The sequence below is a fragment of the Panthera onca genome, chromosome X, assembly GCF_046562875.1.
Source record: "Panthera onca isolate mPanOnc1 chromosome X, mPanOnc1 haplotype 2, whole genome shotgun sequence".
Taxonomy (NCBI): Eukaryota; Metazoa; Chordata; class Mammalia; order Carnivora; family Felidae; genus Panthera; species Panthera onca.
This window is the reverse complement of record NC_138357.1, coordinates 87,079,434-87,148,091: the sequence shown is the minus strand read 5'-3', so window position 1 is coordinate 87,148,091 and position 68,658 is coordinate 87,079,434. Positions and strand designations below refer to the sequence as shown.

The 68,658-nt window shown below is 48.6% G+C and overlaps 4 protein-coding genes across 16 annotated transcripts; 1 reads left to right on the top strand and 3 right to left on the bottom strand.

Annotated features, from left to right (window-relative positions):
- Positions 1-2,295: 2,295 nt before the first annotated feature.
- Positions 2,296-13,686, bottom strand: TFE3 (transcription factor binding to IGHM enhancer 3). Of its 2 annotated transcripts, XM_081793734.1 has the most exons (10): positions 13,353-13,686; positions 10,973-11,086; positions 9,598-9,892; positions 8,712-8,957; positions 8,525-8,629; positions 6,934-7,051; positions 6,520-6,576; positions 6,271-6,346; positions 4,604-4,751; positions 2,296-4,131 (listed from the first exon to the last, which is right to left on the bottom strand). In XM_081793734.1, exons 1-10 carry the CDS (start codon positions 13,466-13,468, stop codon positions 3,691-3,693), a joined length of 1,716 nt encoding a protein of 571 aa, XP_081649860.1. In that variant the 5' UTR covers positions 13,469-13,686; the 3' UTR covers positions 2,296-3,690. The 2 variants fall into 2 exon arrangements, with proteins under 2 accessions (XP_081649860.1, XP_081649861.1); XM_081793735.1 differs by lacking the exon at positions 13,353-13,686 and having other exon boundaries at positions 9,598-9,836; positions 10,973-11,085.
- Positions 13,687-22,763: 9,077 nt separating this feature from the next.
- CCDC120 (coiled-coil domain containing 120) lies at positions 22,764-37,584 on the top strand. 8 transcript variants are annotated; one of them, XM_081793339.1, is made up of 13 exons: positions 22,764-23,123; positions 26,998-27,080; positions 27,215-27,355; positions 30,610-30,709; positions 30,886-30,976; positions 31,122-31,255; positions 31,925-32,065; positions 32,450-32,744; positions 33,102-33,164; positions 33,445-33,619; positions 33,750-33,848; positions 35,033-35,947; positions 36,445-37,584. In XM_081793339.1, exons 5-13 carry the CDS (start codon positions 30,928-30,930, stop codon positions 36,557-36,559), a joined length of 1,986 nt encoding a protein of 661 aa, XP_081649465.1. In that variant the 5' UTR covers positions 22,764-23,123; positions 26,998-27,080; positions 27,215-27,355; positions 30,610-30,709; positions 30,886-30,927; the 3' UTR covers positions 36,560-37,584. The 8 variants fall into 8 exon arrangements, with proteins under 8 accessions (XP_081649465.1, XP_081649468.1, XP_081649467.1 ...); XM_081793342.1 differs by having other exon boundaries at positions 27,215-27,378; XM_081793341.1 differs by lacking the exon at positions 26,998-27,080.
- Positions 37,585-38,016: 432 nt separating this feature from the next.
- On the bottom strand, positions 38,017-40,889 carry PRAF2 (PRA1 domain family member 2). The gene is made up of 3 exons (XM_081793352.1): positions 40,606-40,889; positions 39,240-39,457; positions 38,017-38,816 (listed from the first exon to the last, which is right to left on the bottom strand). Exons 1-3 carry the CDS (start codon positions 40,782-40,784, stop codon positions 38,677-38,679), a joined length of 537 nt encoding a protein of 178 aa, XP_081649478.1. The 5' UTR covers positions 40,785-40,889; the 3' UTR covers positions 38,017-38,676.
- A 430-nt stretch (positions 40,890-41,319) lies between these two features.
- WDR45 (WD repeat domain 45) lies at positions 41,320-46,548 on the bottom strand. 5 transcript variants are annotated; one of them, XM_081793346.1, is made up of 11 exons: positions 46,421-46,547; positions 44,897-45,095; positions 44,699-44,773; positions 44,505-44,609; positions 43,502-43,610; positions 43,285-43,379; positions 42,692-42,771; positions 42,369-42,577; positions 42,188-42,289; positions 41,958-42,103; positions 41,320-41,730 (listed from the first exon to the last, which is right to left on the bottom strand). In XM_081793346.1, exons 2-11 carry the CDS (start codon positions 44,949-44,951, stop codon positions 41,621-41,623), a joined length of 1,086 nt encoding a protein of 361 aa, XP_081649472.1. In that variant the 5' UTR covers positions 44,952-45,095; positions 46,421-46,547; the 3' UTR covers positions 41,320-41,620. The 5 variants fall into 5 exon arrangements, with proteins under 5 accessions (XP_081649472.1, XP_081649473.1, XP_081649477.1 ...); XM_081793347.1 differs by having other exon boundaries at positions 43,502-43,607; positions 46,421-46,546; XM_081793351.1 differs by lacking the exon at positions 41,958-42,103 and having other exon boundaries at positions 46,421-46,548.
- Between the last annotated feature and the right edge of the window lie 22,110 nt (positions 46,549-68,658).

Genomic DNA, 68,658 nt, shown 5'->3' with positions numbered 1-68,658 from the left:
AATTTCATATTTTGAAAAAAAAAAAAGAGTTGGTTGGCTTAACCGATTGTGCCACCTGGGCACCCCTGTTATTCAGAATTCTTATGCATGGAAGAGTTGTCCAGTCTCCAGCATTTATTTACTTATTCAGTAATACCACTTATTTATATAACTACAGAATCATTGATATTTAATTTGGGAGCATTATAAACTAACACTATCATTATTTTTTTGTTGCTCAAGTTGTTCCAGATTTGGCCATTGTGAGCTTTCAGGTTGGCTCTTATATCCTTAAGACATGCTCCCATTTTTGGGAGGGGGGGGTACTTCCTTACTTTCTGGGACTATATGATGCTCCAGAATCATCTTTTATTTTCCCCATTCTGGCCTTTAATACCAGCCATTTCTCCAATGATCCTGGTTCCTTTTACTAGAGAATGGCATTTAGAAACCAAGATCTGGGTGCTAGAGATGCTCATTAGTGGTGTCTAGGCCTTCTCAGTGGACAGACTGAGAAACTGTCAGAGGAAACCAAGACATGATGGCTAAAGGCAACATGGTATCTGTGACAAGGAGCTGGGGAGATGGCTCCTCAGGGGTCCCTGCCTATGGATATTCCTGGTCTTTTGTACTCCCCTCCCCTTGAGCAACTTGATCCTAACCAACAAAATGCCTCACCTTTGAGATGTCACTTCCCGTGATTAAATGACAAGACACAGTAACTTCCATTTTGCTAGTTGGCTCTCTACTATGTTGTGAGCTGCCTCATGGAAGGAAAGGAACACAAGGCATGCTGACCGCCAGCAAGGAACTGAGGTCCTCAGTTCGACAGGCTACACAGAGAACCTGATCCTGCCCAACACCCTCCTCGCTTGTATCCTTGCGGGAGCCACTGGAGTAGAGGACCCAGCTAACAACCTGGATTCATGACCAGTAAAAACTAGGAGAAAAAGAATGTGTATTGTTTTTAAGCCATCGAGATCATGGTAACTGGCTACACAGGAAGAGATAACAAATGGAGTTTCCTTACTTGGATCCTAGAACAGAAAAAAAAAAAATCATGGTAAAAAGTCAAATCCAAATAAAGTCTGTGGAGTTCCCGGTACTGTGCCGTTATTTTCTTAAAATTGATAAACATGCCATGGTTATGTAAGATATTTACATTAGGGAGAGCTGGGTGATGGGTATGGGAACATTAATGTCTGCAACTCTTCTGTAAATCTGAAATATCAGAACACAAACTTTGAAAAAAAAACACATCTGGGTGTTACAGGTCATGTTTACAAAATTCAAAAGAGAACATGGTAGATTCAAGGAGAAAAAAGTAAAGAAAAGGTATCTGAGAGCCACCAGTCTGGAGGAAGAGACTCAGCAACCAGGCCTTAAGGGTCAGTGTGATAGGCTATAAAAGGAGTAGCCAGTGCGGTGGTTATAATCTGCTAGGGGAGACGCAGGGCAGGCCTGATGCCTGCACTGGGAAATCAGAGTTTGGTGGCAGAATGCCAAAACTAATATTTTCCTCAGCCTTCAAGAAGATACTTGTGTTTGTTTACCTCCATTTAAATCCTCCCCCCCCCCCCAACAAATGTCAACATTTGTTCCAAAATTGAATTGCTTGCCTGTTCCCCTACCTTCATGGTTTTTGTTTTTTGCCCTTTCAACCATCTGGCATACCTCTACTGTCTGCCAGGAGATAGCCTCCTACACTTCCTTGTTGGTTTCAAAAGTGAACGTGCAAGAAAATCTTTGCCTTCTCTGCCCTCACCGAAATTCTTCAAGCCAGATCTCTCTAACTTTACCATTTAGCTCTTCATCCATTTACAGGTATATCTTCAGATAAATTCTGGCCCTCAGTTTCTTCGAACGTGAAATGGGAATAAGAATCAGCACTGTCTTGATAAATATTCCTCAGATTAAAAAATTAGGCGGGGGCGCCTGGGTGGCTCAGTCGGTTAAGCCTCTGACTTTGGCTCAGGTCATGATCTCACAGTTCGTGATTTCAAGCCATGCATCGGGCTCTGCTGTCAGCACAGAGCCCACTTCAGTTCTTCTCTCTCTGCCCCTCCTCCAATTGCGTTCTGTCTCTGTCTCTCAAATATAAACGTTTATAAAAAAAATTAGGTGTAACACTTGTAATAGGAGGGTACCTGGCAGATAGTTAAGGACTGACTGCTTTTTCTTACAGGGTTTTCCACAAGCCCCTCTATCTAAATTCTTGTGCCCATCTCACTTAAATTGTTTTTTTTCTAAGAACCCTTCTTCCTGGCCAACATGGACCATGCTCACTGTATAGTCAAAAGCAAGGACAGGAGACACTTTGCCAAAGTTAAAAGCGCATCAAACACGCCTAGCATTTATTATTTTAATCACAAACCTACAGACCCCTTAGTATACCCTCCTTGGGGCTCGACCCCAAGGATCCAAAGCTGACAACCTTGGGTGTATGTGGTAGGAAGGATGGGGATGGGCAGGGAGTGTCTCTTAATAACTCTGAAATGGGGAGGACTCCTCCAAATGGAGAACTGAGTGGAGGCTGGAGGTTGTAGGTGGCCTAGCTTCTGAGTGGAGGGTCAATAAAAAAATCAGATAAACAAAAGAGGGGTACATATGCTTTTGCAATCCTCCCTCCAAGCCTCTGCTTTGTTAGGGCAGGCTTCCATTTTTTCCTGGGCTCAAGAACTCCCCACAAAGGCCCCTTCCTTCCTCCTGTTCCTATACAAAATGTCAGAATGCTGGGGTGCTGGTTCTGGGAACCTGTACTTGGTACCCCCTAATCCCTATCACGTCCCCAAACTGCCCTTCAAGGAAGGAGGCAGGACTCTGTTGAGGGTCTAATTCTCACTCCTGACCTAGGTCTGGAATGTTGGCCCACAAGATTTGAAGATTTTCCCCCTTCTCCAAGGGCAAGATCGGCTCAGAGCCCTCCTAGGTTAGGTCCCCTTGGTCCCAGGTTAAGGCTGGGGAGCTTAAGTGCCACTCCCCCCTGCATCGTGGAATGCTTGGATGGGATGTTGCTAAGGGACAAGGTCTGTGAACTTCACATGGTGGCCTGATCTTATGGCCTCCTCCATGCCTGAAATACCTGCGCTGGGCTGATCCTATAGGGAAGGGAAGGGGCCTGGCTCCTACATTGCTAGAAGGCCAGGACTGAGCTCCCAGGTGAAGGGGCTCTCATTCTCACTTCTGTTCCTTGGCTGGACAGGGTAGGGAGAATGGGAAAGAGGCAGGGCTTAAACCCCCTGGGTGGGACCTCTATTATTTTGACCCCTCTTCCTTGCCATGGTGGACTAGACTAGTGGTTCCAAGAGAGGGGATAGACCAGTATCTTGATACCTCCTTATCCCTGGAGACCTGGCTAGGAAAGTCCCCAAGTCTCAGGGGCCCAGTTCATCCTGTCTCCTTCTCTCACCTGGGCAAGGGTGGGTCCCATGGGGTGCAGGTGAGGTTGTGACATCCAGGTGACAGGCCCTGATGTTACCACCTTCTCCATGGATTAAATACCTTACCAGCTGGTATTGTGGGGAGGGGGCGGGGCCTCATCTGACTCCTCCTCCTTGCCTGGTTACAGGGGTGGGGCCTCATCTCTTCTCTTCCCCCAGAACACCTGGGCAGGGCAGTCTCTTGGGAGGGTGGGGGGAAAGGTGGGGCCTCATCCTGACGCATGTCCTCCTTTCCTGGGTGGGGAAGTCCCAGGGGAGGGGTGAGGCCTGATCAGGACTCCTCCTCCATGCTGAAGCTGCTGCGGCGACTGCTGGCCTTGGAGACAGCGGGGGATACCGATGAGAGCAGGGGGTCGGAGGCAGCCCGCAGAGGGGACAGGGCACCAGACAGTCCTCCCACCACCCCCTCCTCCTCCTCCATCAGAATGTCCTCCAGCCCTAGGTGGAAGGGGTCCCCCAGATCCCCCAGGTGGTCACTGGGAAAATGCAGGTCCAGAAGGGCATCCGAGGGTGGCGCTGGGGGCTGCTGATGGGGAGCACTCTGGGCAGAGCCCCCAGCTGCATGAAATGTTGCTGTGCCTGGCCTGCCCTCCTCCTCAACGTCCAGCTGCTCTGGCTTGAGGCTGTCAGAGGCAGAAGTTGTGGCCAGGGAGAGCAGCCCTGGGGTGGGAGGTACTGGCAGACCATGGATCTGTGCCTGCAATTCTAGCTCCTGCAAAAAGTAGGGGATGGGGGTGGGGTAAGATGGGGTTCACAGTTCCTCAGAGGCAGAGGAGTTTAATGGTGAAAAGGGCAGGCTGTCTGCGTTCGAAATCAGCCTCTGCTACTCACTAGCTGTGTAACTTTAGGCATGTTGCTTAACCTCTCTGAGCCTCAGAGTCCCAATCTGTAAAATGAGTACAACAATGGTCCCTGCTTCATAGGACTGTCGGGAGGACTAACTTAGTAAGTAGAGATAAGGCTCTCCTCACAGTGCATGGCTAAAGATAAACACTATAGACATTAGCCAATGTTCATCACTGTTCTTGTTAATGTTATGATTCCTATTTATCATCACCATCATGTGAATTGGGAAGCCCGGGGATCCCCCAAACATGCCAGGAAAATCCTGGCCGGCTCTTCCTCTGCCTCTGCCTGCAGGAAGCACCCGCCCCAATCTCTGCCACTGCCTTGTCCTCCCAAACCTGAATTCGGAGCTGCAGGCTGCGGTTGGTTTGCTCCAGGGATCGCTGCCGGCTCTCCAGGTCTTTAGAGCGTTGCTGTTCCTTCTGCAACTTGCGGATATAATCCACAGAGGCTTTCAGGATGGTGCCCTTGTTCCAGCGCATCTCCCTGTAGGGCCCAAGGGGGAAGAAAGAAAGGGGGGGTTGCAGATGGGGTCTCGGGAGCCGAGGGGGAATTGCACTAGGCAGAGCACCCCGCTGTAGGCCTAGATCTGAAAGGGGGGGTATACATCAAGGGTATACAATGTTCAGATGGAAACTCCCTGCCTGGAACATTCCAATGGTGCCCCATCACACCATGAACCCAGGAGGCCCTCTCTGACCTGATCCCTCACTGCTTCTTGCCTACATCCCTTGGATTCCTGTCACTACAGCTACACAGGCTTCTTAATGCTCCTAGAACTCAGAAAACCACTCCCACCTCAGGGGCTCCAGCCCACCTCTGCCCTCTGCCTCAAACACTCTTTCCAAGACACCCAGATGGCTCCTGCCTTACCTCCTTAGGATCTTTATTCAAATGTTTCCTTGTCAGTCAAGGCCTGCCCTGTGCCCACCCTCCTCACCCCAAGTTGTAACCCTTGCCAACATTCCCCCATGTTCTTTTTTTTTAGTTTATTTATTTTGAGAGAGAGAGAAAAACCATGAGTTGGGGAGGGTCAGAGAGATAGAGCAAGAATCCCAAGCAGGCTCCGAACTGTCAGCATGGAGTCCAATGCGGGGCTCGAACCCACAAACGGTGAGATCATGACCTGAGCCAAAGTCAGACGCTTAAGCAACTGAGCCACTGAGGTGCCCCTATTCTTTTTTTTTTTTTTTAAAGTAAGGTCTGTCCCCAATGTAGGGCTTGAACTCATGACCCTGAGATCAAGAGTTGCATGCTCTACTGACTGAGCCAGCCAGGTGCCCTCCCTCCATCTTCTATTCTTTAATTTTCTCCACAACACTCATCATAATCACTCAGACTTTAGTTATTTATCTTGTTTGTGGTCTGTCTGCCTCCACTAAAATATCAGTTCCATATCAGGGATTTTCGTCTGTTTTGTGCCTCTGGTACCCTCACGGCCTAGCATGGTCTCTGATACAAAGAAGCTCAATACATTTCTTGAATGAATATAGGAAGCACTAAGTGAACAAGAAACTAAGTGCCTAGGGGTACCTGGGTGGCTCAGTCGGTTAAGCACTAGACTTTGGCTCAGGTCATGATCTCACTGGTTTGTGAATTTGAGCCCTGCATGGGGTGAGTTCGAGCCCTGCTTTGGGTGAGCTCTGCTTCTCTCTCTGCCCTTTGTGGGATTCTCTCTCTCCCACTCTCTCTGCCACTTGCTCACTTGTGCCCTCTCTCTCTCAAAAAATAATAATAATAAAATTAAAAATTAAAAAAAAAGAAGGAACTAAGTGCCTATGTCCTACGGGGACCAGAGGAGGCACACAGACTACAATGTCATGCATCTAAAATTTTAGGTTGATGACAATGAGGAGTATCAATCCTGTTCAGGGTGATGAAGGCTAGGTGGGAGACAGCCAGGAGCAGAAATGCTGGAAGGTTACGCCCCAGGAAGAACTTTAGGGGAATGGGGCCCTTGTCCCACTTCCCGCCAGCCTCCAGCTCCCCTAAGGCCCAGACTCACGGGTCACTGGACTTGGGGATAAGGGTGCCCAGCTCCTTGATCCTGTCGTTAATGTTGAATCGACGGCGACGCTCAACTTTGGGGGTGGGGGGAGAAGAGTAGGAAAGTTGTCAATGGGCTGAAGAGGGAAGAGGAGGATTTGGGGGGTTGGGAGAGGCTGTTGCAGGGAGAGGTCCCCCAAGGAAGGCCAGGGTGTGGATTAAGGCAGGGTGGCACAGCACGCTGGCAGGGGCATATACATGCACTCACTTAGGTTGTGATTGTCTTTTTTCTGTCGTTCCTTCAAAAGGGCCTTGGCCTCTGTCTCTGGAAGAGAGTGAGAGTAGTCAGGGCCTCTGCACACAGGAGAGAAAGAGGGCAGCAAGTACAGCTGCCGGGGTGGGGGCGGGTAGGATTTGGTGGGCGCAGGCAGGGAAATGACTTTTTTAAAAAGTGCCACTTTTATGATTTTTTTTAAGAAGCCCGGGTGGTCGGTCATTTGTTAAAACCCAAGACAAGAGGAAATGGGGTAAAAGCAAGTCCAGGGGCCACGTGGAAAAAGAGGGCAAACAGCCCGTTTCTGTCTGCTTAGAGCCCTTCCCCCAGCATCAGGCCCACCTGGTTGATATGGGGCTCACCCCGGGGTATGGCATGGGCGCAAAGGGCCAAGACCCTGGCCCTTACCAGAGATCTCCCGTTTGATGTTGGGCAGCTCAGCAGGGCAGGAGTTGCTGACGGTGATGGCAGGCGTGGCCACGCCCTGACTGCTGTACACATCAAGCAGATTCCCTGACACAGGCAGCTGGGGGCAGGGAGGGCAGAGAAATGACGGTTGGGACCAGCCCCCAGGCTTGGCCCCTTCTCAGAACCAGGCTCCCAACCCTCCGCATACTCCAGAGACAATCTAATGCAAGGGCTGACTGATTCAGCACGGGGCACCTTTCCTTCTCCTTCAAGGGAATTTCACAGAGCAACTCAATAGGAAAGACAGGATCTAGGGTACCTACCCTGCTTTGCCAGGGGACCTGAGCCTGCTGGGCCTGTTCATCATGCCCTGCAGGTCCTCAAATACCTCAGATCATCTTCTGAAGCCCCTCTCCCAAACTCTGGGATTGGCTCTGAGAAGAAATGCTGGAAAACCACCCTTCTCAGGTCTTTGATGGCTCCAAGGCAACATTCCAATCTGCTAGCCCCTCCTAGCAGAACATTCCAACTCAGCATTCTTGGAACACTCCAACCCAATCTCCTCAGACCTTGGGAAATTGTCATGGTAATGTTCCATCCAAAATCAAGCCTTCTGGAGAGTTCTAGCCCTATCTCTAGTCTTTTGCCATGATTACGTCGCACCACCTTATGTACAATGTCAAGCACCAAGCTCCTGACTCTAGTATCTTCCTACACGTTCTGATCTCTCAGGAGTTCTCATCCAACTACTCCACGAGCACTCATTGCTTTTATCCCAGCCTCAGTGTTTTCTCTCTCCTTTGCACTCTCCTGGATATACTCTAGGGCAACACACTAATCCCTAAGTAATTAATCCCACCTCTTGATGAATTAGTCCCATCTCTTGAAACCCCTGCTGGTCTGCTGGACCCATGTAATATAAGGTCCCATTCTTTAGCTGTCCCAAATCAATAAAAAATTCTGAGAAGCTGATGCCATTTTTATACATGTTTCTGTCCTTCAAGTAAGTTAGAACAAAGTTACAGCCACTTGGTATGTCCCAAAGCAAGTTATGGGACTTCTGGAATGTTCCAGAACCAGAATGTTACAATTTATTGGTACATCCTTTGCTCTAGAGAGTTTTATCCCCTCTCTAAAAATGACCCAGCCTCTTGGCATGGTTCACTGAAAGAGATGTTGTACATTCCAATCACAAGGTTCAGCCACCCTATGTTTTATGACTTTTGATGTGTTCCAATCACTACATGGCCTGGGTATGTCCCAATGACCTGAATCTTTTGGTACATTCAAATTGCTACAAGAGTTCCACTTCTTGGCCCCTCCCACACTGAAGCTTGAGTGCTTGGGTATGCACTGATATTTACATGAAGTCTCCACCCTGCATATATCAAAATCTACAAGGTCTACCTCTCCATGCAGTCCAACACAAGGTACCAGGGCATTGGTATGCTCTATCTTCATCATACGGCCTCCTTCTCGATCTTAGTACAATCCAAAGCGAGGGTCTTATGTACACAGCCAGCATGGGTGTAGTCTCAGCGATAGAGGGATGCACTGATGTTCAGACCAGCCTCCCATCCCTGGGCCTCACCGTGCTGGGGAGCTGCAGCCCTGCAGTGCCTCCAGGCAGATAGCTGAGCATCTCATCGTTGTAACTGGATTCTAAGCTGATGATCTCATCAATGACATCATCAATCTAGGGGAATAAGTAAATATGGAAGAGTGTTAGAAGAAGCTGGAGGAAGGGAAGCATAGGAAGGTCGTCTACAGCCACTTACCTCCTTCTCTGAGCTGGACCCGATGGTGAGTAGAGCCATGGGGCTGTTGGGAGCACTGCCGGTGGGGCCAGTAGCATGGGCAGCCTCAGGGGCAGGGAGTGGCTGGGCACTAGCAGCCCCCGGTGGTGGGGTGAGGGCCTGGGAAGCCAGCTTGGGGCCAAGTGTGGTGGACAGGTACTGTTTCACCTGCTGCCGGCGTGCCTGCTGCAGGTGGTAACGCGTCGGGTTCTCTAGATGGGTCTGCACCTGTGGGATAAGGGTGAGGAGGGAGGGGGGGAGGCAAGGTAGGACAGGGGTGACCCTCAGCCCCAGCCTGACCCTCAGAGGTCATCTGTTTCTAGGCTCAGACCAGCAAACCAGGCCCAGAATCTGAGACCCCCTCCCCAAATACTGGTTAAGTCTCCTCCAGGACCCAAACTCTTTTTTTTAGAAATCCCTCTGAGCCCCCAAGATCCACCCATGGTGGACAGAATCCCTCAGTTTCTGGAGCACCGTGTCACAGTCCCCAAGACCATCCCCCCTAGTCTCTAACACCACCTAAGACACCTGAGAACCATACATGGCTTCCCAAGACACCCCAATAGCAAAACTTCTAATGCATTACACATACATGAAGCCCTTCCTACAAAGTTCTTTCTGGAGTTACTTCATAGTCCCCAGGGCCCACTTGAGGCACTCACAACCTTCCATGGTCCCCAAGACATCCTGTGGCTCCCAAGGACCCCTCACAACTCCACAACACATCCCTAAACACAATGGGATGCTAACAGCCTATTTTAACAGTAACTGGGACCTTCCTCTGAGCACCTAGGACTTTGCTCAAGAGCTACTATGACCATTCCTGTCACTAAGAGACCCCTCCCAGGCCCTCTGTATGTCACCTTACCTTGAGCACCTCCCTGGGCACCTGAGCAGGGGGAGGACGGCCCAATGTGTGGCCCCCAGTGGAGACACCGACCACAGAGATGGCAGGAGAGGCAGGTGCAGGACTGGGGAAGGAAGAGGCTGCAGCCTGTTCCCGACGCTCACGCCTCTCCTGCTCCTGGGCCTGGGCCCGCATTAGCTGCTGCCGCAGCAAGACCCGCGATGAAGAAGATGACGACATGGCAGGGGTCCTGGAGCCCCCTGCAGAAGATGATGCAGAGAGTGTAGCTGGGGTGGCTTGCAGTGATATTGGGATGCTGTGGAATGGGAAATATGGGGCCACAGGTAAGCTAAAAGTCTCGTCCCAAGTCTAAGGAGTCATAATGGGATGGAGTAGACACTGGAATTAGGCCTGTTTTCTGCCTTTGGAGGCCAAGGTGTGGAGGGGGAGACATAGGAACCAAGCCTGGTCACAGCTTTCAGGGATCACAGTCTGATAGGGTAAGAGATAGGAGAACTCAGCCCAGTCCCAGCCCTCAGGGGTCACTGTCTGATGGGGGAGACACTGGAACTAAGCCCAGTCCCAGCCTTCAGGGATTAGTCTGGTGGGGGAATTTTAGCCCTTAGTCCTTATAGTGAAGGCTGGATTTGGGCCTTTTCAAACACTGAGCAAAGAAGCCATTGCTAGGCTCCAGGAGCAGGGTTCAATCTATTTAAAGGACAGCAGGATGCCAAATTGAGGCTGTGGCAGTACATTTGGATACAGAGGGCTCTTAAGCTCAACTTGGGGCTAAGATGCTCCCTGAGCTCCTGGTGATGGGCATCTGGCTACAAGGGCAACTGCAGGCCTGTTGTCTTCCCCTGCCTAGGCCTCTAGTCTCAGGAGCTAGTCGGTCTTGAAAATCTTGAAGATTTCACAATCCTCTCTTCCTGCCCCTCTTCCAGGTCCCCTCCCCTCTCTTAGAGCCCAGGCCGATGACTCAGCACATTTAGACGTCCAAGCTTGGAGAAAGAAGAGACCAGCAGGGGTTCCTCAAGGGCTGGGGTGGGTGCGTTTGTCGAAAGGAGGAAGGGGTGAGCAGGGGTTGTGGGTCTGGCTCCGCCCACCTGGGGGCTGCTGGAATGCTGGCCAGCCCAGGACTCTGAGCCTCCTAGGTTGGCTGCAATATTTGTGTATCAATGGGTATGCAAATGGGGTGGAGGGGAGGCAGGCGAGGTCTTGCTGGAATCCTAGCTTGGCCACCTGCTTTCCTGTGTGACACACTGTTTCTTGCCCCCAATTTTACTGTCTGGAAAATACAGGCTGGTGAAAGGCTTGGGCTGGCACTGAGGGCCTCTGCATATCAAGAGGGGATGGTGGGGCAGAGGAATTGGGAGGGGAGTCAACGGAGACATACCTTGAGCGTGGTGGTAGGGGTTGGCTTTTGAGCTCGTAGAAGCTGTCAGGATCGAGGACGCTTTCTAACTCGATGTCAGCAACAATCCCAGATTCCGGAAGCAAAGAGTTGAGGCTGAGGGTGGAAAGGAAGTAAGGGTGATGGTCAGTGGTTGTATAGAGACCTCACTCCCCTCTGAGAGAGAAAGAGTGGGGAGTGGGAGGAGAGTGTCACATGCCAGGGAGAGGGGAACAGAGTGTCCCTTTCACAGGAGGCCACTCTGCTGGGTACCACCACCAGGAACTCTGAGGTCTTCCTCCCTCTCCACTCCCCACTCTCTTTTGCTCTGTTACCCATAGTCCCTTAGGATTCAAAATAGTAAGAGTGCCAGGATCCCAACTCCTCACTCTAACACAATCATGTGTAACAACCTGGGTTTGAGGAAAATAGAAATGGAGAATTTAGGAATGACAATTCACTTTGCAGGAGTCCTGACTTTGCATTCACAGCTCTTCCAGCCCCCAAACCCCCTACTGTTGTCCTGACAGCTGAATGTGAGCCCACGTTTGTCTACACGCTTACAGCACGGTAGGGGCATCCTTCGGCATAACAGTCCATTGTAACACAAACTGAATGCATCACAAAGAACTGGGGTTGATGATTCACTTGACGGAAGGATCTGAGACTTTGCAAATGAGTGCCCCCCCTCCTCAGCCGGAGTTCAGGGGATGCCAATGCACACCCAAATACAAAATGGAAATATCAAAGGCTCCCCTCATACCAGCAATTTGGATTTAAAAGAGGAGGAATTTGGGTGGATGATCCGCTTATACAAGCATTCTTTTCTTGGCTTGTCCAGCGCTCTCCTGTTTTTTTGGATAGAACAAAACACACACACACCTCTAATACCAACACCCACTTGACACAAAATAAGAAGCCACGTACACCCCTCCTTTTCAACTATTTCCACTAATGTGAAGATCCAGATTGTTATGAAGGCATCAGAAGACAGGGAAGCCTATCAGATGCAAAGGCTCCTGCTCAGCCCTGCATGCTGGGTGCAAGACCCTAGTGTGTAGAGGGCATTGACATGCACGTGGATGGATATGCATCCTGAATTGAGTCAAAGATTTAAAATTCTGAGATTGTGGGTGACTTCACTTGACAAGAATTCTCTCCCCTCCCCAAGGATCTGTCTTCCTTCCTTTCCTCACCCTCAGATGGGGACCCAAAACCACCCAGGAAGTCGGGAAGAGGAAGCTCGGGGAGCCGCTGAGCTCAGCACAATCCTAGGAAGAAAGCAGGCAAAGCCCTATCTCATACTCACACACCCATTGCACAGAAGTTGGAAGAGATGGGACACTGGGGTGGGCAGGGTGTGGACAGAGAGGGCTGGGGATGGAGGTGAGGATGGGAAGAGGCCACAGAGGACCCACCCAGGCAGGGATGGTGCAATTGGTGCTCATTCCAGCTCTAGGGACAGATTCGAGACTGTTTCCAGGGTCTGAGAGACAGACTGGGAGAGGAAGAGAAAAAGAATGTACGTGTGAGCACAGAAGCCCAGGCGCGCACACACACGTGTGTGCGCAGGGGGTGATCAAGGCTGGCTGAGAGGCTAGGGTGGGTGGCAGCAGGAACGAGACCCTCCTCTGGGTTCCCAAATAAGGTCTGAGGCCTTCTTCTCTGAGCTAAGAGGTAGCCTCTGTAAGCCTCACTATCCCCCGTTCAAGCCCCTATGGGGGTGTGGGAAGAGGACTTTTCCACTATCCCTGGGATCTGACCCAGCTGGGTGGGTGGGCAGGGGTGAAGTGATTATTCCGGTCAAGTCTTGATGAATGTTCCTTCTCTTGCTCACTCACATACACTCATGAAGCCGGTCCCATGTAGCATATCTGAGATACCCCCAAATCCCTCCAGATTCATGTTACCCCTAAACATAGCTTCCAGCAACCAGCCACTGGGAATCATCCAGCAACCAGCGACCAAGAAAGCACTTCTGTCTCCCAGGACCCCTTCTCTGCCACTGAGGGGGAAAGTCCCTTAAAATCAGTGCCTCACCTAGAGTACCCCCTTAAATCCATGCCTGACTGAAGGACCCCAAATTCAGCCTCAGTCCCCCAAGTTCAGTTACCCTAGACCAGGCTGTGGACACAACACAACCTTCCTCTCTAAACCCCCAAATCAGAAACAGGCCTCCCTTCATGCACTTCCATGACTTCTTTAAGCCTCAGTCCAAGCAGGCCACCGACGGATTCCTTAGGTGCCCCGCCAAGACCGGCGCCCCGACGTCCTCCAAACCCAGGCCGAGGGCCTCCAATCCCAGTCTTGGGCTCCCGCTGTCCCCCCAGATAAGGCCCCCAGGAACCCCAGTAGGCACTACCGGCCCCAGGCGGCCCCGCACCTGAGCAGCTGGGCCGAGTCGGCTGGCCTGCGCTCCTCCAACAGCACGAACACGGCTCGAGGGCCTTCCGCGCTGGCCTCTACGCCGTCCCGAGCTGGCTCGGCCGCATGAGACATGACGCCCGGCCCCGGGCGAGCCCTGCCAGGCCGGTCGGGCTTCGGCCCGGTCCCCCTAACAAAATAAGAGTCCCCCTCCCCCCGCTCGCCACCGCCTCCTCCGCTAAGCCATGGAGCCAGCTCTGCGCGGGCGGGCGGCGTCGGGGCGATGGGATGGGCAGTGAGTCATCCCCCGCCCTGAACGGACCAACACCCCCCCCTCAACCTAACCCGGGACGACCGCCCTCCTCCCCCTCGTCCTCTTCCCCCTCCTCTTAGGGCTGGGGAAACTCCACAGGAAATGACCACACGGAGGATGGACAGCTCACCGGGCCACCCCCTCTGAGCAAGGCGGCCAATCATAGAGGGGTGGCTCTAGGGCCCGCCCTAAGCTACGCCTCCGACGCCGAGGGAAAACTAGATTCGGCCAGCCCTCATTCGGAGAAGGACGCATTTAGGCCACGCCCTCAGAGACAGAGGCAAATCAGCAAGAGGGAATTTTATTAAGCCACGCCCCTCCTCTCAAACGATTTCCCCCCCCCCGCAAGATTTTTTTTTTTTTAAGCCGCTCCTTGAGTCCTCTGCGCCTGCGCATCGATGGCCTGTAGGCGTGCAGAGGGTCTCCAGGCCACGCTTCTAGCGGCAGAACTGCGCCCCCTCTTGGTCACTATTCGTAATACCTGCTCCCTAGACCGCGCTGCAACCTCCATCTGGCCGTGGCCTCCTCAGCCAAACCCAAAACTATGAGGCCTTGGCAGCTACATTCCCTGGACCAGAACCCCCCCGCCCTTTCAGTACCCACTAACTAGCCGCCCAGCTGGTCCTCCCGGGAGCGCTGCGCCTGCTCTATGTCACCTAGAGCGGTTGTTGTACTAGGACGTTATGCTACACAGTAAGTCTTTAATAAATCTTTGACAGGTAGATGGAAGAGTAGAAAGATGCAAATTAGACCTGGTATCTTCGGTGAATGACTTCTAGAATCATAAAGACCCGGGTTTGGATTTGGGCAAGGGGTTGCCCCTCGCCAAGCCTCAGCTTTCCCGGCCTGTCAATTGGGGTTCATAATACCTATATGGCAGGGTTGTTATGAGGTTTAGAGATAATTTATGAAAAGTGCTAGCAGTTGTTTGGCAGACAATAAGCTCTCCAAAACTTAATTGATTCACTCATTTGTGCACTAATTCACCAAATCTTGATTGAGCTCTTCTGTGTTCCAGATACATGCAAATTGGTGTGCACACAGCGGAGGGTCCCCTGCCCATACCTTCAGGTGCACAGTCAGCTCACAAAACACCTGGACCTACAACCTTCCCTTCCTCCTTCCCAACGTCCCAAGACCTTACACAACCGTTGTACCTCAGAGAACTTCACTGAGCTTTGCGCATTCCTGTGTTTGGCACCCTTATTTCCACACAACCCCATTATCCACATAATAAAGATGACACTTCTTCCCCAAATGAATCTTTTTAAAAATATTTTATTTTTAGGGGCACCTGGGTGGCTGAGTTGGTTAAGCGTCCGACTTCAGCTTGGATCATGATCTCGTAGTTCATGAGTTTGAGCCCCGCTTCAGGCTCTGTGCTGACAGCTCAGAGCCTGGAGCCTGCTTCAGCTTCTGTGTCTCCCTCGCTCTCTGCCCCTCCCCCCCCTCTCAAAAATAAACATTAAAGAAATTTACAAAAGGACATTTTATTTTTAAGTAATCTCTACACCCAACCTGGGTCTTGAACTTAAAACTCTGAAATCAAGAGTTGCATGCTCTACCGACTGAGCCAGCCAAGTAACCCCCGAATAACTTTTTTTTTAAATCAATACATTACCAATAACATTTCCAAAATGGAATTTGTAAACCTGATGTTAAAATTCCTGTGGTGCCTTGAATATGTAAGAATATGTAATCTTACAAAAGAGGAAGAAAGGATGGAGCATTGTCTTACCAGATTCAAAATATACCATAGATCATTAGTAAGTAAAACATTGTGATATGGGAATAGGAATAGCAAATGAGATCTATGGTACAGGAGAAGTCCAAAAATCGACCTAGATACTTGTGAGAATTAGTAAATGATGTTTCAAAAATGATATTTCAAGTAACTGGGAGGAAGATGGACTAATTTACGAAAATGGTTTGAGGAGAAATGCCTGTCTTTTGGGGGGAGGGATTAGACTCCTAATTTACACAATTCAGAAAAAATAATTCCATGGAGCGCCAGGCTGGCTCAGTCCATGGAGCGTGTCCATGAAGTGAACTCTTGATCTCAAGGTCATGAGTTCGAGCCCCACATTGGGTGTAGAGATTACTTAAAACTAAAATCTTTTTTAAAAATTCCAGATTAAGGACCTAAACATCAAAAAAAAAAAAAAACTTTAAAAACATCAGAACAAAATACTTTTGGGGAATACGTTTAAAAATTTGACGAAAGGAGCCCTCTTTGTATCCTCCCTGCTGCTCTCTCTCTGCCCCTCCACCACTGACATTCACACACACTCTCTCTCTTTCTCTCTCAAAAATAAATAAACATTCAGAAAAATATTAAAAACTTGGCTCGTGAGTTTGGGCCCCATATCAGGCTCACTGCTGTCAGCACAGAGTCCACTTTGTATCCTCTTGTCTCCCTCTTTCTCTGCTCCTCCCCTACTAGTTCTCTCTCTCTCTCTCTCTCTCTCTCTCTCTCTCCCTCCCTCCAAAATAAATAAACATTAAAAAAATGTTAAAGGGGCACCTGGGTGGCTCAGTCAGTTAAGCATCTGACTCTTGATTTCAGCTCAGGTCATGATCTCATAGTTTGTGGGATTGAGCCCCACGTCAGGCTCTGCACTGACAGCCTGGACCCTGCTTGGGATTCTCTCTCTCTCCCTCTCTCTCTGCCCCTCCCCCACTCTCAAAATCAGTAAATAAACTTTTAAAAAGTAACAATAAGCAACACTGATTGGTCATTCTTGGTACTTTATCTGCATTAATTCATTTTAATTCTCACAACAGACCTCTGAGTAGGGTTCCATTTATTATCCTAAATTCTAGGTCAGGAAACCGGGGTACAGCTAGGTTAAGTCACTTGCTCTAGGTAACCTCAGTTTATAAAACCTGGAATTGGAACCCAAGCATTCCTTACCACCCTGCTGCACTATGTCTCCGGTTTGATGACATCAAAATATAGAACTCTAGGGGGGCCTGGGTGGCTCAATCAGTTAAGCATTTGACTCTTGATTTTGGCTCAGGTCATGGTCCCTTGAGCCCCAAGTAGGGTGCTGCACTGACAGCATGGAGCCTGCTTGGGATTCTCTCTCTCCCCCCTTCTCTCTGCCCCTCCCCTGATGGCACTCTCTCTCCCTCTTGAAATAAACATTTAAAAAATATATAAAACTGTAATCTGTTGCAAGATGCTACAAATTTAAAAGACTTGTAGCAGATCGGGAGAAAAAATTCTGCAGCGTTAGACTCACAGGCTAATCATCCTGTCACACATCCCAGTTCTACAAACAGGAGCTTCATACGCACATCTCAAATATCTCCATGACAAGTGCTGCCCATCACACACTCTCCACAATAAGCTCGTCCTCCCTCTCAGTCTCTCTCTTAATCTCTTGCTCACAACTTCACAATTTTTCAACCCTGCTCCCTATCATTCTCTCTCTCTCTCTCTCTCTCTCTCTCTCTCGCATGTGGGGTCTCATTATAAGGCAACTGTGGGGTGGGAAAAAAACAGGAGATATGGAAGAGGGCGCCTGGGTGGCTCAGTTGGTTAAGTGTCTGACTTCTGCTCAGTTCATGATCTCATGGTTCATGAGTTCCAGCCCCACATTGGGCTCACTGCTGTCAGCGCAGATCTTGCTTTGGAACCTGTTACCCCCACCTCTCTCTGCCCCTCCCCTGCTCACGCATGTGCCTGAGCACTCTCCCTCTCTCTCAAAAATAAATTAACATTTAAGATTTTTTTTTTTGAGTAACAAAACCCAGGAGATACGGAGGGAGAAGAGAGGGCACTCGGATGGTGAAGTTGGGCATGTTTAGGGCTAGATGTGAGTGGTGATCAAGGGTGGCTTGGGGCAAGGTTAGGATCTATTACAGAACAGTTTGCATGCAACTCAAGGATCATGTGAAGGTCTTCAGGAGGAATGGGACTGCCAGAAACAGTTTAAGAGTGCAAGTGGGAGCTATTGGAGGGTAAATTGGGAATACCATTAGGGAGTTGGAAGATGGTTTGGGGTGCAGTTGGAGAGACTATGGGAAGATAGTGAGTGATTAGAGAGAGAGTTTGGTCTTCTGTAAGGTTGTAAAGTAGTAGAGCTGTTAACTGTCATAGGATGGTGTGGTCAGCTAATGATCCCCCCCCAAAAAATGTCCGTGTCCTAATCCCCAGAACCTGTGAGTGTTACCTTATATGGCAAAATATGGTTTGCAGATGTGGTTTAATTAATGATGATTTTGAGACAGGGAGGGGTGCCTGGGTGGCTCAGTCGGTTGAGTGGTTGAGTGTCAGACTTCGGTTCGGGTCATGATCTTGCAGTTCACGAGTTTGGGCCCCACATTGGGCTCTGTGTGACAGCTCAGAGTCTGAAGCCTGCTTCGGATTCTGTGTCTCTCTCTGGAACTACCCTCCACCCTGCTTGGACTCTGTCTCTCTCTCTGTCAAAAAGAAATAAACATTTTTTTAAAAAAAAAAGATTTTGAGATGGGGAGATTATCCTGGATTATCTGAATGGAACCTGATTGTAATCACAAGTGTCCTTATAAGAGGAAGGCAGAGGAAGATTTGACAGAAAAAGAGAAGGCGATGCAACGTGATGTAGCCACAAGCAAAGGAATGCAAGAAACCACCAGAAGCTGGAAGAGGTAACAAAAAGATTCTCCTCTAGAGTCTGCAGAGAGAGTCCAGCTCTTCAGACTCTTTGATTTTGGCTTTGTGAAATTTATTTTCTGTGTGAAATTTTGGCCCCCAGAACTGTGAAATAATAGATTTCTTATATATTTTTTTTAATTTTTTTTAATATTTATTTTTGAGAGAGGGACAGACAAACAGACAAAGTGTGAGCAGGGGAGGAACAGAGAGAGAGGGAGACACAGAATCCGAAGCAGGCTCCAGGCTCCGAGCTGTCAGCACAGAGCCTGACGCAGGGCTTGAACCCACGAACCGTGAGATCATGACCTGAGCCAAAGTCGGATGCCTAAGCGACTGAGCCACCCAGGTGCCCCTAGATCTCTTATATTTTAAGCCATGGGATTTGTTGTAATTAGTTAAAGCGGCCACAGGAAACTAACACAGATTTTGGTACTTGGATGTTGTCTTAGTCTCCTTGAGCCACCATAACAGAATACCACAGACTGGTTGCATTAAACAACAGAAATTTATTTTCCTGAAGATCAGGAGGCTAGAAGTCCAAGATCAAGATGCCGTATGGATTGGTGTCCAATGAGGACTGTCTGCCTCACTTGCAGATAGGTGCCTCTTGTGTCCTCACATGACCTCTCCTTTATGCATGTGCTCCTGATGTCTCTTCCTCTTCTTTTTTAAAAAATTTTTTTTTTTAACATTTATTTATTTTTGAGACAGAGAGAGACAGAGCATGAACGGGGGAGGGGCAGAGAGAGAGGGAGACACAGAATCTGAAACAGGCTCCAGGCTCTGAGCTGTCAGCACAGAGCCCGACGCGGGGCTCGAACTCACGGACCGCGAGATCGTGACCTGAGCCGAAGTCGGCCGCTTAACCGACTGAGCCACCCAGGCACCCCATGTCTCTTCCTCTTCTTATAAGGACACCAACCCTATTGGATCAGGGCCCCCTTTATGACCTCACTTAACTTTACCTCTGTAAAGGCCCTATTTCCAAATATAGTCATGTTAGGGGTTATGGCTTCAACATATGAATGGGGGGCCAATTCAGTCCATAACATATTGTAACAAATACCTAAAAATATTGAAGTGGCTTTGGAATTGGATCATGTGTAGAGGCTGGAATTGGATCAAGTTTGAGGTACACGATAGAAAAATCCTGGATTGCCTTGAAGAAATTGTTGGTAGAAACACGAACATGGAAAGCACTGCTGGTGAAGGTTCAGAAGGAAGTGAGGAGAATAGTTGAGAAAGCTTATATTGTCTTTTTTTTAAATTTATTTATTTATTTTGAGAGAGAGATAGAGAGAAAACAAGCAGGGGAGGGGCAGAAAGAGAAGGGAGAGAGAGAGAATCCCAAGCAGGCTCCGGACTGTCAGCGTAGAGACTGACACAGGTGTTGAACCCATGAACCATGAGATCATGACCTGAGCTGAAACCAAGAGTCAGACGCTTTACCAACTGAGATACCCAGATGCCCCGAAGCTTACATTGTCTTAAGAATACATATATATTGGGGCACCTGGGTGGATCAGTTGGTTAAGCGTCTGACTCTTGATCTCAGTTCAGGTCTTGATATCAGGGTCGTGAGTTCAAGTCCTATGTTGGGCTCCATGCTGGGAATGAAGCCTACTTAAAATTATGTACATGTATATATATATAATCATAAACAGAATATTGGTAGAAATATGAATGTTAAAGATGCTGCTGGTGAGGGCTCAGAGGGAAATCAACATGTTATTGGAAATTGGGGAAAAGGAGATCCTTATTATATAGAAACAGAAAGTGGAGTTGAATTGTATCCTACTGTTGTGTGAAAACCAGAGCTTGTAAGTGATGGACTTGGATATTTAGCTGAGGAGATTTCCAAGGGAAGTGTTGGAGGTACTGCCTGGATTCTTCTTGCTGATTTTAGTAACATGTGAAAGGAAAGAGATAAATTGAGAGAAGAACTGCTAAGCAAAATGAATCCAGGTTTTGATGATTTAGAAAATTCTCAGGCTGTCCAGATTGCAGAAGACACACAATTTAGAAGATTTGCTGTCAGGAAAGTATGCTCTGGAGAGAACTAAAGGTGTGGCTGGACAGCCTTTTGCTAGTACTAAAGAGATAAGGTGTGTGCCTCATGGATCCCGTCAACCATTTCAACAGAAGTCAGGAATAGAGATGGGATTTTCCATGGAAGATCTTTTGAGGACCCTCTTGTCTAATGGTGTGAATTCCTGTGACTTCCATGGAAGACCCACAAAATTTTTGAGAAGGAAGGTTATATTGCCAGAAACACTGCCTGGTCGGCTTGAAAGAAACAGAAATACTCTGAAATGAAGGAAGGATGTTGGGCTCCCAAAATTCTACCAGAAAGATACAGGGTAAAACTACTCAGCAGCAAACATGTGCTACTCTTCAAAAGAAGGGAAGAATGACTTTGAGGGCAGAGCTGTGGGCCCAGAGGTGGAACTTCAAGCCATAGCGGATTATTTCCAGGCCTTGAAACCTAATGGAACTTGCCCTGCTGCATTTCAAAATTACTCAGGACCAGTGACACCTTTTTTTCCTTCCATTTCCCCCCTTTTGGAATAGGAATGGCTTTAACTCTTATTTCATGTCTGTCCCACCATTGTGTTTTGGGAATAGATAACTTGTTTTCTAGTTTCACAGGCCCAGAGATGGAGAGGAATGTTGCCTTAGGTTGGATTGTACCCAGAGTCTCACTTATACCTGATTTAGATGACGAGGTTTGGAACCTTTGAGCTGATGAAATTAAAGTGAGATTTTGAAGTTGAGTTGATGCTGTAATGGTTCAAACCTTTGGGGGTATTGGGATGAGGTACATGTGTTTTGCATGTGGGGTAGATGTATAACTTTGGGAACCAAAGGGTGAATGATGCCCCCCAAAAGATATGCACATCCTAATTCCTGGAACATGTGAGTATACCTTAGATGGCAAAAAAGAAAAAGAAAAAGGACTTTGCGGTTTTCAGATATGATTAAGGTAAGAATTTTGAGATGGGGAAATTATCCTGCATTATTAAGGGGACCCTAACTGTAATAACAAGTGTCCTTACCTAAATTTTTCTTCAAGTTTATCTATTTATTTTGAGAGAGAAAGTGAGAGAGCAAGCAGGGGAGGGGCAGAGAAAGAGGGAGAGAGAGAGAATCCCAAGCAGGCTCCACTCTGTCAGCACAGAGCCTGATGCGGGGCTTGATCCCATGAACCATGAGATCATGACCTGAGCTGAAGCCAAGAGTTGAATGCTTAACCGACTGAGCCACCCAGGCGCCCAATAAACGTCCTTAGAAGAGGGAAGCAGAAGCAGATTTCATAGACAGAATGGAAAGCAATGCGACCAAGGAAGCAAAGATTCAAGTGATGTGGTTATAGGCCAAGGAATGCTGACAGCTGCTAATGTAGGAAGGTGACAGATTCTCCCCTAGAAAGAGGAGCATAGCCCTACTGGCACCTTGATTTTGGTCTTCTGGCCCCCAGAACTGTGAGAGGATAAATTTCTTAGGTTGTAAGTCACCAGGTTTGTGTAAATTCATCAGAGCAGCCACAGGAAGCTAATGCAGAGGACTTGGAGTATATTTGGTGGTTCTTGGAGAGATTATGCTTGGTGGCTTTCAAAGACATTTTGAGGGTATAATTAGGATCCATGGGAAAGACAAGGCTGGGTATAGTGGTAATTCAAGAGTTGGGGCGCCTGGGTGGCGCAGTCGGTTAAGCGTCCGACTTCAGCCAGGTCACGATCTCGCGGTCCGTGAGTTCGAGCCCCGCGTCAGGCTCTGGGCTGATGGCTCGGAGCCTGGAGCCTGTTTCCGATTCTGTGTCTCCCTCTCTCTCTGCCCCTCCCCTGTTCATGCTCTGTCTCTCTCTGTCCCAAAAATAAATAAAAAAAAAATAAATAAAATAAAATAAAAAAAAGAGTGAGTGGTTTGGAGGTATAGTTTTGGGCTGCAGAGTATGTTTCAGGGGGTACATGGAGAGTGCTTTGGAGTCAATATGGGGTGTTTGGGGTGCATATTGGGGGTAGATGGGAGAGTGATTTGGAAGTGCTCTTTGGAGGTTAATGGTTTTAGGGCTGATTGCAGATGGTTTAGGGGAACAAGTTGGGGGTAGTGAATGGCAGTTTATTCATACAGTTTGGGAGTCCACGGAGGGTGGATTGGGGGTACTGCTTGGGATCAATGAGCAATAGTTTGGGGATGCATTTTGAGGGATGATGGAGGGTGGTTTGGGGACACAGAAGTTTAGAAGAGTTTAGAAGTGTGTGGTGGTTGATAGAAGGCAATTTAGGGTCCTGCTTGGGGGTCCGTTCGGGGGTGACTTGGGTGAGGGGTTCCAGTCTGATCACCGAGGGGGCGTGGCCTCAGTAGAGGAGAGCTTCACCGCCCTCGAGAAAGCGTGTGCGCACGCGCTTCCAGCTGGTTCACTCCTGGCGCTCCCAGGGCAGGAAAATCGAAGACCCAAACTGGCGCCTGCGCACTTGGTCTCCGCCGCTGCTGTGGTCTTGCGCCCCGCCCCCGTCCCCCCACCTCCCCCCAGGCTCGCGCTCAGCGGCGGCGGTGTTGGTGCCGCCGGGAGCGGACGGACCCGAGGTGAAGGTGGGGGGCTAGGGTCCACCGCCCGCGGCCGAGTCCGCGCGCCTCTCCTACCCTCCCCGCGCCCCCCGTGTGGCCCCCACTGCTAACAGTCGCGCGGCCAAACGCGGCCCACGGGCAGGGCGCGGAAGGGGAGTAGACGCGAGGCCGGGGACGAGCGGGGGTGGGGGCGGCGAGGGAGGGGCGCACCCACCACCCCTCCTGGCCTACAGCGACCCGCCTACATCGCGGGACGGGGACCCTCGGTGAGTAACGCCCGCTTGAAGAGGAAGGGAGGAGACAGGGCGGGGTGAGGGCCCGGAAACGCCGGCAGGGGCTGTACCTGCGAGCGCACCCGCGACCTCTGACCCTGTGGTCTCACTCCCGACCCCTACCTGACCTGACTACATCTTTTCTTAACCTCAAGCTCTGGCCAGTCTTGGCCCCAGTACCTCCGCTCTGACCCCTGACCTAACCATGTTTAGGCCTGGCGTGATCCTCAATCCCTATTTTGTTCCCCTAAACCCAGTCCTGACCCCAAACCCCACCCAGTTCTTTTCTCAGGATCCTTGGCTTGACCCTGTTCCATCCCTGAAGCTCATCTTGCCTTGTCCTGATCATCCTGATTTCTGTCCTGATGCTTGACAGGTCAGTTCCCTAAACTCTTGTCCCTGAACCCCTTCCATTCATGTCCTGCCCCCCCTCACCGCAGTCTAATTCAGGTCTGTCCAGATTCCTGACCTCTGATTTCTAAACTTTCTCCCCATCTGTACTATCCTGGTCCCCTCCTGACTCCCCGTCTCCATCCTGGCCCACCCCCTTTAGACCATACCCCTGTTAACTGCCCTGTCCCTGCCCCCAGCCCTATGCTGTTGTCTCCTGTCTTCTCTTGTCCCATCACTGTCCTCATGCCTATACTTCTTCTGTTCCAGTCTTTTCCTGCTCCTTACCTCCATCCTGAACCTGCCCTTTTTCCCTCTCCCCTACCTTGACTGGTGTTTTGGCCTGTCCTTCATCATGTCTTCTGATTATTCTATACTGACCCTGCCTTGCTCTTCTCTTTTGTTCCTTGCTGCCCCCTACTTTTTCTCTTACCCTTCTCCTGAACCTCACTCCATCCCATCCCCTGGCCAGTGTCTTGGCTCTTTCTCTGTCCTGCCTCCCGACCTCCATCCTACAATGACTCTGATTCTGTCTTGTCTCCTCCACCCCTTCCTGCCCTCTCCCTTTCTGTCCCAACCCCAGACCCCTGTTCTACCCCTTACCTTGCCCCTCCACCCTGTTCAGGCTCTCTTTTCCTAACACCCGCTTTCCATCTCCTCTGAGCCTAAAAGAACTGGGGTCCCATTATACCCTGCCCCTGAACTTGGAGGTTCTGCTGTTCCCATGATCTCAAGTTCATCCCAAATGCTTCTCTCAGCATGAGCAAGAGCAAGCAGCCTTGTGGGCCCTGTGTGGCTAGGAGGGTTTTCATATGTGATGTCCCTCACCCCCACCCAGTGATCTCACACAGAGCTTGCATTTGTCTCCCTGCCCCGGGAGAGCATGGAACTGTTCCTATGCCCCCCACCCTCCCCGAGTGTGAAAGAACACCCTAAATTATTCAGTGACTCTGGGAGTCTGTGTGGTCTGGATCATGTTTCCAGCCTTGCTAGGTTGGGGGCTGTCCCATGTCCAGGTGGGGCGGGTGGCAAGCAAACATAGACGGGTGGGGGACTCAGGAGTGTGTGTGAATCTTCTGTGTCATGTTACCCCATCTCCTAGTCTCAATCCTGGGTGTGCATGATCTGGAAAAAGTCCATTCCAGGCCAGAGGCTTCAGGGCTTCGTGGGGAGGGTGTTGGGAGTGGGGGTGGGGGGTTTATCCCCCTTCTCTTGGCTGTATGCAATACAAATTTTGGTGCTAAATCCATCCCACCTCTGTGGGGCGTGTGTGTGTGTGTGTGTGTGTGTGTGTGTGTGTGTGTAGGGGGTGGTCACTGGGTGTTAGAATCAGGCCTATCCAATAGTGACAATAACAATCACAAGAACAATACGAGGTTCTCTCTCTGAATCTCCTTGATTCTGAGGACAGGCAGGGAGAATGTGGAGAGTGAGAAGATAACGTGTTAATTCAGTTATGTTTTGTTTCCTCCATTTGTCATAGAATAGTGAGATTTTGAATAGTGAGATGCTAGACCCATCTCATTCATCTAAAACGTTTATCCAAACCTATTAATAACAACACAAGCATCCTTCATTGTCCCAGTGTCTGTTTGGCACCTGACTTCTGAGAGGGAGAGCTTGGGTAGTTCAGACAGTAAAAGATACCAGGTTATATGGAGGTTTTTTGGTTTTGCATTTTACACAGTGAGCGGGGAGGTGAGGGACAATGGCCCCAACTAAAAAAATATATTCAAATCGATTCATTTCCCTGAGCTCCAGTGGCAAGAGTTGGGATAGTAAGAATACCGTGTTGTGTGAATATATTTGGTTCCTGCATCTTGCCTCGTAAGGAAAGCTCAAAGAGTAGTGGGTGCCAGCTCTATCTCAAAAGTGCATCCAGATCCATTCAGCTCGTGTATATGGATAGTGAGTGTTCAGAGAATTGATCTGAAGATGTTTGGTTCCTGCATTTTTGATGTTGAGTAGGGAGAAGTCAGATAATGAGGGAAAACAACTCTGTTTCAAATATGCCTGGATTGATAGGGAGGGTTCCATGTCTGGGTAGCAGGTAGGGAGGGTTTGGAGGCTGAGGGATACGAGCTCTGTCTCACCAGTGCATCTGAATACATTTAGTTCTTGATTTTGGATAGTGAGAATTTGGACACGTTTATTTGACGAACAACAGCTCTGCTTCAAATTTATCAGGTATAGCACAGGGATACCAGCTTGGTCTCAAAAAAATATGCACAAACACACAGACACACACACACATTTGATTGCTGAGTTTGGATTGAGAGGAATAGTTGTAATTATGACAGGGCACCTGAGTGACTTAGTCGATTAGGCATCAGACGTTGGCTCAGGTCATGATCTCATGGTTCTTGGGTTCGAGTCCCCTGTTGGGCTCTGTGCTGACAGCTCCGAGCCTGGAGCCTGCTTCAGATTCTGTGTCTCTCTCTGCCCCTTTCCTGCGCGCGCTCTCTCTCTCTCTCTCTCAAGAATAAATAAACATTGAAAAAAATTTAATTGTGACAGCCAACACACATCAAACACTTACCAAAGGCCAGTTACTGTCCTAAGCAAGTTTTAAGTGTATTAATTCAAGTCATGCTCACAACAATCCTGTGAAGTCCATACTGTTGTTATGATCCCCATTTTACACATGAGGACATTGAGGCACAGAGAGGATAAGTGACTTGTCCAAGCGGTCACATAGACATAAGTGGCAGAGCAGGGTTGAATCCCAGAGTTACCACTTGCTACCCCTACATGAGGCCACATGAGGTTCAGGCCCTGGTTGGGGTAGGGCCTAGAGGTTGGCCATCTTCCAGGCTGTTAGAAGTCGTGGACCAGGGCACAATGTGTGCAGGTGATTCTGTCCCGCCTGTCTGCCTGGCCCAAGAGGCCCAGTTACCTGCTTTCCCCTCCTTACTCCTGCACCAGGCCACCTCTGCATGAGTTTATTCTTGTTGTTATCAACGGTCATTAATGACGTGATGTGAGTTTCCTTGTACTTTGAAATGCCTTCCAAAGTGACTCTGGCTTTGTTGGCTATGTAACCATTGTTTACCCATTTTACAGATGAGGAAACCTAAGCCTTGCTATTCATTCTACATTGCCAGCTAGATACCCTTGTCCCTCTCAGCTCTGGTTTTAGAACTGTCCTTCTTCCCAACATTCTTGGTGTCCGCCAAGATGCAGGAGAGGCCACAGCTGAGGGGACACTCCCCGTCAACACCCAGCCACCTACCTTATGGCTGCTGCCTCCACCAGCCCTAAGCAGTGAAGCAGGGAGAAAAGGGGGTGGATGAAAGGGGCCTTTGTGTCCCTTGCCGGAAATCTCACCCCCAGGAAGAAAGGTGGGCAGGGTGGCGGGAGGCCTCAATAGCATGTATGTGGGGCAGGGCGTTGTTGCTGATACAGAGCTCCCCTCCAGGCTTGGCCCACCTGCCAAGTGGGGAGGGAGGTTTCCTCACTCTGCTCTTTCACATCACAGCATGGGCTGCTGCAGGGGCCCGGGTTGGGCTTGGGCCCTGAGGTCACAGAGCAGATGGTCCCAAATGGAGCACAGGATGTGTGGTATGTGCCGGGGCAGGCCAGAGCCCTCAATTTCCTTGACTCCTAGCCAGAAATGCCCACGGGGGAGGAGTGGGGGAGAGCCAGCCTGGATGTGAAGAAGCATGAGCCCCCTCCCCACTCCTCCTCCCTTGCAGGAGTAGCCTCTGTCTGCCTCCAACCCAGGACCCGGCCCCCTGAGTTCTGAGTCCACCCGCTCTTACGCCTCTGTGATCAGAATCAGACCTCTTCACCTGTCCAAGCCCCAGCTTCCTCATCGGCAAGCTGGCTATGAAGAGGTGGGTCTGCGTCATCCTCCCAAGTTCGTAGTGACCAGGATGGGTGAAAACGTGTGTCTTGTCAGTTTGCTGGGATGATTTCTTCCGGAGGTGCAGAGGGTGGTCGGGTCTTGAGACCCGGTCTTTCCTGGGAAAAGTTGACCTCCTCTGTCCCCAGCTTGGGAAACTTACCCCAGTGAGGGTGGCGGTTGTCCCAAGACCTTATCCCACCGCAGCCTTGCCCTGGGAGGAAAGGGTAGGGGCCTCAGGAATGTGGTGCTCGGTGCCAAGAGACACACGCCAGATTTACATACACCTGAGGCCTCCTGTGTGCTTAACAACACCCCAGAACTCCGTCCCCCAGCTCCAAGGTCATAAATACCCTTGGGTGGTCAGGGTCTGACGTGGGAACCTGGGTAGCACCAGGGGCAGCCCCACTCCCACTACCCTTAGCCCTTCTTTCTTGGTTCTCTGCTAGGTGACTGGGGAGAACAGGGCTGTCTGGGCTCTTTTCTTGGCCGCACTGAACGCCTTGAAGGGCCCTAGCCCTGACACTGCCCCTAAGGGTGTCCTGAGCCCTGGTGAGGGCAGGCAAGGGTTAAGAGGTATGGGCTGGCCCAGTCCCTGGCCAGGTAGGCTGGGCTATTGCCTAGTGGGAGGCGGCCTAGGCATCTGCCACTGGCTCACTGCTCACTGCCACTACCAGCTGGAACAGGGCCTGGTTGAGACAACTATTTTGTCGAGGTACTTGAGGCCACCCCACAGCACCTCTCTGGCGTTGGTGAGCACCTGGGAACAGGGGGCCCAGGGGCAGGGTAGGGGAAGAGGGTCTAGGGTGTACTGAGGCCCCCTGTGGGAGAAAACCAAGTCTGTGCAAGAGGTACAGCGAAGAAGGAGGGCCCAAGTGGAAGAGCAAAGCCCAAAATGCCCAATTTCCTTTGCTGGCAAGAAGCCTATTCCTTGCCGGAAATGCACAAGGGGAAGGGTTGGGGGAGAAGAGAAGCCAGAGTCCCCCCTTCTCCACTGTCCTCCCTACTTCCTCTCCCCCTTTCCCCCGCCCTGGGAAGGAGCATCTGCCCTCCTGCAACCTGGGGCCTGGCCCCCCCCAGCAAAGCTCAGACTGGGCTGTTGAGAAACTACTTCCTGGCACCTGCCTGCCCCGTCTGTTCACCCAGAGTGGGGACAGGGGGGCCTCCAGGGAAGTGTGGGGAACAGTTCCAGACACTGGGAGTTTGTGCTCTGATTGGGACAAGATATGGAAATGGGGGTCCCACTGAGGGTGTTGGGGTGCCACCCAGGTGAGGTGTCTTGGTTGTAAACAGTCATTAAGGCCAGGAATTTCTTTCTCGGCTGTGGTGTCAGAAGGGCAGACCTGAAAAACCTGCTGGGCCCGCCTCTGGGTGTGTATGGGGGGGGTACCTTCTGCAGCTCTCCTGCTGTAGCCCTTCCTGGGACGGGACTTAGGAGCTGGTGTGGGGGGGGGGTGTGGGGGACGTTAGGGAAGGGGACTGCTGGAATCCCCTTTTTCACCATCTCCAGGTGGGGCTAGGGGAGTTCCGGACCCCTAGGCAAATGTGCAGAGGGGAGGCAAGTGGAGGCAGAGGTTTGGGAGCCAGATGTGGGGGTGTGGGGCGTTGACCCTGTGTCTCCCTACCCAGTGACCCTGTGACTCAGGCCTGAGCTATGTCCCCAAGGTCAGGCTTACAGGGTGGAGTTGGGGTTCCTGTCTGGACCCCGTTGATCTAGGATGCAGTGAGCTCTCAGGGAAAGAAGGCTTAAGGAAGCCCAGTGTGGGATGTGGGGGAAGGATTAGGGGAGCCCTGGGAGAGTTCCTCAAACTCAAATGGGGGTTGGAGAAGAAGGAGCCGCAGGAGCTTAGGGACAGAGGAAGCTGAGCTGGGACCTCAAGGAAACCCCGCCGTGCTGGGCAATGTCGGACCTTGGAGGCCAGGCATTTGAGTACCTCTCTGCAAAGTACGCATTGCTGCCTGGGTGTGCAAAAAGCTTGAGAGACTGATCCCTGTCCCTGAGGCTGAAGACAGAGGACCACTGTTTTGTGGAGGGCATACAGACTCTATGGGGCCGGTAGGAGGACTGCCAAGAAACTAGCGGCACCATATTAGCCAGTCGACCACATCCCCCAACGTACAGATGGAGAAGGAGCTTGAACCCACACCTCCTTGGTTGCCTGGGTCTTCTCCCCAGCTGGCCACCATGTCATGAAAAGGTGGGGATTAGGTGGGTATGGGATGTCTGTGGCCTCATGAGGCCCTCCCAGTTGCCTGCCGCTGAGGTCAGGCCAGGTGGTGGGAGGTGATGTCACCCGGCTACCCAGCTGGGGACCAAGCAGGATGTGGGAGGGAAGGAGCAAACTCCAGAGGAGGGGATGAGGGCAGGGCTGGCAGCCAGCCAAGGCAGGTTCTGTGGTCAGCCAGGGTGTCTGGGGGCAGAGAAGGAAGCAGGAGGCAGGAGGCTTGTTATCTGCAGCTATGGACTTTTCTGATCACAGTCCCGGCAGGGCGTCTTCTCTGTGCTGGGTACAGGACAGGTTGGGGTGGGGAGAGGGGCTGGAGGGGTCCTGGGGCTAAGGAAACACTCCCCCGCTGCATCAAGGCCACAAGATGGAGTTGGGACAAATAGAGACCCACAGATCTGGGCTAGATCCCTAGCTTGGCTACTTTGGCATTCTTTCATTTATGCAACAGACATTCATTGAGTACTTGCTACATGCTCAGAAGTGTTCTGAGTGCCAGAGATACCAAAAAAAAAAAACCAGGACAGATATGTTTCTTGTCTTCGCAGATATGTAAAGGAGGCTCAGTCTCTTACTGGACAGCAGTTATGAGGGGACATAATGTAGGGATCCATCTCTGGAAGTGACATTTAAGCCCTAGAATGTGAGAGCCAGGGGCCAGAGAGGCAAGACATGAAAAGAGCACTCCAGACAGCCATAGCCTGAGCAAAGGCCCTGAGGCTCACTGGACTGGGAGCTTATGACGAATTAGTGGAGTTAGAAGAGCTCCAGTGAGGGAGAGTCGGGCCAGAGGGGTGGGCCTAGGCTGCTACATCCTTAACCATGGATGTTATTTCACCCCTCTGTGACTTACTGTCTTCATCTCTAAAATGGGAGCAATAATCACAGAACTGCCATCACAGGGTGGTTGTAAAGATTAAATGTGGCATGGAAGGTAACTGTTCCAGGCACCCAGGTGCTCAATAAGTGCCCACTGTTGTTATAGTTGGCTGAATCTGTACCCTTAACTCTCCCTTCCCAGGCAAGACTCCTGACTGTGGCCCATGGACCTCTGAGGAGGCGTCATAAGTCCGCCCAGCTCCCCGCTTGCTGTGCTCCCACTCAATGGGAAGGGAACCAAGGTACCAGGGCCAAGTGGGTCCGGACACTGACACAGATTTCTGAGAGGGCAGGTCAATCAGGCGGGTGGGGTCAGGGTCCCCCTTCTTCCCAGCTGGGGTGTGGGAAGTTGGGTAGGGGCAGGGGCTGGGGGAACACAGAATACGCTTCCTTAATGGCCCCTGTGCGTTACTGCTAGGCCTTTTCCAGCCATCAGCCACGGCCTCTCGACAGCACCAGGATGGAAGTCAAAGGTCAGCTGATCAGCTCTCCCACCTTCAATGCCTCAGGTAGCTGGCTGGTTCCCCTTTTCTGCCTCTTCCCCTGCTCTGAGTCACCACCTGCCTACTTGGAAAGGGTTGGTCCCTGGCCCCACAGCTGTGCCAGGGTGCCCTGGCTGATCTTTGCTCTGAACTTTGCTCTTTCTGTGTCCAGCTGCCCTGTTTGGAGAGGCTGTCCCCCAGATGAAGTCAGAGCGTCTGCGGGGGCTGCTCGACCGGCAGCGGGCCCTACAGGAGGCCCTGAGCCTGAAACTTCAGGAGCTCCGCAAAGTGTGTCTCCAGGAGGCGGTGAGAGCCTGGCCCTAAGAGTGCCTGGTGGGTGGGGTGGCCGTGAGGAGACGGGGCCACTAGGTAGGTGCTGAGCCACCTGTCTGAGCTGTAGATGCCCTGTCACCTTGTAGCTTCTCAAAGCTCAACTTAGACATCTTCAAATCTGTAAAATATGGCAGTGCAGGCCTGCAGTTCCCTATCAGCAGTTTGAAATCCAAAATGCCTCAAAAATAATGGCTATTTCCAAAATCTGGCAGTAAAACCCGACCTGAACTGACAAGGGGTGAGTTATAGTTTTGATTTATTCCTCTTGGTGTGAATGTCTACGCGGTTTGCCAGAAATGATCGTGTGGTTCAGAGCATGCAGCCCCAGGCCCTGAGGGGGGTGTTACATATCATGCAGTATGTAGACTGTGTCACGTTTACAAAAAATAAGAAATTCTGGATTCCAAAGCAGGTCCCCCTACCTCCCATGCCCACTGCCCCAGGGATTTGGGCCACCAAGGGGCTGAGAGCACACAGCACACCTGTCTGGTGGAGAATTGGGAAGAGGGAGAGAAGTAATAGGCATGGCGTGCTCAGCATCACTGCTCTCTTAGTAGGACACCTGTAGCTTCAGGAGTCGTTATTGCTTTGCCCCATTCCCCCAGCTAACCCTTGGTAGTCTCTGACCTCTGCCCCCACCAGGAGCTGACTGGCCAGCTGCCCCCCGAGTGCCCGCTGGAGCCTGGTGAACGGCCCCAGTTGGTCCGCCGGCGGCCCCCTGCGGCCCGAGCCTACCCTCCGCCGCACCCCAACCCAGCACACCACTCCTTGTGCCCTGCTGAGGTGAACAGATGGGCTTGGAGAGCAAGATGGGGGTGGGACGGGTGCAGAGGAAGAGGAGCCTAGAGGAAGCCAGGCAGGGCTGGGGTTGCGTCCAGGGGAGGGAGAGGCTGAGGTGAGGAGGGAATGACTTGAGGGAGGTGGGTTCTGGCTCTGAGGGAGGATGCTGGTTCTCGTCCGTGATAAGCCTCTCACCCTCAGGAAAATGAGTATGTCTAGTCTCTTAATCGAGACAGGCCCTGCCTGCAGAAGAAATGAGCTCCACCCTAGAATAGCACCGCCCCCCTCCCCCACCTCAAGTGGAGACAGGCTGTGCCCGCAGTGGTCCCTGTGCTCGGCCATTTCCAACATTTGGTCCTGTCCCACCCTCTTGGGTGGGTCCCACAGGAGCTGGCTCTTGAGGCGCTGGAGCGTGAGGTGTCTGTGCAGCAGCAGATTGCGGCCGCCGCCCGCCGCCTGGCCTTGGCCCCTGAGCTGAGCATCGAGCAGCGCCGGCGCCGGCGCCAGGTCCAGGCAGATGCGCTGCGGAGGCTGCATGAGCTGGAGGAACAGCTTGGGGACCTCCGGGCCCGCCTTGGCCTCCCGGTGCTCCCACCACCGCAGCCCCTACCCCTGTCCACAGGGGCAGTTATCACGGCCCAAGGAGTCTGCCTGGGCACACGCCTTGCTCAGCTCAGCCAAGGTGAGCCGGGCCCCATTGCCCCCGGCCCCCACGGTGAAAGCAGAGCATGGCATCGGCTGAGGGACACGGTAGGGGTGGGGTGGGTAAATAGTGAAAAGTGGGAGCGAGGTGGATCTTAAGGGACCTGACTTGTAAGAGGAGTTGTGATGAACTGGCTCCACAGCATGGGTGGGGCCGCTGGGAACTAGACCACATGGCACCAGGAGAACGAGGAGCCGAGCCTCAGGTGGTCTTGGACTCAGGTGAAGGTGGGTTATTGGGAAGGAACAGGGCAGGGAGGAGACCATCCAGTGGTGTAAGGGGATGGCACCCAGGCCTTGTATTGATAGGCCTGGGTCTCCCCCTTCTCACCTATAGAGGACGTAGTTCTGCACTCCGAGAGCAGCTCCCTGTCAGAGTCTGGAGCCAGCCATGATAATGGTGAGGACCTCTGTCCCCCCACAGACCCATCCATCCTTTGATGCTCAGCCCCTCCCCTCCCTCTTCAACCCCAGCTCAGCCATGCCCCATCCTCGTGTGGGACCCCTGTCTTTCTTGCGTCACCTTGCCCAGCTCATCAGCCCCAGTTCCAGCCCCATGTATTAGCCCCTGCCCAGCCCGCTGCCACTGCCTGTCTCCCTGGCTCCTGCCCTTTGCTTTGCCTGCAACCCATCTGGCCCCCTCTCATTGACTTCTCCCCCACTTTCTGCCTTCCTCTCAGAGGAGCCCCGCAGCTGCTTCCCTCTGGCTGAGCGCCCCTCGCCGCCCAAAGCCTGGGACCAACTGCGGACAGTGTCAGGGGGCAGCCCTGAGCGGCGAACCCCATGGAAACCACCGCCGTCAGATCTTTATGGGGATTTGAAGAGCCGGCGGAACTCTGTGGCCAGCCCCACCAGGTGAGGGTGAGCCCCATCCTTCCCCCAGGAACCAGGAGCAGGATCCTGAGCCTGGGGCTGGCAGGAGGGCCTACTGGTAGGTATGGTCTCTAACCTGGCCCCTGACCTGGGCCTGCCCATCTCTGTCTAGCCCCACACGCTCGCTGCCCAGGAGTGCCTCCAGTTTTGAGGGGCGAAGTGTGCCTGCCACCCCTGTCCTCACCCGGGGCGCTGGCCCCCAGCTCTGCAAGTAAGGGGACTGTGAGGGTGGGTTCATGGACTAGAGGAAGGAACTGTTAGTTCTAACTGGGAGAGAATTATCAAAGGGCATGGGATGTGAGAGGCTGGGCTTTGAAAGGTGTATTTTGGTTAAGTCATTTCTCTTTGAATCTTTGCTCCTCATCTGCGAAGTGGGCATAATAATACCTGCCTCTGAAAGACACTGTAGGCACAGTAAGTTCTGGTTAACATGTACTGAGCATCTACCATCTGCTGGGAATCCATGCTTTCCAATAGGTGCTATTGCTGATCCCGTTTTACAGATGAGAAAACTGAGGCACAGAAAGGTTAAGTGACTTGTTAGTAAACCGAAGACCTGGTGTTTGAACCCAGGCAAGTCTGACTCTAGAGTCTGTGCTTTTTTTTTTTTTTAATGTTTTTATTTATTTTTGAGACAGAGACAGAGCATGAGCAGGGAAGGGGCAGAGAGAGAGGGAGACACAGAATCGGAAGCAGGCTTCAGGCTCTGAGACATCAGCACAGAGCCCGATGCAGGGCTCGAACTCACAGACTGTGAGATCATGACCTGAGCCGAAGTCGGATGCTTAACCGACTGAGCCACCCAGGCGCCCCGAGTCTGTGCTTTTAAACACTGTACCCTTGTGCTTCTTAAATACTTGCCAAGTGCCTGCTTCTCCAAGGCTGTGAACAAAACAAAGTCCGGGTCCTTATGGCACTTGCATCCTGTGACCGGTGGCTGTTGGGATGATAGTTTCGGGTGGTTCATACACATGGGGGGGACAGAGTTCAGGAAGTTGAATTCCGGACCCAAGGATCAGGACCCCATCGTGGAGGCGGTGGGGGGCTACGAGACACGCGGTAGTAGGGCTGAGGGTCACGTCTGTTGGGAAGAGCCCTCTGCTGGCCTTCCTCTGCTAGCACTTCCTCTCCAGCACTCCCCTGCCCCTGCCACAGGCATCTCCCTTGGCGTTGGCACTGATATCCCCCCATACGTCTTCAGTCCCTCCACCCCCCAGCGTCAGACAGAACCTCTGCTGTCTTTTACACGCCACTACCTAACACCTTTATACACACAGTTCCTAATCCTGTGTCCCTTTGGTGCAAGTTGAAGGCTCAGGAAGGATTGAGGTACGGTGGGCACTTGGCCTGATATTTCTGACCCTACTCTTGTCACCCCCACCTCTGCGTTCCCAGACCCGAAGGCCTCCATTCTCGCCAGTGGTCCGGCAGCCAGGACTCCCAAATGGGCTTCCCCCGGGCGGACCCGGCCTCCGACCGTGCCTCCCTCTTTGCAGCCCGCACCCGCCGCAGCAACAGCTCTGAAGCCCTGCTTGTGGACCGGGTGGCTGGCGGGGGAGCTGGCTCCCCGCCGGCGCCTCTGGCTCCCCCTGCCGCTGGCCCCCCGGTCTGCAAGAGCAGTGAGGTGCTATACGAGCGCCCCCAACCAACCCCTGCCTTCTCCTCCCGCACATCCGGCCCCCCAGACCCTCCCCGGGCTGCCCGGCCTAGCTCAGCTGCCCCTGCCTCCCGAGGGGCCCCCCGGCTCCCACCTGTGTGTGGGGACTTCCTCTTGGACTATTCCCTGGACCGGGGCCTGCCCCGCAGTGGTGGTGGGGCAGGCTGGGGGGAGCTGCTGCCTGCGGCTGAGGTCCCAGGACCCCTCTCCCGCCGGGATGGGCTCCTCACCATGCTTCCAGGTCCACCACCTGTATATGCAGCTGACGGCAGCAGCCCCCTCCTCCGCAGCAAGGATCCCCACACCCGTGCTACCCGCACCAAGCCCTGTGGCCTGCCCCTGGAGGCCACCGAGGGTCCAGAGGTGCATCCCAACCCTCTGCTGTGGATGCCCCCGCCCACCCGTATCCCCCCGGCTGGTGAGCGCAGTGGTCATAAGAACCTTGCCCTGGAGGGGCTGCGGGACTGGTACATCCGCAACTCGGGATTGGCCGCCGGGCCCCAGCGCCGGCCTGTTCCCCCCCACATGGGCCCGCAACACCCACCTTTCCTCCATGCCCGCTGCTATGAGGTGGGCCAGGCGCTGTATGGGGCCCCCAGCCAGGCGCCGCTCCCGCACTCGAGGAGTTTCACGGCACCCCCTGTCTCCGGCAGGTATGGGGGGTGCTTTTACTGATGGGTAGGGGTCTCTGGAGGCAGATGGCAAAGGTGTCCAGGCTGGGGAGCAGCCAGTCATGGTAGCTAATGACTCAGACCACGAGAGAACTAGCTGCGGCCTCGGCACAGGGTCATCAGGCCCTGCCTAACCTGCATGAGTCCGCGGGGGCTTGGTGGAGAGGGGTGTCTTGGGCCCTGGCAGCAGCAATTTTCCACCAAGCCATAGAAGAATTGTAATATTGGAACAAAACAGTGCATGTCAGCTGAAATGAGCCTTGAAAGCAGGGTGCTGGGAGGAAGGGCCTCCCGGGCCCCTCGTTTTTCTCTTCTTCCTTTTTGCTGTGCTCCCCACGCTTGCAAGCCCAGACGTGCTCTCCTGTGTCTGCCTCCGCCTCTTTAACGAGCTTCTTTTCCTCTCTTTCTGTGTCTTGTTTGTCTTTTCCTCTCTCCTCTGTCTTGCCACCCTGTCTGGATTCCTGCTACCCCTTCTAAAGATACTACGCGGATTTCCTGTATGCTCCGGAGCTGAGCGCTCGTTTAAGTGACCTGACGCTAGAGGGGGAGCAGTCCTCCAGTTCTGACCCCCAGACCCCGGGGACACTGGTCTGACCCCTTCTGATACGCTCCTTGTTGGCCTGGGCACGGCTTTAGTCTGGGGAGCACACAGCTGACCTCGCTGAACCCTGGGGTGTGGTTGCTCTCAGTCCTGGGGGGGTGCCGAACCTGATCTTCCAAGGCCCCTGGCACCTTGTGGACCCACGAAGGTGTCTGACACCCTGTTTCCCCTCTCACACTGTGCTGGGGACTGGGGCCCTCAGCCAGCTTAAAAGAGGGAGGATGGTGTAATGGGGACTCTGAGCCCCTTCTTCCATTTCTGTTTACAGTTGTGATTTAGATATTCGCTGTCTTCCCCCAACGCTAGACGTTTTATAAAAGGGAAACTGTGATCTCGTCCTGGTTGGGCTCATTCCTGTCCCCATGCCCAGCCTGTTCCATTCAGGAACCCCCTCCACAAAACGGATCATATAGGGTCTCATGGCCCTGTTTGGGGCAGCCAGGAGACTCGTGTGAACAGAACCCCCTGCCACCCCCCACCAGGGCAGTTATTGGGGAGGTGGGCTCTCTGCCTGCAATTGGAAAGACTGAAGTCTGGATAGGGGGCTTGGGTTCATTTTCCTACCCCCAGGGGTGCCAGAAGGAGCCCCAGTCCCTGTCTGCCTGTCTGTGCCCGCTGCCTCTGCCCACAGGACTAGATGGCCCAGCGTTTGGTGGCAGCCTCTGCCCTATCTGTCCCCAGTCAGGAAGCCCTGCAGGAGGGGCCAGAGGGCAGAGCCATCGGGTGTGTTGTGTCCTGGGATGCTGCGGTGGTGGAATCTGGCATCTGGTGGATGCCAGTAAAATCCTCAGGTGACATCTGGCCACAGGCTACGTCACGTCTTCCTTGGCTTTCGTTCCATCCACCACTTTTTAAATCTATACAAGCTGTGTTTTCTATGATACCTATCTGTGACTTTCTGGAGCTGGGGGTCCCCCTACCTCCTTTACCTGGTGTTAAACTTTTCTTTTTCTACCAATGGACCTGGGCCCAAGACACTACCCACACTGGAAGGGGATTTCTATAATAAATGTGTAAACTGAACCCATGTGTTACTCCTCTGTCTGCCTTGTCTTTGGGGCCCACACCTGTAGTTAAGACCAGATAATATATTTTTATGACTCCATGTGATAAGAAATAGAACACTGGAAACAGCCCGTGATAATACCATCTACTTTGGCTTTTCTTGCTGTGATGTGGGGTCACATGTCTTCCTGTCTGCACTCAGATTGCTGGCCTGCCCTGAACAAGAGTCCTCAGTAATACAAGTGATAGGAAACACCCTGCCCTTAACTACCTTGTGTGTTAATGCCACGCCAGAGATAACAGGTTCGAGGGAGGAACTGAGAGCTCACCCCTTCAGTCCATGTATTTGACACAAAAAGACCTAGTCAGAAAGAGTCTAGCAGGATCAAAAAGCAGAAGGCCACTTCTGGCCATTGAAATGCAGACTTTACCCAGGAGGCCCAAATCAGCTTGAGAGATGCAACAGTCTTTATTGTTGCTGTAACACTGATACAGATGCCCCATTCCAGGTCAGGGCTACCCCCACCCCACCCCTTGGTCCTCATCACTGTGGGATGTTGGAGAGAGGAGCAGAATCACTAAGCAGAGCTGGAGAGAGGCAAGTGGGACTGGAGAGGGTTCGGGTCACCTGGAACCAAGGGTTCGACAGGGTCAGGATGCCTGAATCCTCTGTCCTGATGGGGGCTGGGAACACTTGGGTCCTGGGTTCAAGATTTGGCAATGCCCTGATCTGGGTTCAAAGCTGGGGTGGGGGTCTAGAAAAGCCTTAGTCCAGGGTTCAAGAGAATGCCTTGGGCCCAGATCCCACCTTTGGCGCTGAGGGTGGGAGATGGGTGGGTCCCAGACCGGCGGTGGGGGAGTATCACTGGGTCCAGGGTTTGAGGATGGCCATGGATGCTCGGGTATCCAAGCCCTCAAGTTCAGGGCTGAAGAAGAGTCTGGTCCCCTAGGTAATGGGAGCTGATCAGGGGGAGGGTCACAGATGTCCTGCTTTCTGAACTGGACGGGGCCCTCTATTTCAAGGGCTTGGAAAGGGCTCTGGGTCCCAGTACAGGGCCAGGGTGGGGGTGGCATTCTCCAGGTCTTGGGTACAAATCCTAGACCCCTACGATCCAGCCTCCTGCTCTTGTCCCAGCGCCTCCAGTAGCAGCCCCATTGGCGTCCGCTTGAGACCAATACTCTCAATCTTGTTCTCAATCTTGTTCTTGAGGTTCCGCAGGCGCAGTGAGGCGTGCACCAGAATCACTGTGGGCAGTGCCGAGAGGAGTGGGGTCAGTGGGGTGAGACATCAGCTTTAGCCAGTGGGGGGACCACGGAGGGGAATTGGAGCACAGGCAGGCCAACAGAGTCTTAAGTGGCCAGGATGCCTCCGATCTTAAAGTGTGGCTGAGTACAGTTTTGCAGCTGGGGCGTGGCCAGGGAGGGCGCACAGCAACTGGGACGTGGCTGGTGGAAGACACTTAATACCAACAGGGAAGCCAGAAAAGGCGGTAGTTAAAGAGGGGCGTTCCCAGAAGAGGGAAGGCAAAGCCAGGGAAGGCGCTTTGTGAAGGGGGTGTGGCCAAGTGCCTGCCTGGTTTCTCGGCCTCTTCTCAGGGCAGGGCAGGGCTGCCACTGTGCGCAAGCGCTGGCCGTTTTCTCGGCGGTCTCAGGGTAGTGAATACTCACGAAGCACAGGTCCGGCGACGCCTAGCAGGAAGGTGCAAGCGCTGCCCGCGGCCCAGAGAACAAGGAGGCCGAAGGCAAGCACTGCGGCCAGGCAGGCGGCCGGGTGGCTGCGGCGGCAACGGCGCACGGCTGCTTGAGTCTCTGCCGCCCACACCAGCACGCCAAGGGCCACCGTCACTACCAGCGCGCTTAGGAGGGTATGCAGCGGGCGCACGTACCTGTGAGGACAATGGAACTAAGCTAGTCCAGCAGACGGGGAGAGAGCTGCCCAGCCTCCAAGCCTCCTGGACCACCGTCCATTCAATCCCGGACCCCAGGAGCTTTGGTTCTCCTCTCTCCGGATCCTCCAGCCCAACAAATAACTTCCCCGAGCCCTGTCTCCCAATAGGTCCACCCTCCAGGATTTCTGACTCCCAGGAGCCCTGTGGACCCTCATTTCTTTGGTGTTGATCCTACAGTCCCATCTTCCTTAGCTCTTTCGCTTCAGGCCTTCCCATCCCCCTAGGCCTCCAGGCTCCCAGCTCTTTCGTTCCAACCCTACCCCCGCAGGGCCCGTCTCCAACCCCTCAGGCCCCACCCCAACCCGCCCCTAAATCCACCCTTGGAGCTAGGCCTGTAGATTCCTCTTCCAGGCCTTATGTCTCTATACATTTCCCTCTCCCCGGGTCCAGAGTCCTTACAAGAAAGACACCCTTCCAGACTTCCTCCCCTTCAAATTCCCCTTCCACTCCCCACTTCTTACAGATCCCTCTCTCCATCATTGCAAGAACCCCTTCAGGCTTTCAGTACCACTCTTAACTTCCAACCCTGCCCAAGTTCCCAGGGGTTCTCCATCCTTCTCTGCTCTCAAGCCTTCCACCCCTGGGTCTTCCCTCTTGGTTCAAGTTCCCCAAGAGGTACCTGCTCCTGGAGCGTTCCAATCATAGCCAGGATCTCCCCCAAACTAGAGCCCCCACAAGCCCACCCTCCCAACCCTTCAACTTGACCACGTCCCCGTCCCTGTATCTGCCCAAAGTCCTCCAGGGCTGCCTTAATCTGGGGGCATCACTCACATCCGTCTCCCCTACCCCCACTTTCAGGACCTTTTTATCTTTAGGTCCACCTCGATACCCAGTTTCCCTCCAGTCCCACATTTCTCCATCCTCTCAACCCTCTATCCCCCTCAGGCCCTATCTCACCCAAGGCACTCCTTTTAACCATGTTGACTTCCTTCAAGTGCCCCCTCACCTGTCCCGTAGGCTTTCCGTTTCTAATGAACTCCCCCTTCCAGCATTGCATCCCCCTCCCGTTCCTCAAAATACCGCGGGTCCACCCTTCTTGCCCTGCAGGCGTCCCTAGCCAACCGGCATCTCCCTCCCTCCCTCACCCGGCCAGAGCGAGTGCGAAGCCGAAGCACAGAAGGTAGTTGGTTTGGTAGTAGAGGAGGTTGTTGATGACGCGGTGGCACCATCGCTGCCGGTCGTAAGGATCCGGAGCCGCCAGACGCGCCGACCCCAGAACGAAGTCGTCCAGGGCGCGTAGCGGTGGCAGCCGCACCTCCGACATCCTGCCGGTCGAAGTAGCTGGACCAGCCCGAAGAGCGGCCGGACTACAACCCCCGTAACACCCCGCTGCACCGCGAGGGACACCGGGAAATGGAGTCTGGACCGAGCGGCTGCTACGCTCACCCCCTAAGTAGATTGAGCAGCGGCAGCAATGCATGTGACCGGAAATGCCAACAACACGTCGGGGCTGTGAGGCAGCAAGGGCTGCCGGGAAATTAAGTCTCCGCCGCCCGCGAGGCGTTCCCACTCATCCCCGGGTGGGGGCGCCCAAGCGGGTAGTTCTGGACCGTGCTGATGGCTCAAGTCCACGGTAATCAGACATTTGAGGACACGCAAAGAAAAACAGGGACTGTCAGAGGGACTTGGGTAGGATGCCACTTCTTTCCGGTCAGGGTCCAAGAAGGTCACACCTACTTGGAAACCCCTGCAGGCCCTTTTCCGCTACATCTCCTCCAGGCCCCACCCATGCCCCCCAGGTCCAGCCATAAATACTATTAAGGGCCTTTTATTCATATTCACCACATCAGAGATATCTCTTTCTGGGAAGGTTTTTTAATCCCCACAGGTTGAATTAGGGCACTCCCTCTGGGTCCCTAGCAGTCGTCTCCAGGCTGGGAGCCCCAGGGGGTCTGCTCCCTCCCTGCTTCCCTAGTCTGGCCCTGCCGGCACACAGTCACCAAGAAGTGCTTGGGTGAAGTGAGCTGTCTTGCACTGCCGAGTGGAAGGTGGGCACCTGCCCCACTAATGCTCGCTGGCTGGTAGCTTTCACAGTACTCCTGACCCCCTGAGGGCTTTGCAATCTGCCACTGCAGGTCCCTCGCACAACCCACAGGGTCCTTAAAAGTCATCGTCGTCACAGATGTCGAGGTACACATCGAAAGCCTCTCTGTTGCAGTTTCCATCAGGAGTGAAGACATATTTGTGGAAGGTCCCATCTACGCAGATAGCTAGAAGAGGGGGGAGGATGAGCAAAAGGTTAGAAGCTGCAGAAGCCACACACTCCAATCCTTTCAGGTGTCCTAGGGTCTACCTCCAGACCTCTGTCCACATGCCATCCCTCTGATGATGGAGTCGAGCCACCCACTCTAGCTTCCCATGCCTTAAAATTCCTTCAGGTCCAAATTGCAGGACTTCGCCCATGCAGTGCCCCCAGTCAAGGGCTATTCCCACTCACCAATGACAGAGTTGACGTTCTTGGAAGTATTGCGACCGAAGGCGCAGATGCAGGCTGACTCGGCAGGCACGGTGAAGCTCGCCAGGCTCCACTGAGAGTCCACGTACTGCCCAATCATAGGCCCCACCTTGCCCACACGAGCCAGCCTGCAGGCAGCACTGGCTAAGCCCAGGTGTGGTACATGGGCAGGGGGACTGGGGACATGGCAGGGCAGGGCAGGGAGTACTCACGCGGAGCGACGGTTGAGGCGGGTATCTTTGAGAGCAAAGATATGGACCGTGCCCTTATCACTGGAAGCGCAGAGGAAGGAGGAGTCATGGCTGAAGTTGATGCTGGAAGACAGACCAGCAGTGATGCCCATGTGTCATGTGACATGGGGTCACCAGCCCGCCACACATATCCTGTGCTCACCAGTAGAGAGTGGCAGGGTCAGTGCCTCGGCGCAATTCCACCAGTTTCTCCTTGGATTGCGTGTCAAAGAGGCGAATAAGGGTGCCTTTCTGAGAGGCCGAGGCCACTACAGTGCCTGGCTGGTTCAGAGACACACAGGCCACTTCACTCTGATGTGCATTGATCGTAAATGGAGCAGATGAAGTGCCAGGCTTTGTGCTTGCCAGGTCCTGTGGTGGAAGGAGCAGTTTGGGCTTGGGGGTATGGGAAGCAGGGGCCAAGCATCCACAGGGGGAGCCAGCCCACACACCTACCCACCTACCCTTGCCCACTGGATGGCTCACCACAAGTTGCAGACTCCCACACTTGTGTCCTGGGAACACCAGCAGTTGCTTCTCCAGGCTGGGGCAGAGGTCACAGAGCCCTAGGGTGTGAGGATGAAGTGTCGGGGTTGGGGGGATGCAGGGGCCAGGCAGGGTCTCAGAATGGACAGAAGCAGGATAAGGGCCAAGACTTTGACCTTCCATGATATATGTTACCCACAGAACCCTCAGGGAGCTTGCCCTCCGCAGTGCTCCCCAGCAGTGAGGCAGATTCTCCACCTCCTGATGCAGCTGCGGCAGCCCCAGGAGGTCCAAGGATCCCTGGCACAGCCAGCCATGTCCTTACTCTCTGCTGGTGTTTCTGCTCTGCTATCTGGGGCACCTGGGCGTGGGACGGGGCTTCGGGTGGGGACAGAGAACTGGCCAAGGGTTGGAAAGATGGACTGACTGGGAATATGAACATCTCTCAGCCCATCTGAGCACCTCTGCACAAAGACTCTCTCTCTGCCCCTCTTTCCCCATTTTCCGGTGTGCCCCTTCCAACCTCTCATTTCTGCCCCTCTGCCCCATCCACTGCCTCCTGACCTCACACCTGCACATCTGGGTCCTCTCACCCTTGGGGTTGTCCCGGGTATCAAACTCGAACAGCTTTCGGGGGTTGTCGGGAAAGGAATACACGTAGATGCGGTTCCTCAGCACGATCACAATTCTGTGGGCAACACACAACACAGGATGGCCATGAGGGGATGGCGGGATGCCCATGCAGGACTAACCCTCTTGCCTGCTGTGGGGACCTCCTACCTCCCCCACCCCAGTCCTCCTCAGGCTCACTTGTCATGGCGCATGCGCACAGCCAGCACTGGCTTGGTGAAGGTGAACTCCAGCACCAGCTTGTCCTTGGAGTCCTTGCCCTCCCGGGCATCGTCCCAGATCAGCACTGTTGGGCAGGTGGGTGCGTTGTCGGGGCCAAGGTTTAGGGTGAGGGGCAGCCCTGGTGACACAAGACCCACCCCTACTCCCCATGGGACCTCAACCCACTTGTTTAACCTTTTGTTAACACCCAGCATTGGGCTTCATACGGCATGAGCACTTGTGGATGTGATTTCTGAGAATAGGTTTCTAAAACTGTTACATACTCATTTACAGATGAAGAAACTGAGGCTTGAAGAGGTTGAGTATCTTGGCCAAGAACCTCACTGCCCATGAGCAACCCAAGCAGGGACTCACATTCAGGACTGTAACTCCCATTAGTAACTATTTCTGCCTCCAGGGTCCCAGTCCGTATCCCTAGAAGATTTCTGTGATGAATCCTCGGGCTCTGTGACTTGCCTAGGGCATCTCTTGCCATGTCCCAGTGGGATCAACAAAACCCTTAGAACAAGATGTGTCCTGAGGCTCAAAGCAAGAGGATACTGGGGAGACAGCACCAATATTTTAAGACCTGTTGGTTGTGTGACCTTGGAAAAGCCACTTAACCTCCCTAAGCCTCAGTTTCTTCATCTGTAAAATTGGGGATAACAATACTTCCTACCACATGGAGTTACTGTGAGGATTAAATAAGTTAATATATATAAAGTGCATAGAACAGTACCAGGCTTATAGCAAGCGCTCCATAGGTAAGGACATGGCATACAGGAGGCATTCAATAAGTGTTAAGTGAAGGCAAGACACCAAGCTTCTCAAGCGATAAGATCCATGACTTCCAAGCTGTAGGCCTCACTGTGGGACTCTGAGGTGCTCTGACATCTTCATCTGCCAGTGCCTCGGGGTGCCTGAAGGAGGCCAGGATTCCGGGGTTTCTGGGCCAAGGGCGGGATGGGATGAGGGCACTTACCTGAGATCTCTGAGAACTTGGGGCTGCTACCACCACCCACCAGGGCCAGCAGGTTGGAGCGGTGCAGCATTTCCACCAGGCCCATGCTGCCCACCTGCTCATGGTCTGGACAAGGACCAGGATGTCAGTAGGGGTGGCAGCCAATGCCCAGCCCGTCCCTTCTGCCCATTGCCCCTCCTCCACCAATGGCTCACCCAGATGCCCCTTCTCCATCAATGGCTCCACATTGTAGATGCGCACACCTGTCTCCATGGCGCAGCAAAAGCAGCCTGGGGAGGGGGGGATTTTCGGCTGCTTCAAAGGATGCCCAGGTGGAAGCCATGGCCCACCTCTGGCCATTCTTTCCATCCCTCCCTCCAATCCACAAGGGTGCAGGCACAAGCCTCTCTCACTTTGGTCTTGGTTGAAACGCAGACTGGTCACTCCTCGAAGTGGCTGCTGAGTCATGGTCCAGGACTGCTTCCCTGGACACAGATGGGGGTAGGGTTGGGAAGAGTCCTGGGGTTTGCCCTTCAAGTCCTAGAACTCCTGTTCCCAGTGGATTTCTTCTTCCTCCTCCTCCTCCTCTGCCACTTTCTGCAGCCAGCAGGACTGAAGAAAACAAAAAAGAAAAAAGAGGGATAGTTCTGGGGTCTCCACACTAATCTCCTAAGATCCCAAAGAGCATGGCCAGGAATTTCCCCATCTTCTCACACTTGGATGAGCCCAGCTCCAGCCCTACCCTGACCTGTATTCCCCATTTCTTTCTTACTCCGTGGCCCTCAATGCATGTCAGGAAGTAATGGGGGTAGAGGGTTAGTGATATCTCTTCCCCACCCCCAGCCAATCCTGGCTCTAATGCCCCACATGGCCTAGAACCACTTCTCATCTTCACACCTGGACCTAGCATCCAACTCCACCTGTCAATAAGCAGGGAAATGAGGCTAGGTCATCCACTTCTTCCCACACCTCCCTGACCTGGCCCCGAGACCTGCTATGGTTGGTCCATCATCCACAGGACCACCTCTCCTCATGCCTTCTGAGGCTCCCAGCCAATTCCACCATCTCAGAGCCCTCTCACACCTCCCCTCCTCACAGGCTTCTCCAAACCCCTTCAGGATCCCATGCCTAGCCCCAGATGACCTCTTCTCATGCCATGCTAACTTCTGCCCAACCCGGGTCAGCCTGGATGTTCCCCAAGACCTCCTTATGCCCTAAAGACTCTACATCAGATTCCCCTATCACTCCAAATCGCCCACTCCTGGAACATTCCCTTCCATGTGCTTTGCTGTCATTTCCTCCAACATAGACTGACTAGAACCTACCCCCAGGAATCTCATCCCCCTTACATTCTTCCTCCAGATTCTCTATCCTCTCCCCAAACACCCTGCCCCAGGGCACCCCTCCTCCATCAAGACTCTTGCCCAGGACATACCTCCCCAAACCCCTACCTGGAACAACTTAACCCAACAAGACGCCTGCCCCGGACCCCTCTAAGATTCCTGTCCTAAAGCCCCCACGCTCCCTTCAAATCCCCATCACCCCAAGACTTTTGCCCAAGCACACCCGTTCCCCATCCTCCAGGAGCTCAAACCTACTTTCCGCTCTTGTACCACCTCCACCAGACCGCCTCACTCTCCAAAGACTCATTCTTTGGACAGCCCCACCTTTCAAGGTCCCTTTTTCGGACCACCATTGCAAAGACCCGTGCCACCCAAGAACTTTGCTCCGGGATGCCTTACCTCCCTCCACTTCTTCATGTCCAAGACCGCCCTCATACTCCTTCCAACACCAGCACTCACTTAAACTCCTTGTCCTAGACACCCCCCTCCCACCATTCACCAAAACCTCTGTTCATGGAACCCTCCCACTGGACCCTCCTCCAGGTTCGGAGCAACTCCGGAATCTTGCCCCAGTTTCCCGCTGCCTGCACTGACCTGATCTCCGCGCGTTCCCGATTCCAACCCCAGCCGTCGGTGCCGCCCGCGGCCCGGTTTTCTGACCTCCCGGGCCCTGACGCCCGGCTCTGGTGTTTACATCAGGTCTCACTTCCGGGGGAGGGAGTCTGTGACCGGAAATGACTCATTTGCGGCCGCAACCCTCCTCCCCTGGGTTCCAGGTCTTTGGAGCCATGCAAGTGATAGTGGCGTCCTCCGGGGAGGATGCTCAAGGGCCTGTCTGAGGGAGCAGAGGAGGGTGGGCGAGAGGGACCCCTCCCTTCGCGGAGAGGAAGAGGGCCGAGCATTCCCCCGCTCTGTCCTGCTCTGAGGGCGAGAGGCGTCAACTTTCTGGGCTAGCAAGATTTGGACCTCCAAGGTGGGCTAGAGGGGCCTTCCTTGTTGGAAATACTAGTCTTCCCAGATTTCTAGAGAGGCGGGGAGGGGGGAGGCCCGAGGCGGGGGCGGACCTGGAGACCCGGTAAAGCCGCAACGCCTTGCCCAGGGGAAGTCAGGGATGAGATTCCATCCCCTTGCTTGGTTTTGTTTACAAAATGAAAAGGGGGTTTTTAATGGTAAGAGGTATAATGCTTCCTGTGGAAAAAGAAACCAATTATGTACATACTGGAAATACATTTTAATTCAACTTTTAACGTTTGAGGTAGTTGTGGATTCACGTGTGGTTTGGGGAAATAATACAGAGAAACGAGATGTATTTGTAACAGTTTCCTCCAAGGGTAACATGTAACATTATAGTAAAATATTTACAATCAGGTTATTGATATTGATACAATGTACCCATCCTTTACTTTTTTTTTAAGTATTTTTTTTTTAATTTCTTTTAACATTTGTTTATTTTTGAGACAGAGAGAGAGGGAGACACAGAATCTGAAACAGGCCCCAGGCTCTGAGCTGTCAGCACAGAGCCCTACCCGGCGCAAACCCACGGACCGCGAGATCATGACCTGAGCTGACGTCGGACGCTTAACTGACTGAGCCACCCAGGCGCTCCACTTAAGTGTTGTTTTGACGCTTCTTAAATTTTTGGCTAATATATAATGGATATGTTTAATTCCAACGTTAAAATTTATCTATTTTAATTTTTAAAAAATGTTTATTTTTGAGATACAGAGCGCGAGTGGGGGGGGGGGATGGGCAGAGAGAGAGAGAGAGAGAGAGAGGGAGACAGAGAGTCTGAAGCAGCTCTGGGCTCTTGGCATAGAGGCCAGTGCAGGGCTCGAACCCACAAATCTCGAGATCATGACCTGAGCTGAGGTCAGACGCTTAACTGACTGAGCCACCCAGCCCCCCCCCCCAATTTTTAAAAATTCCACCTTTTTAACTGATTCATGGAATTCTGTGGAATAAACGTAGCATTGTTCAACTCTTCTCTTACTGATGGCCATCTAGGTTGTTTCATGTATGGTGTTCTCAACATACTGTGAATTTGGCCTCCATATTCTAGGTGTGCTGTGATCCTCAGCAAAGCTAATCTTCTGGCTTTCTTCGGTCTCTACTTTCTCATGTCCCAGACCATATTTAACTTAATTTAGTTTGGGTTCTGCCACTCCTATGTCTCAGACACTGCTCTTAACCAGATCACCCATGAATAATCATCTTGACTAAGCAGCAGTCACTTCCCTACTCTCTCCTGTGACTGCCCAATGCATTCCACAGTTTCTTTCTCTCATTCTCTTGGTTTTCTCTTACATTTCTGGCTACTCTTCGCCTTTATCCAATTTCCAAATATTAGAGTATCCTGGTCCCCTTACTTTTGTAGCCAATATACTCTCCCTAGGTGACTTCATCTTGTTTCATAGCTTTAATTTTTGCAAATGTTTTGGAGATCCACTAATTTAGGCCTATAGCCTAGACCTCTTTCCTGAACACCAGACTCATATATGCTATGGCCTGTTTGGCGTCTTCCTGTGGATATCTCATAAAGTATCTCAGATTTAACCCACCCAAACAGATCTCTCACATTTTCTTGGTTCAAACACCCTCTTGTCTCCCTCATCTCAACCAATGGGACCACAACACCCAGTTTGTCACTCAAGTCAAATAGCAGACATCATGCTCAACTGATTATTCTCCATTGTCATTTTCAAATTCTGTTGGTCTCCCTATCAAAAGGTGTCAGAAATAAACCCCTCAGTTATTTACTTACAGTCAAGATAGAGTAACAAGGACTAAATTTTCCCTCTCACATGAAACACACCCCCCAAAAGACCCAGACAAAATACATCAAACAGTGGTTTCCAAGACACAGACATCAGGCCTCCCTAAGTTAAGATAGTCCAGAGGGACAAGGGCACTTAGAGTTCAAAGACAGAGTATCAGGAGAGAGCTGCAAAGAGAGAGAAGCACAGAAATCTGCAGAGGGTCCCTGTGAGCAGAGCAGTGATCAGTGCATGCATTTGAGAAAACTACCTAAGGCTAGGGAAAGGCCCATCCAAATGAATTAGAGGGAACAGGGCCTGGTACATAGGCAGAGAATAGTTCTTGCTTCTACAAGCTAGACTGGGAAAACTCCTAATTTGTAGGGCATAGAACACACAGGAAGGTCTTGCCTCAATGGTGGTAAATAATTAGCTGTAGACTTAGTACTGCTTGAGACCCACTTAACAAATCATAAGAGGTAGACTCTGAAAGAGGAAACTGTTTCCAAGTAACTATATCAGTACAAAGGTCAGGAAAATTTATAGGAATAATATAATAATAATAATAACCCAGCACCTAAAAAAGTAAAATTTACAATTTCTGTTATCCAAACAAGCATGACCAGGCATAAAAGAAGCAGGACATACTGCAACATGGAAGAACCTTGAAACTAGTATACTAAGTGGCAGAAGCCAGTCACAAAGGACTACATGTTGTTTTTTTTTAGAAGTGTTTTTATTTATTTATTTTGAGAGAGACAGAGCGCAAGTGGGGGAGGAGCAGAGAGGGAGAGAGGGAGAATCCCAAGCAGGCTCCATGTTGCCAGTGCAGAGCCTGATGCAGGGCTCAAACCCATGAAACTGTGAGATCATGACCTGAGCTGAAACCAGGAGTCCAATGCTTAGCTGACTGAGCCACCCGGGCACCCTGAGGACCACATATTATATGATTCCATTTATGAGATGTCCAGAATAGGCAAGTCCTTAGAGACAGAAAGTGGATTAGTAGTTGCCTAGGGCTGATGGCAGTAGTGATGGCATGGGGGTGGGGGGACTTTGATTAGGAAGGAAAGGGAAATGACTGCTAAGGGGTATGGGGTTTCTTTTGGGGGAGATGAAAATGTTCTAAAACTGATTGTGGTGATGGTTGAACAACAGTATACTAAATGAATTGTACACTTTAAATGATGAATTATGTGGTATGTGAATTATAGAAAAATACACCAAATGGGATTAATGACATCACAAAAGAAAAACATTAGTGACTTGAAGTCATAGCAATAGAAACTAACAAACGAAACAGATAAATAAATAAATAAATAAATAAATAAGGCATAAATGAGCTATGGAACAATTTCAAATGGCCTAATATGCCATTTGAAATAAAATCCCCAAAGGAGAGGAAGGGGGACGGAAAAAGTACGTGAAGAAATAATGTCCTAAAACTTTCCAAAATTAATAAAAAATATAAACGGACAGATCCAAGAAGTTCAATGATCTCCAGTACAAGAAAGTTGGAAAATACTACACAAAGGCACATCGTAATCAAATTACTCCAAACCAATGATAATAGATGAAATCCTACCAGCAGCCAGAGATAAAAGATGTGTTACCTAAAGGAGAAAAAGAGAAGAATGACAGCTTTCTTGTCAGCAAACAATGCAACAAGAAGACAGTAGGGCAACATCTTTAAAAGAGGATAGTACGTTCTGAATGACAGAGTAAGGAACCTCCAAATCCATTCCTCCATAAAGGTAATGAAAACACTAGCCAACAACAATAGCCAAAAAAGGTCCAAATTAACTTTCTGAGAATTTTCTACATTAGCCAAATACTTGAAACAATCTGAGGAGCATCCATTCAAGAAAAATGCCTGAATCTTGGTAGGAATGAGCTTTGTGTCATTTTAATTTGCCTTATTCCTGCCCCTCTCTACCCAGCTCCATCATACCAATAAAAGCCAGCAGCCTATCAGGATGGAGGGAGGAAAATGTGCTTGGAGCTCCCCTAAAAGCTATATTCCTAAAGAATTGTCATCCTTTAAAAAAAAAAAAATCACATGTTAACATAGATAGAATTTTTCCAAAACAACAACAAAAACTATTTAGTGAGAAGAGGGGCATTTTACATTTCTGCAAGTCTCTTTAATGTTTGGTTTAATAGAAAACAGCTAGATTCTCATATCTGCTCCTGAATTCAATCTCTTGTGATATCACCTATTTGGTGTCCTGATAAAAATTCTATGCACTTGTGAGAGAATGAGTATGAAAAAGGCAAATAATGTCTTGGTGTCATGAACATACTTCTGACCTCCAGACACCTTAAAAGAGTCTCAAGGACCCCCACGGATCCCAGACCACACTTAGAACTTTTAATCAGTGCTGTTAAAACTTCTGGTTATAAAGGTACCAACCCATCCTCACTTCCACAATGAATGTTTTACCTCATCTTTATACTTGAGTAAATAGGGCTTGACATTGTATTTGAATAAAGATGGGTTCCTAGGTGTTTAAGTCCTCTTAGTTTGCTTTTCAAACAAGTGGTCTGTTTATTAATGTTATATGTTAATGGGACACTCACCAGAAAATGAAGAATGATGCACATTCCTGTTATATAAAGTTGTTATGAGGAAAGGTTTCAGGATTGAAAGGACCAAGTTTCAATGACAGAGTAACCTGTTGAAGAAATCCAAACTTGGATGAACATTTAGGTATTCCAGATTCATGGAAATGAGTTATAAGAATTTACATCTCAGTCAAAAATTTTCTCAATGCATGAATCTTGAAGCTAAACATCACTCTGCTCAGACCCAGTTGGGCCAACTAAAGTTAGGGCCCCTCCTTGGAATGTTTTACCTTCTTTTGTGGGTGTGACACACTGAATTAAACTTCCACTTCAATGCATCCTGGAAAATGGATTGTTTGTGGCTGGAAGAATCATTTAAGTTTTACTTTGATGTTTTGAAAAGTAGCATCTTGATTTCCACAGGTCTTCATTTATCATTGAACATTCATTCATTCATTTATTAAATCCCTAAAACAGGCACACTGTATGAAATGTTGGGAATAGAAAAGTAAGCAGATCAATATCCTTGTCCTCTAAAGAGAAAGGTGGTGGACATATACATAAATGCTATGAAGGGAAAAAGGATTAGAATATAGGAAGAGCTGGAGTAGAGGTAGGGGTTGCTATTTTATTTGGGGTGCTCAGAGAAGCTTTTGTGCTAAGGTGACATTTGAGAAGAGACCTGAAGGAAGAGAGGGAATGAGTCTTATGGAAATTTTGGGGAAGAGCATGGTAGGCAAAAAGAACAGGAAGGATATCAATACAGCTTGAGAGGTGAGGTCACAGAGGTATGGGGTTGGGAAAAGATCATACAGGGCCTTGTAGGCCATTTTAAAGGTTTGGTTAAAAATTTTTTTTTTGAAGGCTTTGGCTCTGTTCTGAGTGAGTTAGGGAATCACTGGGGAGTTTGGAGGAGAGGACAGAGATGTGACCAGACTTGCCTTTCCAAAGGCTTCCTGGCTTTGTGAAAAGCTGGCTGCTATGTGAAGACCAAGGTGGGGGCAGGGAAAGGGGGAGCAAGGAGGGCAGTTAGGAGGCTATTGCAATAAATCAGACAATGGTTTTTGGTGGCTTTGACACTGGGTAGTGGAAGAGATAAGATGCATTCTGGAATTATTTTGAAGGTGGAGCTGAAGGGATATGTTGATGGATTGGATATAGGGTGTGAGAAAGATAGGAGTCAAGAATGAGTCAAAAGGTTTTGATTCACCTGGGAGTCAGCTGGAGGAGCAGATCTGAGATGGGAAATTGGGAGTTTGGTTTTTTTTTTCTGGAGTCTAAAATGCTTATGGGATATCATGTAGAGATGTTGAATAGGTGGTTGGAGATGACTGAAGATCAGTCAAAATCTTTCCAAATTGATGAAAAACAATCTGTACATCCAAGAAACTAAAGAACTCCAAGTAGGATACATTTAAAGAGATACATACCCAGACATATCATAATCAAACTTTCAAAACATAAAGAAAAAGGATCTTAAAGGCACCAAGAGAGAGAATCACAAAAGCAGGACATACAAGTGATCTTCAATAAGATTTACTATTAGTTTCTCACCAGAAACCGGAGAGGCCATTAGACCGTGGGATGACATATTAAAGTACTGAAAAAGAAATTGTTAACCTAGAATTCCATACCTAGTAAGAATGTCTTGTAAAAACATGGGAAAAAATAAAGATATTTTTAGCCATTAAACAGCTAAAAGAATTCAACACCATTAGAACAGCAAAACAGGAAATGTAAAAGAACACCCTTCAGGCAGAAGGAAAATGATATCTGGTTGAAATCTGGATCTACACAGTGAAATGAAGAGCACTGGACATGGTAACTACATAGATAAATATAGAATATATTTTTCTTATTATTTACATCTCTTTAAAAGATAATTGATGAGGGTGCCTGTGTGGCTCAGTTGGTTGAGCGACCAACTCTTGGTTTCAGTCAGGTCATGATCTTACAGTTTGTGGGTCCAAGCCCTGCATTGGGCTATGCACTGATGTGTGGAGCCTGATTGGGATTCTCTCTCTCTCTCTGCCTCTCCCCTGCTCATTCTCTCTCTCTCTCTCTGTCTCTCTCTCCCTCTCTCCCTCTCTCTCTCTCAAAATAAATAAATTTAAAAAATTTAAAAATAAAAGATAATTGACTAATCAAAAACAACAACAATGTTTTGTGGTGTTTATAACATATGTAAAAGTAAGATGCATGAAAACAATAGCATAAAGGTCGGGAAGGAATAAACGGAAACTTATTACTATATGGTCCTTATATGATCCATGAAGTAGTATATCAGTTAAAGAGGCATACTATAAGTTAAAAATGTATACTACAAATGCTAAACCAACCACTAAAATAACAAATCCAAGAGTTACAGATAACAAACTAACATAGGAGATAAAAAGAAATAGTTAAAACTTTCTGATTAATCCAAAAGAAGATGGAAGAAGTGAGAAAAAGGAACAAAGAACAAATAGAAAACAAATAGTAAGATGATGATATACTCAAACTTTATTATATCACATTATCGCACTAATCACTTTAAGATAAATGACGTAAATATCCACTTAAAAGACAAAGATCGCCACTTTGGATAAAAAGCAAGAACTAATTAAATGCTGCCTGTAAGAAACACACTTTAAATACAAAGGCACAAATAGGTTAAAAATAAAAGGATGGAAAAAGATATACCACGCTAACACTAGTTGTTAAAAAAAGATGGAATTGCTATACTGATATCAGACAAAGTAGATTTCAGAGTAAAGGTTATTACAAAGGATAAACATTTATCTTAAACATTTATGCACATAGCAACAGAGCTTCAAAACACATGAAGCAATCATTGATAGAACTTCAAAGAGAAATGGACGAATTCACAATTACAGTTGCAAATTTCCTTATTCCTATTTACATTATTCATAGAAAAAGTAGGCAGGAAATCAGCAGGAATATGGTAGACTTAAAGCAACAGTAGCAACCAACTTGATCTGACTGATATTTATAAAACATTCCATCCAACAACAGAATAACACTCATCTCAAATGCACACAAAAAATTTACCTGTCAAGCAAGGCTGAAATATTTGGTCAAGAAATAACAAACCTTTGCTAGATTCAGTTTGTTACTTACATAGCAAAAACAAGAGTAGCAAAGGTGTCAGCTACCCATATCTTTTGCCCCATAGGATAACACCAAAACAAAAGGGCCAGATGATTGCAACACCAGTATCAGAACACCCTGTCCCTAAGCACTTTTATAGCGTGCAGCTATACACTGAGGGGTCAGGATGAGACAGAAAACCTTATACCTCATCAGAACTTGTAAGACAATGAAAAATTCTCCCTCAAAGATAGGAAAGTGAGAGATGGTACTACAAAAACATTACTAAGTTGGTTAGTTCTTCTGTCTACAACTGATGTTTTTTTTTTTTTTTTTTTTAATATATGAAATTTACTGTCAAATTGGTTTCCATACAACACCCAGTGCTCATCCCAAAAGGTGCCCTCCTCAATACCCATCACCCACCCTGCCCTCCCTCCCACCCCCCATCAACCCTCAGTTTGTTCTCAGTTTTTAACAGGCTCTTATGCTTTGGCTCTCTCCCACTCTAACCTCTTTTTTTTTTTTTTTTTTTTTTTTTTTTTTTTTTTTTTCCTTCCCCTCCCCCATGGGTTTCTGTTATGTTTCTCAGGATCCACATAAGAGTGAAACCATATGGTATCTGTCTTTCTCTGTATGGCTTATTTCACTTAGCATCACACTCTCCAGTTCCATCCATGTTGCTACAAAAGGCCATATTTCATTTTTTCTCATTGCCACGTAGTATTCCATTGTTACAACTGATGTTTTAAGGGAATCCCTTTAAGCTTTAATGGTTGACGTTGATGTGGTGGTCACTGATGTGATGGGATGGATGTATGTTATTGAGAAGGAATATTAACTTGCAACAATCACTTTACAACAATACAATCACGGAGAAACCTGTGTGCCTATAATTGGTGTTTGTTGCATTTCTGAGCCCACTTTGTATTCGTGAGAAACAAAAATATCATGGGAGAAATATTTTAAATTACCAGTATTTTAACTTTAACTTTTTATAAAGTTTGGGACTTTATCAAAAAAGGATGTTGAAAATATATGTACTTTTACTTTAGTCAAATTACTTTTCATTATCTGATTTCTTAATTTTATGTATTTGAAATCTTGTGAATTAGGGATATCTATATAAATATATAGATATTTAAAACTTAATGATAACAATAAATGTAATTCAGTAACATGATTCAACAATTAAATTTTCTTTTCAGAACAAGATATAGTTAACTGCATCAAATTTATATATTACTTTGTAATGGTAAATGCTCTAAAAAATATTTAAGCTACTTCAATTCTATACCTCCTTTTTTCCCAAAGGACACACAAGAGAATGTGATGCTATTTTAACCCTCTGTGTGAATTTTGCCTTATCAAACATTGTGCCTCATTTTATTAAAAGCCTTTCTTGGAAAAAAATACTTTCTTGTAATTTGGGGGGAAAAAAAGGAAAGTGAGCAACACCCGGCTGGCTCAGTCGGTGGAACGTGGCAACTCTTGATCTTGAGGTTGTAGGTTTCAGGGCCACAATGGGTGTAGAGATTACTTTTAAAAAACCTTTAAAAAAGATAGGAAAGTGAGTGGGAAATTATCTTGTAGCAGCTTCTCACAAGCTTCCCATGTTCTAATGTTCTGGGAAATCGTATCTTCTGCCAAGACTTAGATCAGCTGTGGTTAAGCCTTGCTTCCATGAAGTGTGCAGATATATGCAAAGTTGTCAGGACACCAGCATGAAGCAGATGCCCTCTATTACCAAGAGAGACTTTATGCTGGGTCATGAAATTGGTCTCAATAGATGCAAAAAGATTCACGTTATACAAAGTATTTTATCTGACCACAATAGAACTGAATTGGAAGTTGATAACAGAAAGATGTCTGGAAAATCACTAAATATTTGGAAATTAAATAATACATTTTAAAATAACTCATGGATCAAAGAAGAAAGAAACATTGGTATCAGAAAACATTTTGAACTGAATGAAACTAAAAATTCAACATATTAGTATTTCTGGGATGCCACTAAAGCAGTACTTGTGGATGAATTTATAACACTGAATGCCAATATTAGAAAAGAAGAAAGGACTAAGAAAGGTCTAAAATCAATTACCTTGGCTTCCACCATAAGAAACTAGAAAAAGAAGGGGCACCTGGGTGGCTCAGTTGGTTAAGTGTCCGACTTCAGCTTAGGTCATGATCTCATGGCTCATGAATTTGGCCCTGTGTTGGGCTCTGTGCTGACAGCTTAGAGCCTGGAGCCTGCTTCAGATTCTGTGTCTCCCTGTCCCTCTCTCTCTCTCTGCCCCTCCCTCACTAGCGTTCTGTCTCTCTCTCTGTCTCTCTCTCTTTCTCCTTCAAAAATTAATGAACTTAAAAAAATTAAAAAATAAAGAAACTAGAAAAAGAAAAGTAAATGTAAGGTATGGAGTGCCTGGGTGGCTCAGTCGGTTGAGTGTCCAACTCTGATTTCAGCTCAGGTCATGATCCCAGCATCATGGGCTCCAGCCCTGTGTTGGGTTCCACACTGAGCATTGAGCCTGCTAAGATTCTCTCTATCCCTCTGCCCCATTCCCCCACCCCTTGCACTTTCCTCTCTCTCTTTCTAAAATAAAAAATTTTTAAAAATTTAAAGGTGAGGTTAGCAGAAAAAAGGAAATAATAAAGATCAAAGTGAAAATCAATGGAAATAGAAAACAGGAAAACCATGGAAAAAATTAATGAAACTAAAAGCTGGTCATTGAGATCAATAAATTGATAAACATGAAGACTTCTAAAGACAAAAAGAGAGAAGGCACAGCTTACCAATATCAGGAATGAAAGGTGACATCACTATAGATTCTACAGAAACCGAGAAGGATAAAAGAATATTTAAAAAACTTATGCCAATAAATTCCACAACTTAATAAAAATGTACAAATTCCTTGAAAGATACAAATTACCAAAGCTCACTCAAGAAGAAGTAGATAGTTGCCAGGGTAGAGGAGCAGTTGTTTACTGGACACAGAATTTCAGATTTGTGAGATAAAAAGAGCTCTTGAGATGGATGGTGGTGATGGTTGCAGAACAATGTAAATGTACTTAATACCACTGAACTTTACACTTAAAAATGGTCAAGATGGTAAACTTTATGCTATGTGTATTTGATTACAATTAAACCAAAGAAATAGATAACCTGAGTAACTATATATCTATTAAAGAAATGGACTTTCCAGTTAAAATTCTTCCTACAAAGAAAATTCCAGGCCGAGACGGTGTCACTGGTGAATTATGCCAAGCATTTTAAGGAAGAAATAATATCAACTCTATACAAACTCTTACAAAAATTTGAATACTTCCCAGCCATTCGATGGAACCAGCATTACTCTGATACCAAAACCAGATAAAGATATTACAGAAAAAGAAATCTAAAGACCAATATCCCTTATGACACAGAGGCAAAAATTATAAACATAATTTTAGCAAATTTATTCCAACATTATATTAAAAAGATAATATATTACAACCAAGTGGAGCTTATCCCAGCAACACAGGGTTGCTTTAACATTCAAAAATCAATCAATGGGGGCGCGTGGGTGGCTCAGTCGGTTAAGCGTCCGACTTCGGCTCAGGTCATGATCTTGCGGTCCGTGAGTTCGAGCCCCGCGTCGGGCTCCGTGCTGACAGCTCAGAGCCTGGAGCCTGTTTTGGATTCTGTGTGTCCCTCTCTCTCTGACCCTCCCCCATTCATGCTCTGTCTCTCTCTGTCTCAAAAATAAATAAATGTTAAAAAAATTAAAAAAAAAACAAAAAAACAAAAATCAATCAATGTAGGGGCGCCTGGGTGGCTCAGTTGGTTGCATCTGACTCTTGATTTCAGCTCAGGTCATGATCCCAGGGTTGTGGGACTGAGCCCCAAGTCCAGCTCCATTCTGAGTGTGGGGCCTGCTTAGGATTCTCTCTCTCTCCCTTTGCTCTTCTCCTCTCTCTCTCTTTCTGTAAAATAAAAAAAATGAGTGTTTTTTTTTTTTAATCAATATAGCTTCACATACTAACAAACAACAAAAGAAAACAAAACCCATATAATCATTTCAATAGGTGCAGAAAAGAAGTTGGTAAAATTACATGATTTCCTGATAAAACACTAAGGAAAGTGGGAATAGAAAATAACTTCTTCAACCTAATGCAACAGGTATATGAAAAGATTCTCAACATCACTCATCAGAAGAGAAATGCAAATCAAAACCACAATCAGATACCATCTCACACCTCTCAGAATGGATAAAATCAACAATACAAGAAACAAGGGGCGCCTGGGTGGCTCAGTCAGTTAAGTGTCCAACTCTTTATTTCTGCTCAGGTCATATTCTTCATGAGATTAAACCCCATGTCAAGCTCTGTGATGACAGTGAGAAGCCTGCTTGGGATTCTCTCTCTCCCTCTCTCTGCCCCTCCCCTGCTCTCTCTCTCTCTCAAAATAAATAAACTTAAAAAAAAAAAGAAACAGCAAGTTTTGGTAAGGATGTGGAGAAAAAGGAACCCTCATGCACTGTTGGTGGGAATGCAAACTGGTGCAGCCACAGTGGAAGACAATATGGAAGTTCCTCAAAAAATTAATAAAAGAACTACCATGTGACCCAGTAATCCCACTTCTGGATATTTATCCAAAGGAATTGAAATCAGGATCTTGAAGAGAAATTACCACTCTCATGTTCCTTGCAACATTATTCACAATAGATAATATGTGGAAACAACCTAAATATTACTCAACAGATGAATGGATAAAGAAAATACAGCATATACATACAATAGAATACTATTTAGCCTTACAAAAAAGAAGGAAATAGGGGCGCCTGGGTGGCTCAGTCGGTTAAACATCCGACTTCAGCTCAGGTCACGATCTCGCGGTCCGTGAGTTCAAGCCCCGCGTCGGGCTCTGGGCTGATGGCTCAGAGCCTGGAGCCTGCTTTCGATTCTGTGTCTCCCTCTCTCTCTGCCCCTCCCCCGTTCATGCTCTGTCTCTCTCTGTCTCAAAAATAAATAAAACGTTAAAAAAAATTAAAAAAAAAAAAGAAGGAAATGCTACAATATGCAACAGCGTGGATGGACTTGAAGACATTTTGCTAAGTGAAATAAGCCAGACCCAGAAAGATGCATGATTTCACTTATATGAGGTATGTAAAATAGTCAAATTCATAAAATCAAAGACTGGAATGGTGGTTTACAAGTGTTGGGGGAAGGGAGAAATGGGGAGTTACTAATCAACAGGCATAGAGTTTTAGATTAAGATAAATAAGTTCTAGGGGCACCTGGGTGGCTCAGTCGGTTGTCTGACTCTTGATTTAGGTTCAGGTCATGATCCCAGGGTCATGGGATGAAGCCCCATTTTGGGCTCCACACTGATCATGGAGCCTGCTTAAGAGTGTCTCTCTCTCCCTCTGCCCCTCTCCCCTGCTCAGGCCCTCTCTCTCTCTAAAATAAAAATACAGGGGCTCCTGGGTGGCTCAGTTTGTTAAGCAGCTGACTTTGGCTCAGGTCATGAGCCGTTTGTGAGTTTGAGCCCTGTGTCAGGCTCTGTGCTGACAGTTCAGAGCCTGGAGCCTACTTCAGATTCTACGTCTCTTGCCCTCTCTGCCCCTCCCCCATTCACACTCTGTCTCTCTATACTTAATAAAAGTTAAAAAAATTAAATAATAAAATAAAAATACATACATACATCCATAAAATAAGATGAATAAGTTCTAGAGATCTGCTGTGCAACATTGTGCCTATAGTCAACAATTATGTATTGCACACTCAAGGAGGATAGATCTCAGGGTGCCTCAGTGCCTCAGTCAGTTGATCAGCTGGGCAGCCAATTTTGGCTTAGGTCATGATCTCCCAGTCATGGGAGTGTTGGGCTCCATGCTGACCATGGAGCCTGCTTGGGATTCTCTCTCTCCTTCCCTCTGCCCCTCCAGTGCTTGTGCTCTCTCTCTTTCTCTCTCTCTCTCTCTCTCTCTCTCAAAAAAAGAGGATAGAGCTCATGTTGTGCTCTTACCACAGTAAAACTTAAAAAGTAAAATCTCCTTGAAAGAAAAAACAGATATGTGTATTGGTTAAAGTATTTCTGAAGCCCTCTCTATCTTGCCTTAATAGGCATGAGAATCTAGTTGTGACTGTGGCCTTTGTCCTTAGAAGTGTTGCCCAAGGCTTGACCCTGAAACAAACCTACCTCTGCCATTATTTTTTGAAAGAGCACTTCTTAACTGGAGCTCATATTATAATTCTCTGGAGGGCTCATAATAATGGAGTGCTGTCCCCTATCCCGAGAATGTCAAATTCATATGCAGGAGGGGCCTGAGAATTTGCACTTCTATGCTGTTTCAAGTTGATGCTGCTGCTGCTGGTCTGGGGTCCACATTGCTAGAATCACTGGATGCCTGACACTACAAAATAATACAACTCTACCCCTGGAGTATTGTCTTACCCATCACAAGGGAACTCTTTGATTCAAGGTATGACCAGAGTCCCTAGAAGGACAGGAAGCTGGGACTTTGCTGAATTTATAGCATATAATTAGGATGTGTTGACCCTGCTTGGTAATAAATGGTTATTTAATAAATGATAGGTATGTTGGAGAGGGAGGAAAAAAACCCTACAGTTAACCTTATACTTAATGGCTAGTGCTTTTTTTCCCTAAAACCAGGAACAGATATCTATTCTCACCATTACTATTTTACATTGTACTAAAGACTCTAGTCAGTGCACCAAGGCAAGAAAAAAAACACACACAAGGCAACCAGATTGGAAAGGAAAAAGTAAAACTGTCTTTATTTGAAGACAATATGATTATCTAGTGGAAAATCCAATGAAAAAAGCTAGTAAATTTAATGTTTAGCAAGATTGCAAGATACAAGCCTCAGCAACTTCTTACTCAACACGTTCCCAGAGGCAAGGGAAACAAAAGCAAAAATGAACTATTGGGACCTCACCAAAACAAAAACCTTCTGCAAAACGAAGGAAATAATCAGCAAAACTAAAAGGCAACTGACGGAATGGGAGAAGGTATTTGTAAATGACTTATCAGATAAAAGGTTAGTATCCAAAATCTATAAAGAAGTTATCAAACTCAACACCCAAAAAACAAATAATCCAGTGAAGAAATGGGCAAAAGACATGAATAGACACTTCTCCAAGGATGACATCCAGATGGCCAACCAACACATGAAAAAATGTTCAACATCACTCATCATCAGGGAAATACAAATCAAAACCACAATGAGATACGACCTCGCATCTGTCAGAATGGTTAACATTAACAACTCAGGCAACAACAGATGTTGGTGAGGATGAGGAGAAAGAGGATCTCTTTTGCATTGCTGGATCTCTTTTGCAAACTGGTGCAGCCACTCTGGAAAACAGTTCCTCAAAAAATTAACAATAGAACTACTCTATGAGCCAGCAATTGCACTACTAGGCATTTATCCCAGGGATACAGGTGTGCTATTTCAAAGGGACACATGCACCCCAATGTTTATAGCAGCACTGTCAACAATAGCGAAAGTATGGAAAGAGCCCAAATGTCCATCGATGGATGAATGGATAAAGAAGAAGTGGTGTATATATATACAATGGAGCATTATTCGGCAATCAAAAAGAATGAAATCTTGCCATTCGCAACTACGTAGATGGAACTGGAGAGTATTATGCTAAGCGAAATTAGTCTGTCAGAGAAAGACAAATATCATATGAATTCACTCATGTGAGGACTTTAAGACACAGAACAGATGAACATAAGGGAGGGGAAGCAAAAATAATATAAAAACAGGGAGGGGGACAAAACATAAAAGACTTAAGCATGGAGAGCAAACAGAGGGTTGCTGGAGGGGTTGTGGGAGGGGGGATGGGCTAAATGGGTAAGGGGCTTAAGGAATCTACTCCTGAAATCATTGTTGCACTATATGCTAACTAATCTGGTTGTAAATTTAAAAATTTTTTAAAAATTAAAAAAAAAGATTGCAAGATACAAGACCAATGTACAAAAATCAACTGTATTTTTTATACATTAGCAATGAACAACTGGAAATTGAAATTAAAAAATAATATGTACAATAATATCAGGAAATATGAAATACTGGGGTACCTGGCTGGCTCAGTTGGTAGAGCGTGCTACTCTTGATCTCAGGGTCATGAGTTCAAGCCCCATATTTGAGCATGGAGCCTACTCTGAAAAAAAAAAAAGAAATATGAAATATTTAGGGATAAATATGACAGAAGATGTGCAAGACCTATATACTGAAGACTACAAAAACTGTTGAGAGAAATTAAGGAAGGCATATATAAATGAACCTTTTTCATGGGTCAAAGGCTAAATATTATTAACATGTCGATTCTTCCCAAATTGACCTGTAGATTTGATCCAAATCCAGTAGTCTCTTTTGTTGTAGAAATTGACAAACATTTTCTAAAATTCATATGGAAATATAAAAGACCTACAATAGCCAAAACAACTTTGCAAAAGATTAACAGAGTTGAAGGGCTAACATTACCTGATTTCAAGAATCATTATAAAGCTACAGTAATCAACACAGTATGATACTGACACACAGATAGACAAATATATCGATAGAACATTATAGAGTCCAGAAACAAATTGATACGTATATGGACAACTGATTTTTTTTCTTTCCATTGTGGTGAATAAGTGATTTTTGATAAAGCTTTAAAGCAATGCAGTGGAGAAAGGATAGTCTTTTCAACAAATGGTACTGGAATATTTTGATAGCCACCTGCAAAAGAATGAGCTTGGATCTGTACCTCCCACCATACACAAAAATTAATTCAAAATGAAATGAAGTCCTAAATGTATAATCTAAAACCATGAGACCTCTAGGGGTTCCTGGTGGCTCAGTCAGTTGAGTGTCTGACTTCAGCTCAGGTCATTATCTCACGGTTTGTGAGCTCGAGCCCCATGTTGGACTTGCTCCTGTCAGCGAAGAGTCTGCTTTGGATCCTCTATCCACCTCTCTCTCTGCCCCTGCTCCGCTCGCTCTCTCTCTCTCTCTCAAAAATAAATAAATATTTTTTAAAAACCATAAAACTTCTAGAAAACCTTTGTGACCTTGGATTAGGCAAAATTTTCTTTGATATGACATCAAAAGGACAAACCAAAAAGAATAAATCGATATGTTTGCCTTCATCAAAATTTAATATTTCTGTTTTTCTTTTTTTTAACATTTTTTAATGTTTATTTATTTTTGAAGGAGAGAGAGACAGAGCATCAGCGGGGGAGGGGCAGAGAGAGAGAGAGGGAGACACAGAACCCAAAGCATGCTCCCAGCTCTGAGCTGTCAGCACAGAGCCTGATGCAGGGCTTGAACCCACAAACTGTGAGATAATGACCCGAGCCAAAGTCAGACACTTAACTGACTGAGCCACCCAGGCACCCCAACATTTTTGTTTTTCAAAAGACGTTGTTGAGAAAATGAAAAGACAAGCCACACACTGGAAGAAAATACTTGCAAAGCATCTATCTGATAAAGTATCTCTATCCAAAATATATAAAGAACTCTAAAAACTCAACAAGGAAACAAACAGCCCATTTTTTATAAATAGGCAAAGAATTTTACCAGAACTTTCATCAAAGAAGATATACAGGTGGCAAATAAACACGTGAAAAGATGCTCAATATCATTGGTTATTAGGGGTACGAAAATTAAAACCACAACAAATACCAGAAATAAACATTGGAATGGATAAAATCCAAATGACTGACCATACCAAAATTTGTCGAGGATGTGAGGAACTAGAACTCTTGTACACTACTGGTAGGAATGTAAAATAGTATAATCACTTTGGGAGACAGTTTGACAGAGTTTTCTGTTTGTGTGTTTGTTTTTTGGTCATAAGGTCAGTTATTCTTTATACAATTATTTATTGAAAGCTTACTATATGCTACATAGTGTGCTGGACACTTGGGATATTGACAGTTTATTAAAACATTATGGGGCGCCTGGGTGGCTCAGTCGGTTGAGTGTCTGACTTTGGCTCAGGTCATGATCTCACGGTTTGTGGGTTTGAGTCCCACGTTGGGCTCTGTGCTGACAGCTCAGGGCCTGGAGCCTGGTTCGGATTCTGTGTCTCCCTCTCTCTCTGCCCCTCCCTTGCTCATGCTCTGTCTCTCTCTGTCTCAAAAATAAATAAAACATTTTAAAAAATTAAAAAAAACATTAAATGTATATTTATTACGTGATCCAGGCATTCCATTCCCAGAAATCTATCCACAAGAAAAGGAAATGTATGTCCATTCAAAGACTTGTACACTAATCTCCATCAACCTCTGAGTAGATAAACAAAAGGTGGTATATCATTGAAGCATTACACAATAGAAAGGAGTGAATTACTGTCACACGCTATAACATGTGTGAACCTTGAAAACATGATGTTGGGTGAAGGAAGCCAGACACAAAAGGTCACATATTGTATGGTTCATTTATAGGAACTATCCAGAATAAGCAAATCTGTAGAGACAGAAAATAGATTAGTAATTGCCAGAGGCTGGTGGGAGGGGAAAACAGAGTGAATGCTAACTGGTACAGGGTTTCTTTTAGAGGTGATGAAATGTTCTGGAATTAGATAGTGGTGATAGTTGCACAACCTTATGAATGTACTAAAACCATTGAATTGTACCCTTGAAAGGGGTGGAACCTATGGTATGTGAGTTTTGTCTTATAAAATTCTTTTTTTAATGTTTACTTATTTTTGAGAGAAAGACAGAGAGGCAGAGTGGGAGTGGGAGAGGGGCAAGGGGAGAGAAGGAGACACAGAATCTGAAGCAGGTTCTAGGCTCTGAGCTGTCAGCATAGAGCCCAACGTGGGACTCGAACTCACGGGCCATAAGATCACGACCTGAGTGGAAGTAGGAGCTTAACCTACTGAGACACCCAGGTGCCCCTGTGGGTTTTATTATATATATATGGAATGACCTATTGATACATGAGTCACGTGGATGAATTTCTAATAATTTTGTAGAGTATGTCAGACAGACTCTAGAAAATTTATAGAAAACTCTAGAAAATTCAAAATAAACTGTAGTGACAGAAAGCAGATCAGCGTGTGCTTGGGGATGGGGCTGGGGCCAGAAGAAGGGATTATCAAGGGGCAGAGGAAACTTTTGGGGATAATGATATGTTCACTATCGTGATTGTGATGCTGTTCTCATGGGTGTATACATGTTATAGAAATAATACAACCCGTCTCCTGCCTTCCTAGGTCACCGCCATCTCTTTCTGTGTGCATGTCCTTTTGCAATGTTTCTGATAGCATAAAAAGTCATCTCGTAGACCCCAAACATGAACAGTTATTTATTCACTACTGTGGATATTCTGAATGTTTGTATTAATGCTTTTTGAAAACAATCTACAAATAGGATATGGCAAAGACAAAGGGGGTGGTGTAGCCTTAGTTTTTATAAATGTTCTTCAAGCACTTTTTAAATTCCTTTTTTGTACGTTTATTTATTTATTTTTAATAAAAAATATTTATTTTTGAAGGAGAAAGAGACAGAAGTAGAGCAGGGGAGGGACAGAGAGAGAGAGAGAGAGACGGAGACACAGAATCTGAAGCAGGCTCCAGGCTCCAAGCTGTCAGCACAGAGCCCAACGTGGGGCTCGAACTCACGAACTGTGGGATCATGACCTGAGCCGAAGTTGGACGCTTAACCAACTGAGCTACCCAGGTGCCCCTCACTTTTTTTTTTAAAAAGGAATAGGCTTTATTTATTTGTTAGAGCAGTTTTAGACTCACAGAAAAATTGTGTGGAAATTAGAACACTGCTCCCCTCCTCCCCATGCACATCTTCCTGCTTGACATCCCACACCAAAATGGTACATTTGTTACAACTGATGAACTTACACTGACAATGGCATATCATCATCACCCAAAGTCCATAGCTTACAATAGAGTTCACTCTTGGTGTTGTACATGCAAACTGTTTTTACAAATGTATAATGCCATGTATACACCACATAATAGACAAAATAGTTTCATCACCCTACAATCCTCTCTGATCTATCTATTCATCCCTCTCTCCCTCCCAACTCCTGGAAACCATTTTTTTATGTTTATTTATTTTTTGAGAGGGAGAGAGACAGAGCGTGAGTGGGGGAGGAGTGGAGAAACACAGAGACACAGAATCCGAAGCAGGCTCCAGGATCTGAGCTGCCAGCACAGAGCCCAAGGCAGGGCTCCAACTCACAAACCGTGAGATCATGACCTGAGCCAAAGTTGGATGCCTAACGGACTGAGCCACCCAGGTGTCCCTCCTGGGAAGCACTTTTTACTGCCTTCCTAGTTCTGCCTTTTCCAGAATGGCATGTAGCTGGAATCTTCTAGTGTGCAGTCTCTCCAGATTGGCTCCTTCTTAGTATATGCATTTAAGTTCCCTCCATAGCATTTTGTGGTTTGATAGCTCACTTCTTTTTAGTGCTGCATAATATTCCACTGTCTGGATGCACCACAGTTTATTTATCTGCTCACCGACTGAAGGACCTCTTGTTTGCTTCCAAGTTTTGGCAATTACGAATAAAGCTGCTGTAGATATCCATGTGCAGGTTTTTGTGGGAACATAAGCCTTCAACTCTTTTTTTTTTCAACATATGAAATTTATTGTCAAAATGGTTTCCATACAACACCCAGTGCTCATCCCAAAAGGTGCCCTCCTCAATACCCATCCCCCACCCTCCCCTACCTCCCACCCCTCATCAACCCTCAGTTTGTTCTCAGTTCTTAAGAGTCTCTTATGCTTTGGCTCTCTCCCACTCTAGCCTCTTTTTTTTTTTTTTTTCCTTCCCCTCCTCCATGGCTTTCTGTTAAGTTTCTCAGGATCCACATAAGAGTGAAACCATATGGTATCTGTCTTTCTCTGTATGGCTTATTTCACTTAGCATCACACTCTCCAGTTCCATCCACGTGGCTACAAAGGGCCATATTTCATTCTTTCTCATTGCCACGTAGTATTCCATTGTGTATATAAACCACAATGTCTTTATCCATAAGCCTTCAACTCTTTTGGGTCAATACTAAGGAATGTGATTGCTGGATCATAGAGTCAAGAGTATGTTTGGTTTTGTAGGAAACAGCCAGACAGACTTCCAGAGTGGCTGTGCCATTTTGTGTCCCAGCCTCCAATGGATGCGAGTGCCTGTTGCTCCACCACCTCACCAGCAATTGGTTAGCTGCCATTCTGTGTAGTGCTCTCATTGTTTTAATTTGCAATTTCCTGATGATTTATAGCACTCTTATTTATCTTTTATTTTTTCATCATTCTTTATTATTTTTTAATGTTTATTTTTTGAAGGAAAGAGAGACAGAATAGACAGAGTGTGAGCAGGGGAGGTTCAGAGAGAGAGAGGAAGACACAGAATCCAAAGCAGGCTCCAGGCTCCGAGCTGTCAGCACAGAGCCTGACGCAGGGCTCGAACTCACAAACCAGAGGATCATGACCTGAGCCAAAGTCGGACACTTAACTGACTAAGCCATGCAGGAGCCCCACTTGTATTTATCTTTTAAAATTTTATTTATTTTGAGAGAGGGAGAGAGAGCAGGACAGGGGCAGAGAGAGAGAGGGAGAGAGAGAATCCTAAGTAGGCTCCACACTGTCGGCACAGAGCTCGATGTGGAGCTTGAACCCACAGACCCTTAGGTCATGACCTGAGCCAAAGTTGGATGCTTAACTAACTCAGCCACCCAGGCGCCCCTAAGGCACTTTTGAAGACAAGGATGGGATAAGGTTATGAGGGAAATCAGAACTCCCAAAGGATTAGTGAGCACAAATAGTGGCATTTAGTCCTCTTTTGAGATGCTGTGGGGAAATATTGAGAGCTTCTCACCCTTTAGCTGGTGGTCTGATGATCCTCCAGCAATGGTAACGCTTCCAGAGAAGTGGTGAAAGAGGGATATATGAAAGGTGCTGGAGATCTGTCTGAGGACTGGGAGGAAAGGTGCTTCCCCAGTTTGAAGCAAGTACCCCAAAGCACCCCAACTGGCACTGATGGGAAAGGTAAGCCTTCCGGGAAACCCCAGTGAGTGGCCAGTGGGAGAATTCATCCCCAACAGTGAAAATCAGCCAGACTGACCAAAGCACTAGAAGGACAAGTGTGTTTACTGTGGTTGGGTGTGGGGGGGAGCAGCGGGGGGGGGGGGGGGGGACAGGAGCATCAGCACGCAGCCTTTGGCAGTGGTTGTGTGCAGGTTTCCCATGCTTTTGTCTCAGTGAGAACATGGAGTGTGGCCGTGAAGGCACTGCGGTACCTCTCTGACCTCACCTCCTACTTCCCTCTCCCTCATTTACTCCCCAGCAGCCATGGTGGCCTCCTTGCTATTCCCCAAACATACCAGCAATGGTGCCACCACAGGCCGAGCTGCTGGACTGTCCCTCACTTCTTTCTTATCTTTACTCCTGTGTCACCTTTGTAG

Excerpts from the sequence above, each read along its gene's own strand:
- TFE3 (XM_081793734.1), bottom strand. The coding sequence starts at position 13,468 with ATGTCTCATGCGGCCGAGCCAGCTCGGGACGGCGTAGAGGCCAGCGCG. Across the intron at positions 7,052-8,524 it reads GGCTGCAGCTCCCCAGCACG|CTGCCTGTGTCAGGGAATCT; the intron begins GTGAGGCCCAGG and ends CCCTGCCCCCAG. Across the intron at positions 4,752-6,270 it reads ATCCCCAAGTCCAGTGACCC|GGAGATGCGCTGGAACAAGG; the intron begins GTGAGTCTGGGC and ends TGGGCCCTACAG.
- CCDC120 (XM_081793344.1), top strand. The coding sequence starts at position 30,928 with ATGGAAGTCAAAGGTCAGCTGATCAGCTCTCCCACCTTCAATGCCTCA. Across the intron at positions 30,977-31,121 it reads TCCCACCTTCAATGCCTCAG|CTGCCCTGTTTGGAGAGGCT; the intron begins GTAGCTGGCTGG and ends TTCTGTGTCCAG. Across the intron at positions 31,256-31,924 it reads AAGTGTGTCTCCAGGAGGCG|GAGCTGACTGGCCAGCTGCC; the intron begins GTGAGAGCCTGG and ends TGCCCCCACCAG.
- PRAF2 (XM_081793352.1), bottom strand. The coding sequence starts at position 40,784 with ATGTCGGAGGTGCGGCTGCCACCGCTACGCGCCCTGGACGACTTCGTT. Across the intron at positions 39,458-40,605 it reads TTCGCACTCGCTCTGGCCGG|GTACGTGCGCCCGCTGCATA; the intron begins GTGAGGGAGGGA and ends TTGTCCTCACAG. Across the intron at positions 38,817-39,239 it reads CGTCGCCGGACCTGTGCTTC|TGATTCTGGTGCACGCCTCA; the intron begins GTGAGTATTCAC and ends CACTGCCCACAG.
- WDR45 (XM_081793346.1), bottom strand. The coding sequence starts at position 44,951 with ATGACTCAGCAGCCACTTCGAGGAGTGACCAGTCTGCGTTTCAACCAA. Across the intron at positions 43,611-44,504 it reads CAAGTTCTCAGAGATCTCAG|CAGTGCTGATCTGGGACGAT; the intron begins GTAAGTGCCCTC and ends CCACCTGCCCAA. Across the intron at positions 43,380-43,501 it reads GTGCGCATGCGCCATGACAA|AATTGTGATCGTGCTGAGGA; the intron begins GTGAGCCTGAGG and ends TGTTGCCCACAG.